A 72,089-nucleotide genomic window follows, 5' to 3' on the forward strand; every position below is an offset into this window, starting at 1 on the left:
CCGCAGCCCCAGCCCCACACCGCCCACCCCCTGCCTCCCCCGCAGCCACACCCCGCAAACAACCCCCACAGCCACCCTCACCCCCACCCCAGCCGCTCCTCACCCAGGACTGTTGGTCACGCGCCCCCTCCCACCACCGCCCTGACCGGCCAGGGCCAGGCTCAGGGTCAGGGCCCGGGGCAGGGCCAGGCTCAGGGTCAGGGCCCGGGGCAGGGCCAGGGTCAGGGCCCGGGGCAGGGCCAGGCTCAGGGTCAGGGCCCGGGGCAGGGGCAGCCCACCGCTCAGCGCCGCCTCCCCAACGGCTACCGCTCCTCCTCGCCCTCCACCCACCCTCACGGACCCCCCCACACCGGGCCTCACAAGGTGCCTCCACCGGGGAGCCACCCCAGGGGCCCCCGCAAGGGTCTGCATGAACCCTATGAGACCACCGAAGAGGACGACTGGTGCTAGCCTCTGGGGGAGCCACCCCAGGGGGCCCCGCAAGGGTCTGCATGAACCCTATGAGACCACCGAAGAGGACGACTGGTGCTAGCCTCTGGGGACAAGGTAGGGAGGATGGGACGGACAGATGGGACAGCGGGGATGAAGAGCAGAGATGCCTGCCATCAGGACAGGGGGACACAGTATGGCATGCTACTTCCTTTTTTTGCTCTGTTCCTCTTCCTTTCCTCTCCTGCTCGATGTTTCCCAGGGGATGGAAGGCCGTGCCGGATAGAAAGGAGGGCTGTCGGGAAGGAGCGGGAATGGTAACGGCCAAACGCACCTATATGACCCTCCCGCGCGTAACACACTGTTTTTACAGGACGCACGGGAAGCCAAACCTCAGAACTCCTCAATTTTCTTCAGTGTTTTCTGAATAGAGGCACGAGGGACGCCACTCTCTATGTGTCATACGTCATGCCTTTGACAACAAGCTACAGCCACTTACCAAGATGTCAAGAGCTGCGACTCCACCAGAAGAACCACCACTTTGTTTCCTTTCTTTCTTTCTTATTTTCTTTCTTTTTGGAGATAACTGGAGTTACGTTGGTTGCGAAATGAATCAAACCCAACCCTCCCAGCAGGAGGGGGAATATTGATGAGTTTTATCATCTGTGTTTACTCTTAAATGTGGACAAGACTGATCGTTAATGTGCTGAGAGGGCGGGGGGGGGGTGGACGGTGGGGGTGGGGGCGGTTGGGATGTAAAACTATGTATGAAATGAGGGGTGGCTCTCCCCGAACAACCCCCCCCCCCCAAAAAAAATAATTAATCATTTCAGCCAAACCCCTAAATCTGTGAGGAAGGAGACGTAAAAAAGCCATTTTGTTTAACAGTATGCAGTATTTCTTCTACATCTGCTGCAGCTTCCTCCTCCTCTTGTTTCTCCTTCTAAAATATTGAAACTTGAATCATCTGCACTCCCCTCCCCACGAGCACACACACACACACACACACACCCTCACATACAAACACAGTACACCCTCACATACACACACACTCAGCTTTGTCTCTTAGACGTGCAAAGTTGTACGCCCTGTGGAGTCCTGCATGAGTAATAAAAAAGGAATGATTAACGAACACATAAAGAAACACAAATTCTATTGATGAGAATCTACTGTGTGTTGAAGGCTCTGTGATTCCTCTGTCCTTTATTGTCTTAATCGACGGAGGTTCTTCTCTTTTGTCTTTTCTCTCTCTCGCCCCTCCTTTTGATGATGCCTCACACACACACACACACACACACACACACACACACACACACACACAAAACCAGTGGCTCTCAATATATGGGCCATGGGCCGCAAGGATATATAAGTGGGCTCACTAATATAATAGAATGTTATAAAAAATATATATATATTATATATATATTATGTATTTTTTTCTTTAAAACGTTGAGCAATGGGTTTTCATTGCGATACAGATAAATGCAAACTTAAAGTATACTACGTTGGTTCCATTGAGCCTGGAACACGATCAATTATTTGATCGTTCAAATAGACGTGTGTTAAAAATTGACACAGCACAATTGTTACTGAGGAGGTCAATGGTTAATTATTTTTATTTTTCTAAGTCAATGATCTCAGATGAATGTGTGTGCGCATTGTACAGGGAAGCAGGGTAACTAGCAAGGAATTTGCTACTGAAGCAAATAAGCTTCAAATAAGCAAAATAGCAAAATAGCTTAATGGCAGAACAGTCAACCAACCAAGCACTATAGATAGTGTTGATTTCGTCGACTATACTATGACAAAATAAAATCCTCGTCTACCTTTTTTCACTGTAGAAAAGTAAATGGACACTAAATGAAAACTAAGCTATGATGACTAAAACTAAGACTAAATATATTGACAATTTCGTCAACAAATAAAAACTAGACTAAAACGTTAGGAGACTAGTGGACAAGAAATCCATCATTTTACACTTGGTTGCATGCTGAGGATAGCCGATCTACAAACTGAGTTTATAGATCAGCTGAGGATAGCCGATCTACAAACTGAGTTTATAGATCAGCTGAGGATAGCCGATCTACAAACTGAGTTTATAGATCAGCTGAGGATAGCCGATCTACAAACTGAGTTTATAGATCAGCTGAGGATAGCCGATCTACAAGCTGAGCTTATAGATGATAGATCGGCTATTTTCAGCAAGTGTAAAATCAGCCATAACGACGGCATCAAGGCCTGCCCAAAATATATTTTAGTCGATGTGACTAAAACTAAATGCAAACTATTCAAGAGGCTATGACTAAAACTGAAATCAAAATTTGCTGTCAAAATCAACACTGATATAGATAGAGTTTTAAAATTCGCTCTAACTCAAGTGGCTGGCAAAGTCCACACCACACCTATAACACAGATGATGGTGAATGTTCTAGTGCTTGGTGTGGGCGGCCCTTTGCCTTAACCACTTCAACCCCAGCATCCGTGGGGAAAGCTTTCCCGGAATATTGATCGGTCTATTTTTAGCTAAAGCTTTTCCCCACAATAACAAAAACCAGAAAAGGCCCCAGTATAGACCCCTGAGGGACTTCGGTCAAGCATTTAGGGTGTGTTTATCTCAGTAATGTCTACAAGTCTTCCAGGGGTTCAACACACACACATTGGAGCGAAAGGAGAGAGAAAGGAGAGAACCTCTTTCGTTTTGCGTTGTTGTTTTTTTCTCCTCGATCGTTATTGATGGTAACAGTGGTTCAGTAGGCCCGTGGTTCTCAAACATTTTCACGTCAAGGACCCCCACATTGTATTGTGTATTTGACTGTGGACCCCGATCTCAAAATACTGAGTGACAGATCCCCATACGAGATGATTTGTGTTTGTTTTATATCCCCTATGTCCAGCTTTTGGTGTATGTGCTAACACAAACTTTGTCCTGCACAAACATTGAATGCCATTGACAATGAATGGACAATTGTGACTGTTCGTGTAAGCACAAACATTGCATATTAAACACAAAACAAACATTGAAGACGAAGGTGAGGACACAAATTCTGATTGGCCGGAATGAGATGATGTATGATGATGATACGATGATAAGATCGTCCCTCACTTCACACGGGTGTGATTATTATTATTTTTATTAATCAAACAATGGTTAAACTGACTTTGATGCTAAAACCCCCTCTGGGCCCCGTGGGGGTCCCCAGACGCCTCTTTGAGAACCACTGCTGTAGACAACAGTGTAATTGCTTAGGATTATGATGTTGATATTCATATAATGGTGTTGTTGATGATGACGGTGTTGGTGATGATGACGATGTTGGTGGTTATGATAATGATGTTGGTGATGACGATGAGAATGATGATGATGAAGATATTCATGATGATGGGAAAGAACCTCTGTACTGTAGATTTATCTGGTTTTTAAGTTTTGTGTAAAATTTTGGGTCCTTCGCCCTTATCTCCATCATAGTCGGCTGGGGCGGTCATATATCTGTCCACTTGTCCCACTGTGGGGTGGAGCTCTGTTCCATACATTGCTCCAGGAACAAGCTTGGCTCAGACAGCTAACTGTTAAACAATGGATTAAGACAACCTCCGTCTACTGTGATGTTTTCTATGGGGTTTTTAAAGGCTTATTGCGGGACCTTGTGCTATAAGGTCAAGAGCAGACAAAGCTCCACCGCCGGCTGTGACCTCTAAGTGGCGCTGTATGCAATACACGGCAGCAACATTTCCTTTCCTGTACCCAAGTCTGTTCCAGTGTTTTTTGTTTGTTGTTTGTCTTGCTTCAGTTCAATGGGCGAAATGCTCTCTCTCTCTCTCTCTCTCTCTCTCTCTCTCTCTCTCTCTCTCTCTCTGTGTGTCGTGTTCGTCACGTGCAGGGACGTGCACACATAGACATCAAAGGGGGCTTCAGCCCCTGCCCTTTTACCCTTCTGTAAAACAACTGAGAGTCTGCCCTCTCCAGACCATGAATGCAACATTTACTATTTTGAAAGAAATGCAAAATGCCACTCCTTTCCATGCCTAGGCAGCATTCAGGAGAATTGCTTTTTTCCAAAGTCTGCTGAACTTGGAACGCAGCATTTTGTGTTGAACAAATTTGTTTCTAAATCCATGTCGTACATCTCCATCTCCAGTATATAAAGAGTGCTGGGTTGCACCACCGAAAATAGCTGAAGTGCTATTTTCTCCCTATTTTGGTCCAAAAGTGCCCTCTTACGGCATTTCAGCCCCTGCCTCTCTAACACTCTCTGCACGTCCCTGGTCAGATGTAAAACACAGCCACTCAAATTGCACAGGGCCATGTACGTCCAATCAAACTGCATGGGATGGAGAAATGATGGCTAGGTCTTTTTTTTTTTTTTTTTTGCCAAATTCCCTGTGTATGTGTAACTCCTGTATAACATTCTGTTCATATCTAGGTGTCTGTGTGCCTCAAACTTTTAACACTTGCCACTAACACACCACAGTCCTGCACTGTCCAACCCCATCTCATTTAAACATATCTGAATTTAACTACATACATACTTCAACAGATTGATATGTTTTTGAAGTTGTAGGATCAGTAAAATCCTCAGTGTCAATGTATACATTTGTAACTGATGGTATACAAGTTAATTGGGACCATTTGGTTCCATTTGTACACTCTCATAGTTGAATTGACACTGAGCATTTTACCATGTACATTTTACCTGGAGGCCTACCACATGTTGACCAGAGAATGCACCGATACAACTGCCCATGAATGTAACGGACACATATGACACTGAGGAAGACACACAAAGATAATTATGTAGCTCCTGGCTGTGGTGTGTGTCTGTGTGTGTGTGTGTGTGTGCGTCAGGGGAAGGATGTTTCAGATACATCTCGTTTCAGTTTTCGCTTGCTTTGCTTCCCCATTCCTTGTCTCCAGAAAATACTTTTGAGATGTCAGATTTTGAGCCACATCACTGTTTGCATGGTACTTTGACTGTGTGCGCACGCGTGTGTGCGTGTGTGTGCGTGCGCGCGTGTGCATGCGTACTGTATGTGTGTGCATGCGTGCGCGAGAGTATGCACGCAAGTCGGTGATGTCAGTAACCCCCTGAATGAAACACAGGGCCCCAACTTTCACCCGTTCATCATTGTGTTCTTTACTGACCAATACAATCCACTAACACACTAACTAACCACACAACGACGACGTCAAGAAGCAATTGTACAAGCGCCGCTACAGGAAAAAAGATTATAATAATAAAAACTCAACTTTTCTTTTCTAAGTACAAAAAAGGCAAAAAAAAGGGAGAAAAAAAAAATCTAGTTCCAGAAATGCATGTGCTATGTGCATGCCACACAGTGGGTGAACAGTCAACTCCAGGACATTAAAAAGAAAACGCAGAATAATGAATTCAGAGGAATATAAAAATAAAAAACTGAAAATATATAGATAGATGTTTTTAAAGAAATAAAAGTAAAAAAGCAACATGTTTCATTTTTTTCCTTCTATTTTTGAGAACAAAAAAGGTTGAAAATATAACCCAAAAAGGAAAAAAAAAGTCAAAAGAAAAAAAAAAAGACGAGACTTTGGTGAGAATCAAAATCTCATTTTGTTTCGTTCTGTTGCCAGCAATGTATGGTAGACATGGGGTTGAGGCACAACACAACGATGTTCAGGAAACCACAAAAGAAGCAAAAATTAAAATAATTACTTCTTTTGAAGAAGAAAAAAAAAATACAAAAGAAGGTACATTTCAGAAGATGATGGCATCTCCCTCCTACACAGTAAGATCCTAAGTGTTGTGAAAATGGACACAAATAGACCCACAAGGGTCCATTAGTGTACTGGGAGGGATATATAGAGGAACCAGCCATATCTGATTGATGTACCCTTAAGTGGCTGTGGAACCTTTTGATCTCTCACCCCCACCCCACCCCCTTCTCTTGCTCTCTCTCTCTCTCTCTCTCTCTCTCTCTCTCTCTCTCTGTTACTCTGTCTCTCTTACGCTCTCACTCTGTCACACTCTCAACCTATCTCACCGCTATTTCTACCAGTGCATTTTGTAATTCCAAAACAGAATTCTTCCTAAGGAATAAAAAAACCAGAGAGAATGCACACCTGTGCCTGTGTTCATTGTGTGTTTGTTTATTGGTTAGAATGTGAGGATGTGTTGTATTTTTACTTGATACTGACGTGATACAGACCATGGTACTGACATGATATTGACCTGACCATGATACTGTTCAATACTGGTATCATATGATACTGACCATATTATGGAACTGACATGATACTGATATGATACTGACTATAAAATAGCTCAAACTACTGCTGGTTGTCTGGGTTTAGGACCCGTCACGGTTGGTGTCTGATTAGAACTTAACCGGGATGCTGAAGCTTCTTACACAACGAATTGAATTGTAAGGCCAGATATCACTGAGGAAGTGAGGATAATTGGGGTGTAAGTCCAAATATCCTGTCGCGTACGGAAGGCGATAGAGTCTCTCTCGAGGAGCATATCAAATTCTCCTACCTCTCCTTAACCACTTCTGATCCTTCTTTTATATGGTTTTACTGGATGTGTGTCATGATGACGATGCCAGCCAACAGAGTATGTATCAATCACCATGACGATGCCTGGTGAGTATACCCATATATGAGGTTAGCCTGACAGTGCTGGATGTCGCCGTTGTCATCATATACAGAGCTCTAGTGAAAGCCTTTGTTACACTGACCAAGATACTGACATGATACTATGCAACTCACTTCAAGGGAAAGGCACACTCAACTCGGGGACAGTCTTGGGGTAGGGATACACTGGGTGCAGATTCTTCAGAATACGGGATGACTGAAGAAACGAGCGGGTAAAATTGGAACTGTAACACTATAAAATGTAAACCGAAATAGATATCAACTAGGTGCTCAATGGAGAATGATAAAGTTGAAGCAAATTGACTTTAAAACACATTTTAAATTACCTTGATTTTACGCTCTTCTAATTTCAACTCTAAAATGTAAGCTGATAAATGGGTACTCTCTCCTGATTGGCTGGAAATTTGCAACCCACCTGAAAATAACATTTCTGTTTATTAAAGAGCTGGAGAGACATGGATCCCTAGGCTGTTACTGAACAAACGCTATATACATTACTCTATACCTTTAACAATGTTAGTCTTATTTATTTTTTTACGTTATTTTTGACACATCTCCAGTAATAGTACCAACCAAGTTCAAATTGTGTATTGCTCGTGCACATACACTGCAGACAAATTATTTTCTTCCAAGCATTCCTTCGACAGTGTGAACTTACTATAGTTTCAATACAATCTGGGAACCCATCTAGCCTGGCTCCAGCCCCTGAATCGCTAGCCACATTAAAAATTTATGTTCAGGCGATTATAATGAAGTGAAACGAAATGAAAATTGTCAAAAAGTGTCAGGCTAGGAACCCATCTGCACTAAAAACAAATCCTTAGAATTTCAGTTGCTGGCCTGGTTGCTGAATCTGTCTTGAGAGATAGTTTCAATGTGACAGTATAAACCCCCAAAAAACTAATACTAGAGCACACCTGCTTGCTCAGGGGAGAAACAGAATCTGGGTTGTACATGGTTTGTTGCACTCCCTCTGGTGTTAACACTTCAAGCCTCCAATTGTTTACAATGCAGAAGAAAAATATGTAGGCCTATAATGTAGCCGGCTGGAAATGAGCCTTTGGGGCCACCGTCGCAGCAGCCTCACACACTGCGTCAATCGTCATCACGTATTTAAATGCCCAGCCGGCAACCAAATGTCAGCTTGTTGTGGTGGTGTCGGCTGTGGGTTTTGCGACCCAGGTTGTTGGTTGTTCTTTTCTCTTCCCTGACCGGGTGAGTGACATGCATTGTGTGCGTATATGTATAGATGTGTGTGTGTATATATATATATAGCATTTTAATTATTTTTGTTACTACCCAGGTTTTCGGTCACGGTTGACGAGTCCATATACGTTACAAGAAGGATAACATGACAGAACACAGACACTTGAAGGTACATACATGTAAACAATTTGGTGCTCTGACTGGATGCTGTGTTTTGTGATATTATACTAAATGGGTGTTTGTCTCCATTTCCCTAGATATAGCCACTGCTGTTTTGTTTTAGTTTGTTTTGGTTAGTTTAAGTTTATTTTGAGCCATTTCGTTTGTTTTCTGTTATTGTTAATTTGTTGTTCCCCCCCCCCCCCCCCCCCCCATGGTGGCGAGTATTTCATATGGACGCCGAAGAGAACCGATTGACGATTTAGCTGACTGGCCGTAGGGGTTGCTACCACTGGGATCTCACGTTAGCCCACGATTAAGGTTTGGCTGTGCACCTCTTTTCACGGTGTCGCTCCTGTTGTTTCCATGTATGCTGTGTGCTGTGCTTTGCTGTGCCTGTGCGTGTGATTAGTATTTTAGCTTCTTAGTCGTTTTATTGGTTAGTGTGTTTTTCTAGCTGGTTAGCTCACCCTTATTAGCCTTTTAACTATTTTGCCTATTGGCCCCACTGGCTCCAAATGTAACCTCGCCTCCCCCTTTTATCAATAGTGTTGCACCTGCTTTTAAGAAATTGTTCGCCTTATATATATATATATATATGATATTAAACGTTTTGTATTCGCCATATATATATATATATATATATATATATATATATATGATAATAGATGTTTTTGTATTCATACTCTTAAATGATTAATACATTTCCGTTTTGTGGAACAAAGTCTCAAGTCATTATAACAAACTTGCATTTTGTGGGGAACCCAGTTTACTGGTCTAGATAATTCCTTGAACTATCAAGGTGGCGTAGTCATACAAAAGTAAATCCTTTGGTACACTTGGTTACAATAAGATAGCTCCTTCAAAAGGTAAAATGCTGTTTTTGCTCTAAAGACGTAGGGCCCGAATTCACTAAACAACCCATATTTTGGGTGTAAAGGAATTTTTAAATGGCAGTCATGGGACCAAAGCTTTACTGTATGTCATTAGAATGCAGTCTTCTAGACTAACTTAGGAAGTTTGGAAAATTCCTTTACACCCAAAATATGGGTGTAAACAGCTTAGTGAATCGGGCCTGTAGAGTTCAATCAAGTCTACAGTGTGCATGAGTACTCCAGTATAACTTTGGGTACTTCTCTAATTTCATTGTGATCAAAGTATGTTTTACCTACATAGTAATGCATAAATCTGGAGTCTCTTATCTCAATGACAGGACATGCAATACAGAAGGAGTTTCATTCAGTTGATTTACTCAGCCTTACACCACCACCTCTCCCGAGAAGAACATCAGAAGCAGATCATGATGCAGCCATAACCATTACTTCAAGTTCACATTTATTTACCATATTAATATCCAGAGCCGAAGAGTTCTGATGATCCTCATGGGGGCTCCCCGCAGCCCCGCCTCCTACCATAATATCAACCTGTTGCAGTCATCATCAATCACCATCGACAAACAGCTACAAGTGAGTAAACAACAATTAGACGCCCAAGTCCCAAAGTGTGAGCACGTTGTTAAACCGTAGGCCTACCTATATCTCTGGTGATAAAAGAAAGAAAGGCATATTGGCCCTACATTCAAGTTGAAATCTTTACTCTGATACGGACACAAGTATTGAAATTGGATCGATTGGAAGGATCTAACCATAATGGATGTGTCACGCTATTGAAGCTAATGAAATGAGCGATACGGATGAATGAGCGCGCAGAGCGCGACATTCAATGTGGATTGGAATGAATTGATGTCGCTATTAAGCAAGCTTTGTGCAACGCTAAGTTTGGAACTGGAAAATAAGCGCTGCTGTTGTATTCTAAATACGGACATCACGTCACGTTTTACTGATGTCTGTAAATGAAGTGGATGAATTACTCCAGTATGAAAGAGGCCTGTCCGTGTGTTTGCTAATACAAAAACGGCTTAATTGATTTAAGTGTAACCCCTAGAGGGTAGTAGAGTCCTAAGTGAGACGTATATTTAAGGATGTTCTGGACAGGCAGATGACAGGACGTCAGTTGTGGGTCTCACAAACGCCGTAACGTTCATGCGTTAATTGTGAGAGGTATGCTCGGCTGCAGACTTGTCATTTGGTAAGCCTATATGCTCCTTTTGTAAGCCTATATGCTCGTTAAATATGTTTTGTATGATCTATTCTAAAAATGAGACTATTGTCATTGTCAGGTCTACACCACACTTCTGCAGTGCGCTGTAGTGTAGCCTGGGAGGTTCACAGACAAATGTTTGGGGTGTGGCTTCTCCATTCGGTGTAGGACATTAACGTGAGGAATGTGAGTAGCCTACTGCCGCATGTTTGTTTGTGCAGGGCAGAACGATGGAATAATGTGCGGCGTTCTGTTGAATGGTCTAACGCATGTGTATTATTGTAACAGCTACAGGTGGAGATGTTGGCCTGTATGACGCCAGTGAAAGACAGTGCATGTGTTTAGAGTTACGAGACCTGGTAAGGCGATACTTTTGGTTGTGTTGCCTAGTATTATGATTTCTGTTCTGTATTATTATTGTTATCATATATTATGCTGCATGAAATGGTGACTGTTGGGCATTATATGGGATATATTGTAATCAGTAGAGTTCAGCTGTTTGGTCAATGCATAATGGATGTAGGCCTAGCTATTCTGTGCACATTACTGACTCTGGTTTGTCCATGGGTTCAAGTTGAAACGGCCCTGTAAAGGACTGTTGTCCCTTTTCCTTGTTATTTTATTAATGCTGTATTTTGTGAAACAACCATTCTTCCACATTTTATAAGTCATCTCAACTGCTACTTTTAACTACTTTTGATATACAAATAAAAGCCTTTTGTACCATATTTATAAATAAAACTATTATGCTTGTACCATACTTCTGTATCCTGTCCGATCTATTTATTTAGCGGGCGTTACATAAGCATCAAAGAAATATTTTAAGTACATGTGTGCATTCCATAGCGCCTGCGATGGGAACAGTTCCTATGTAGTAAAAGATTATATGAAAGAAATAAAATATTTAACTGGTTTATATTTTACAATTTTAGTTATAGATGGCAAGTATAATGTTAAGGAATATTTGTCTTATTAGCCAGAGATCCTTTTAAAATGTTTCTATTACTGTGAGTGATATGGTCAGCTTCTGATGTCTTTCTTTCTTTCTAGATGTAGATGGAGATGACCGTAGATGCTGCTGGAACACTGAACCTGGTCTCCTGTGTGAACCACCCCATCCTGGCTGGCAGGCTGCTAAGATGTCCATGTGGACATTATGAGTGTTTGTATAGCGAGAAGCATGGCTGAAGAGCTTTGCATATCAGTCGTTTCTTGCTGCTGCCAAAGTCAAATTGTGATATCTGTAGTGCTTAGTTCATGGCCGCTTATGAGATGTAGATATAAGTACACCTGACTGGTGGAATAGCCTTGTGATATATACTGGGTGTGCTCTTTGGTCGTTCACAAAACAAACAAACAAACAAACGCTGCACAAAAATCACACAAATCAAGGGATGTCCGACAGTCAGTGTTGGATATTGTCCAACTCCTAATTGCCGATATCAACAGATACAGATATATATATATTATATGCAGGCTTTTTCCAGTGGTGGAAACGTAACTAAAACTTTTTACTTAAATAAAAGTAGGCAATACTGCAATATAGAAATACTCCGTTACAATTCAACATGTACTCGAGTAAAGGTATAAAATGTACTTAAAATACCAAAAGTAATTATTAATAATTACTCATTATGCAAAATGTCTCATCTAAAATGATCTAATCTCTCACAAGCTCAAATGTGTCTTATTGTATTGTGAGTTTGTAGATGTTTTTAATGTAAAATAATAAATAAAGTAAAATTAAGGGTTAGGGTTTTTCATTTTTAATGCCTTTATCGGCCGATAATATCGGACATCCCTAACAAAAACATATATCAAACGTGTCAATACATTTCAAAGAATGGCACAAGTGGCACTAAAACTTCACCAATAAATAAAGAAACATCCACATGTTCCATAAATTAAATGCCACAAAGGTTTGCCGAAAAAATGAAGAAATTACAAAAAACAAGTTTCTTAAACATCTTCTGCCGTATGTCCATAGAACTTCAGCTCTGTTGCTGCAAGCCAGTACAATGTGTCATTGTCTAGGTCACCTAAGCCACGATCACCATTCGGTGGCCGGTATTTGGGGCAAATGGTCATTACGTGTTCCACAGTCTGTAGTGGATCCTCGCATTCACAGTGGGCACTGTCGGAGATGTCCCACTTCTGCTTTGAGGGTTGTCCACTCCTTGCAGGGGAGGTGCTGGCAAAGAACATATTTGGGGTCCTCGATGTATTCCACTGGTCCCTCTGTCTTGCCTTCACCCAGGATGCCTTGGAGGTGTCAGCTGGTGTTGTGTGGAGCAGTTCCTGGGCCTGTGTGGCAAAGGGGCACAGTGACTTGAGGCACGTGTGCTGTGGCAAAGGTCGCCGTGACTTGGTGTGTGTGTGTGTGTGTGTTGTGGCAAAGGGCACCGTGACTTGAGGCACGTGTGCTGTGGTGTCTCTGACGACCTTGTGGAGGAGATGGCTTGGATTCACTCAGCTGTGCCTTCCCGGTGAGGGCCAGCGTGGCTGCTTCTCGTCTGACCTCTGTTGGAGTGATTCCAGCGAGAACAGGCAGGCAGTTTGTTTGGGGTGGCCCATCCGGTGTTGAGGGCAGCATCCAGCTTCTTGACATGAGAGCTACGGCTCCAGACTGGGACACAGTACACGGGTCGTCTGCATAGCCATACTTCATTGATGTTGTTGCAGGGAGGTCATGGATGTAGCTGTTAGTGTTGAACAGCAGTTACTGGTGTGGAACCGAAAAGCTTCACAAACAAATTCTAGTTTTGAACCTTTTTAATCTAGTTTATTTTCAATTTTTGTTTTTACTGTTTTGTGAAGCAACTTTGGGTACCTTGAAAAGTGCTATATAAATTGTATGTATTATAAAAAAACAGACACAGCAATTGTCGCCACACAGACATCACAAATTCCTATTGGCGGCAGCAACAAGTGAGTGATGTGCAAAGCCATTCATAGACTATAACCATGATGTCTTCATTCCAGATGCTGCGAGACTCAACCGGAGCCCCTACAGGTGGACATCTGCAGTTCTCGCTGTCCATGGATGAATCTGCATGGGGGGCTCTGAAGGCGGCTCAAAGTAAGAAACCACTTAGACTTTTCTATTACTGTGAGTGGTATGGTCGGCTTCTGTTTTAAATGTTCTCTATACATTTTGTGTATGATGTGAAAGGACACAATGTACGTATATCTGGCTCTTGGTCACTTAAATTAATCTTTCGTTCTTTCTTTCTTAGGGTGGATGGGTCGTGGTAGACGTCGTGGAAGGACAGAGATCCGTTCCAAAGCTTCCCTGCCGGGGGTTTCCTCTGAGGACTTCTGATGAGCTGTGAGTAGGAATATTTCTTGTTGGGATGGATATCTGTTGTACTGTTATAGTACGAAGTATAGCATGGCAGTATGATTCCTCCTAGTGGCACTGGTTGAATGTCTGTCAGCTCTCCAAGCGAATCAAAGTCTTAATGACACTTTTTTAACCACTTCAACCCCAGCATCTCTATTCTGGGGGGAGCGTTCAGCAAAATTAGCAGATCTACAAGCTCACACCGCATTGCAACGTGTTGTGAGCTTGTAGATCTGCTATGTTTGGCAAATCAATTTGTGTAGAGTGAAATCGGAGCATATACCAAATGCTCTCTTTAAAGGTCTGTTTTATCAAATCTATAGAGGGTTTAAGTGGTTCTGAATATGCAGCTCAACAAAAGCTAATTTAGTCCTTATTTCTTTCTTTCTTAGGACGGAGATCTGTGTAGATGCCGGAGGACTTCGGACCTGGGCCTGCCCGGTGAGGAACCGCACAGTAAGAACCGCTCTAGGACTTTCACGATTATGAGGTTTCTTTTTACTGGACGATTATTGTCGCTCAAATAAATTGCAATTAAATATTTAATGGCCCGGAAGGTTAGCTCAACTGTCTGGGCACCTATGCTGCCCAGCCAGCCGGACGGCGTGCTGCGGGTTCGACTCCCGACGGCCTTTGCCGCGTGTCACTCCCCATCTCTTCCCCCTTTCCTGTCTATATACTGTTCACTATCAGTAAAGGCATAAAAAGCCCCAAAACCAACATGAGGGCTACGGCTCCAGACTGGGGCACAGTACTCAGCGGTGGGGAACACCAGAGCCTCGGTACCGGCTGGACGCCGTATCGGTGCGGCACAGGCGGTGGTCTTTCTCTTGACGCTGTCAGGTGTTGTTTAAAGGACAGTGTTCTGTCCAGCTTCAACGCAAGATATGATGGGGAGGAGTGGGACTGTAAAAATATACAAATGACACCACTGCTCTCACTGAAGAGCACACCCTATGACCCTAATTGATCACGTCTAGGAATTTCAACAATTTAGGCAGTTCTCACATCCAGAGTGACTTACAGTAAGCAACAACACATAGTAATGCATCAAATTCATAAACAATTGTCATCAAGAATAAGAAGTATAGACTATCCAGACTATTGGCAGCAACAACAAGGGAGTGATGTGCGAAGCTCTTTTCTATGAAGCCATTCATAGACTATAACGGCCATGTCTTTCTTCCAGATGTACTGCAGGTCTCTCCAGGAATCTGCATTCCTCTGAAGACGACTCAAAGTAAGACCCTGTTAGGCCTGTCAAAAAGAACCCTAACTGAAACGTTTATTACTGTAAGTGATATGTTTAGCTTCTGTTTAAATGTTCTCTATAAATAAAAGTTTTATGTATATATGTTGTGACAGGAGAATATATATCTGGCTCTTGGTCACTCTAATCAATCTTTCTTTGTTAGGATGAAGATCGCGGTAGACGTCGCTGGAACGCGGCTGCTGGACAGGGAGTGCACACACACACACACACACACACACACACACAGAAAGGCTAATTTGGTGTGTGTTTTTTTTTTCTTTGTTAGAATGGAGATATCGATAGACGATCTGATGTTCCCTGGACAGAGATCCCTCCCCCCCCCCCCCCCCCCCCCCCGGGGCTTCCTCAGAGGACTCTGATGAGCTGTGAGTAGGAATATTCTTGCTTGTTTCTGAGGATGGATAACTGCTTTTGTACTGTTATGGTACGAAGAATGGCATCATTTACAGTAATCCAAATGTTTTAAATATTTTAGGATAAATCTAAATGACTCTGCACAATAGTTTGAGAGTCAATATCTCATATCATGAGCGTGCCTCTTGGTCTTTGTAACAACTTGAATACAAATTACAAAAGATGTTGAGGACTGTACATGTGTTGATACCTCCTAATGGCACTCTGGTTGAATGTCTGTCAGCTTTCCAAGCTAATCAAAGTCTTTGACACTTCTGTTAACCACTTCAACCCCAGCATCCCTATTCCGTTCAGCAAAAATAGCAGATCTACAAGCTCACACTGCAACGTGTTGTGAGCTTGTAGAGCTAATGGTTTCTTTCTCTCTCAGGATGGAGATCATAGACACAGCTGGAGGCTGGAGCCTCTAGAGATGGAGATCTGCAGGTCTGTCCATGGATGGGAGGACGGAGATCTGGGTAGATGCTGGAGGACTTCGGACCTGGGCCTTCTCAGTGAGGAACTCAACGGTACGAACCGCTTTAGGGTTAGGGATTTTTTAGGCTTCGTAAAAAGCCAATAATCGTCCATTGCCGATAATTGGTCGATCCCTATTCTTAAACGTTACTGTAAGTGCATGTGTATGTTGTGACAGGACACGCACGCACACACACAGCAAAGCTAATTTGGGGTGTGTGTCTTTCGTTCTTTGTTAGAATGGAGATCTCAGCCGATGCCCGAGATCCGAAGCTTTCCCTGGGTGTTTCCGCTGATGACTTCTGGGTCGCTGGGAGGCTCGGACGGAGCTAGAAGGTTCGGTAGATGCCACTGGAACCTGTTTAGGCCTGTCAGAATTTAAGGTTTTATAATGGCCGATTTTAATTGTCGCTCAAATAAATTACAAGTAACAATTTAATTGCGTCATACTAACATTCTAAATAAAACTTTGGCATTTGTAGGCTTTGTAAACAAAAAGCTGCACATGGCAAATTCAATAACTTTATACACTAAAAAAAGAGAAGTAAATTACAAAGTGACACATTTAGAGCTTGTAGATCGGTTGCTTGCATTATTTCTTTAAAATGTTTGACAATATATGAACATTTTCAACATGGAGACGATTATGACTCTAAAAAAGTATCTCAAATACTTGGCGATTAGGTAATTGTGACAGGCCTAAATCCTTCTAGTTGTGTTTTTTTTAATATCATGTTCTGTAATCAGTTAGGGTTGACTATAGACTTTTTTAGGAACAAGATCATCATGCCGGTGAAGAGCACGTTTCTAGCCGATGGAGCAACTATTTCTGATCACCTTTGGAGTTACATCACAGCAAGGTAACTATACAACACACGCACACACACTATGATCATGACATGACATCAGCTTGTGACTGCAACTTGTTCCTGTTCGCAGATGACTCGGCACTGCTAGTCTCGGACAGGAACAAACTGCAGGTTGAAAAGGCCCTCAGCTCTGAACTCGGTAGAATCTGCACCTGGCTCGCTGATAACAAACTATCTTTACACCTGGGAAAAACTGAATCCATTCTCTTTGGATCTAATAGTAATCTCAGCAAGGCAAATGGCTTCTTGGTTAGAGTTGGTGACAATGTTATCACACGTAAAGATGAAATTACCTACCTAGGTTCCATCCTGGAGGCTAATCTTTCCGGTGATAAAATGGCCACCAACGTAATCAAAAAAGTCAACCAAAGAACAAGATTCCTTTACAGGATCTCCTCACTGGTCAACAAAAACACCTTGAAGACCTTAACAGGAGCCCTCGTACAAGGTTTATTTGACTATGCATGCACCTCCTGGTACCACAGCACCTCAAAGGCCCTTAAAACTAGGCTCCAGACCTCCCAAAACAAACTGGTCAGGCTCCTACTTGGCCTCACCCCCCGAACCTACCTCACTCCTGCCCACTTTGACAGGCTGAAATGGCTTAGGGTCGACGACAGAGTACAGCATCTTGCAATGGGTCTGGTCCACAAGATTCGATACACCACCAAGATACCCATGTACCTGTCTAGATACTTCCTTTATGTTAACGAAGTCCACACCCACAACACCAGAGGCAGTGCAACGAACCATGTACAACCCAGATTCGGCACAAACGAGGGACTAAATTATTTTCACTCCTATGCCACCAAAATGTGGAACGCCCTACTATCATTAAGACATGTGAATCCCTTGACTCCCTTTTTCCCCTCACTGTATAAGTTTATTTTCCCTTTTTACCTCCTTTATGATGAATTCCTGTTCTTTGACTATAGAAGTGTCTTATTTGTACGTCTCTAAATGTTTTGATGAATTGAACATGGTGGACCCTCTTGTAAACAAGTGTAATGCTTAATTGGGTCGTCCACTTACAGTTAACAGTCTTTGTATTGAGTTTGTGCTTGATATTGTTTTATGAACAAAGTAGTAATGAGCATTTCTTTCTTTTCTTTAGGACGTTGCTGGTCTCCTGTGTGGCGCCATCTGGAGGTCACCAGGGTTCTGAGTCACTCAGATCCTGACTGGTAGTGGTGATATGTAGATGTGATCAATCAGGGCTCTAAACAATAAAATAATAAACCAATATATTAAATAACTAGATAATAATATAAATAAATGGATAAAACGAACGATAAAAAAATAGATTATAGTAAAATAAAAGTAAATTAAAACAGTAAAATAAAAGTAAATTAAAATTAGTAATACATAAAATAAAATTAGTAATGGATAAAATAAATATAATTAGTAATATAGACAATAATACATAAAATAAATTAAATTATCAATATAGTAATGCATAAAATTAGTAATAACAGTAATACATAAAATAAATGCATAAAAAATAAAATTAGTAATAACAGTAATACATAAAACAAATACAATTTGTAATGCATGAAGTAAAAATAGTAATACATCAAATAAATACAATTGGTAATATAGTTATACATAAAATTAGTAATAACATAGTAATATATAAAATACAATTAATACATAAAATAAATTCAATTACTTTGTTGTTGTTATAGAATGACTTAAAAAAATACATATATCAATCACATCTACATATCACAACCAGGCTATATTGCCAGCAGGCAGGTGGACTGTAGACTCACTACAGCTGTCACAATGTGGTATACTTTGTTTTGACCCAACTGGCCTCCAAGGAGAGGCGAGCATGGAGCCGGACATCTGATGATACACGAGATCAGACGCCATAGTCAAAAAAAATTTTAATAAAAGTAATATGGTTCATGTTGATTGTAATTTATGCATGATGCCATATATCTGTAAATATTCATTATTTTCTTGTTAATAAATTATTGCATTTATACCCGGGTGTCCGTTATGTGTCCATTACCCTTAGATCGCGCTGCTGCGGATTTATTTATTTACTAAAAATGAGTTATTTAGCATACTTTTACCAATGAATTAGCCTATACACAGACAACGACTGATTAGCCTATTTTGGACGATATGCGTCTTTTCTCGAGTCAGTGTGTAGTCTCACTATAGTCTGTGTAGATTACCCGGCGGTGTTGTTGCCCCTCCCGGTGTCGCGGCTCATGGCTCTTCACAGACGGCACAGAGACAGCAGTCACTCCGCTGAACGTGTCAGTGTTGCTGCAGTGGTGTGAACTGTGAACCGTGCGGGCACTGGTGGTGGTGCTAAGTTCTGACAGCCGAGTCACAGCTTCTTCTGAATTACTTTATCTTTGCCTTGGAAAATACATTTTGCGTTTTGCTGTTTCCCAAAACAAACCAGCGCACGCTACTGTTTGCTACAAAGCGACTGGAAGCGGACGAGGTTTACAGACATACCAATAGTAGCCAATCATATGCTGATTAGGCCAGTTGCTGTATAGCCTACCTACCCGATCACCAGGGAGCAGCAACAACACACACACACACACGCACATATATTATATATATTAATAAAAATACCCAGCATAATTTTTGGGAAGGCACACCCGCCGCCTATTGGCACTGTACTGTAGGCATATAATACCTGGCTAGGTGAAAACAAAATAATTAGCATTTGAGTACTTTTAATACCTCTGAACAGCCGGCGGAGAGGTTCACATTTTCGGAATTTTGCGACAGAGTCACAGAGGGTCAATAATTCCCAGAAAATCCTGTAATGTTAATATAAAATGTCCACGAAAATCTTCATGGGGGCTAAAAGGGGCTATTTAATTCTTCATGGGGGCTACAGCCCCATAGCCCCCACAGACTCGACGTCGTTAATATCCCATAAAACGAAATGTTGTCTACGAACTGTAGTAGGCCAATTGTAGTGTGTATTTGACAATAAAACACTCCCAGTCCTTACCTGTCATTCACGTCAGAGGTGGTTTAGGGACATCTCTCTGCTCCCTCTCATGTATGTTTTGTAAGTTTTGCTTATCGATTTGAGCCAGTGGATTTGCATTGTATTTTTGCATTCACCTTAAACCCTCTAAAAACATTTTTTGGATGCTGTGCAAATCTCTACACTGGTTTATAGAGAGTGAGGTTTGATGTCTGTGGGATTTATAGAGTGATCTCTCATGATGGAGTGCTGTACAGTGCCTCTTCTCCTGGGTGAGTGAATTTTACTTCATGCTTTATACAGTATGTACTGTAGGCCTATCTAAAGTTTACCTGTATGTTGAGCTCAGATACTGTATACGTTTTACTTTTAATGAGAAGTTAAGTTTTCCCTAATCATTGACGATGCATGTTTATGTACTGTATATACTGTCCATATATATTGAATCTTCTCTGTCCCCTTCAGGCTTACTTTTCATCCCTGTTTCATCTCTTGGTACAGTATGATATAAATTATGTACAGTATACGTTCACAAAATGAGAGCTGTATTTGTTCATTTTTGAAAGCTCCGTTTGTCTTCTTTACAGTATATAATATAGATAATGGGGTCTGTACGCTCAAAGCCGGAGTTCCAGCCTGCACCTGTCACTCAGGCTTTAGATCTATCCCAGGGGGAAATCCTAAGTGCGAAGGTGTGTAATCCCTGTGTTCCTGATATATGAGAATGGTATTGAAATGTTTTGCTGAATGTGTAGTTTATCATGTGAAGTTTTCTTCAGATGTTGTTGTTGGTATATGAATTAATATGGAAACTAAACTCAACTGTCCATCACAGATATCGACCAGTGTACTGAACTGAACTTATGTGGTCTCGGTTCTATCTGCACCAACATACCTGGATGGTACACCTGTGTTTGTCAACAGGGCTACATACCAACTAACCCAAATATGGCAGTCTTGAAGAGGAATCCCTGTCAAGGTATTTTCTGAGAGAATGTTCTGGGATCTGCATCTGACTGCTATCAGAGTGGTATTATGTACAGTAAACTATACCTTTGTTGGCAGTCTGGGTCCCTGTTTTGTCACCCAACATAACATGATGCATGTCTCAACTAATGTGCTTGTGCGCATTCAACATTGTTTCCACCGCATTCACAAGGTGCAACATCAACTGTGCAATGGAAAGCGTGATGGACACAACACAAGTCTCATACTATAGGGCAGGTTCCAATGACCGGTTATTAAAATATTAAAATAATGTATTGTCTGTTTGTTGTAAAAAAGAAAATGCAATAAATATATTGGTAAAATATATATATATTAAAATAGTCGTGTATTTTGACAGACATCGATGAGTGTGTGACAGGTGCTACCATCTGTTGTCCCGATGCCACCTACCCACATTTATTATAAATACATGCTGTATATAAACACAATGAATAGCCTTGTTGCCAAAATGTACTATACAAAATACAAATACAATTGCCTCCTATCTTCTCTACAGATACAGATGAATGCAAAGAGACACCAGACCTATGTGGTCCACAAGGCATGTGCTCCAATGCACCAGGGCTATACTACTGCTCCTGTCATGATGGATATTTCCCCTCAACTGGACTGTTCTGGAAAAGCGCGGTCACAGTTTGTGAAAGTGAGCACAGCTGTGTGGAAAACATTTGACTGTAATATACCTTTTATATATTTCCTTTTGTTCATGATTATTTTTCTGCTTCCACACACAATGCATAGGTTATAACAATATTCTCGACCAGATACAACCTCCAGTGGTGAGTACTGCTGTTAAAGGCTCATACCAGCCTAAATATGTACACATAGGCCTTATCACACATACTGTACAAATGAACATTCATTGTTTAATTGTTCAAGGTCACATTGTTTGTTTACATTTTATTCAGATTAAAACACTAATGAACATACCCAATTACCAAATTTACCTAAACGTACCTTACTTTTACATCCTTTTAAAAATAGTCTGCACTTTACAGTATAATATTAACATAAATCTTTAAAATAACTTTGACAAATAGTTTAATTTAACAATTCAATTCTTTATTCCATTCTGAAGGTTATAGGTGAGAACATTATGAAAAATGCTTGCAAATTTCTCAGACATGTGCCTTCAACGTTTGAGGAGTGTTCATGATTATACCATGGTTTATTTATTAGCAAACGGACAACTTATTGTGACCACTCTAAACTGATAACACTGGTGGTAGCACTTTGTGCAAGCTATTTGATTATATTTGTTTCTGAATAGCTCTCAGTTTAGACATACAGTATATGGAAATAAGCTTGCAAGTCTTTTTTATTTTATCATTTGGTCATATTACTGTATATGTAGAAATATTATGGTCAAGGATTGTTCATTTGATTTCAATTACACCTGGACACAGAGTGGCCATTCTTATTCTTATAATTCTGTTTTCACTCAGCAGAGTCAGCACCAATAAATATCTCATCCAAACAGATCCTTGTAGTTGTTGAGGTCATGTTTGTGTTCTTGCTGCAGGGCCAGACAAAAGAGAGAGTCTTCCTTACAAATATTCTCCATCAACTGAAGGACAATCCTGACATCATCCTATCAGAGGCGGTCAGTGGGAAGTCTTTGTTTGAACTCATCTATTCTGATTAGAATAGATGTAACAAACTAGTTTGCATCTCTTGGAAATCAATGCAGGATCATATTACTGTGTTATAGAGAAACCCACACAACTGTATTTACACTTGATTGTATTCTTACTGCGTTATTGGGTAACTAACTAAACTACCGGTAATATGCTTTTAAAATGTTGAGGTCAGATTTTAAGGCGGACCATTTTGTATGTATTTTTGTTTTTAGCTTTAAAGATATCATGTTATTATAGGACATTGTTAGTACATATTAATTTACTATTTCTATTGTCTTCTGTCTATTTATAGATGGTGATAAACTGCTTCTTTGCCTTGATGGTACTCAACACACACGCACGCACGCACGCGCGCACACACACACACACACACACACACACACACACACACACACACACACACACACACACACACACACACACAAACAGACACACATTCATATAGATTTCACAGATGTGATAAATGCCATTGGGCTGTTTATGATAAGAATGTAGAAACCTTTTTTTTATGTAGGAAACATTGGGGTTGTTGGTGAGAGAGAATTTGGGCTTATCGAAAGGTCACAAATGTGCTCCAAAGGCATAGTGTACAGTACCACACACACATTTTCTACCTATACTGACATGGCATCTCCATGTAAGTTTATGATTAGCTTGAAATATGAGTTTATATTGATCATACTGTAATAACAGGCTGGTTGCAATACTTCACATTTAAAACAGCGCACTCAGTTCAGAAATCCAGTTACAGTTAAATGATGTGCAGTGATATGCTGCCCCGTCCCATCCCACCCCATTCTGATGGCTCTGAATTGATACTGTCTGCTTAACATTTGAGAAACTGAATTGTACCAACAGTCCGAGACCTCGATGGTAGCTGACTCTTCTGGCAGGACATAACTATCAATCAAAATAAAAATAAACTGTCAAATTTACCAAGCAAACCTCTTAAGGCTCATACATAGTCTGGATTTTCGGTGGTTAGGTGACCACTGAACTACAACATGACGTCACGAGCCGTGGTGAAGAGCAAACCACCACCACCGCTCCAGCCCTTCTCTCTGTTTTTACTCACCATCGCTCAACGTTATTTCGTGGTGGTCGCGGTGGTCACCTCACCACCGAAAATCCAGACTATGAATAGGCCTTTAGTGGATAGACCCAAATGTGCAATCAATTCTGAATAATTCTCCTAGGCAGTGTCAGGTGCCAATACAAACTCCTCATCAGATGTCAGCAGTGGAGAGACAGGTACTCTGATTCTGGACATCTCAGAGCGTCTGATGTCTGCCCTGGTGGTACCAGCAAACCCAACTAACAAACATGTTCAGTCTTCAATACTCGGTAAGGCAGATGACATGTCATTAGTTATAGCAGAATATTGTCTACTGGAGATCCAAACCAATCATTGTTCTAATTCCTGTCAGAGTTGAGCATACAAACTATAGGTCCAGAAAGCAGCGATGAAGAGAGTCCTACTCTGTCAGCCAACGGAAACACCATGGAGATCAACCTGCAGGCTCTGGCCAGAAACAACAATGGTGAGAGAAAAGCAAGAAGATGATGGGGACAATCAAGATCAAGAACAAAATATACAAATTCATTCCTTGATTTTCTACCACCAGGTTCTGCAGCAGCTGCTTTCATGACTCTCAGCGGGATGGAAAATCTCCTGAATATTAGCTACTTTATTACACAGAACAAGACAGAGATGTACTCAGACGTTATCATTGCAACACTGCCCAAAACCAACCACACGAAGCTCTCACAGCCTGCCAACTTTACAATCAAACATGCAAAGGTACTGCCATTACTGGAGTCTGGAGAATATTACCTGCGGCATTTGCCAACTTCACAATCACCTGTAATGGTTGGCTTCCAAAATGGTTGTGCCACTTGTGTGTGAGTGGCCGCCGGTGAACATCAACATGTACTATTATGCATTGTGCATGAAGTGGTTTGTTTCCGTGAATATTACTTTCTTTCTCTTGACTCCTTAGAAGCTTAGCGGCTTGGTGACCTGTGTATACTGGAAGGAAAAAGAAGAGGAGAAAGGAGAGGAACAGGTCGAGGCCATGCAGTGGTCTGTAGATGGATGTTGGGTTGCTTACTCTGCTAAAGACTACACTGTGTGCAGCTGCTCTCATCTCTCGTCCTTCGCCCTCATCATGCAGATCGGAGAGGTACTCCACACAATAACAACACTAGTCTAATAGCTCATTTACTGTATACTTTGTTGCACAACATGTTGCTGAATGTAGCTGCATGATGAACTGCTGAAAAAAGTCTCAAATTGTAATTGTAATTGAAAGTATGAAATGTACAAGTGCCAAATGTACTGTACAAGTGTGAATACATGTAGCAATTAGCAATCAATTAATTCATCCATGTGTGTATTCTTCTGGTTTCCCAGCCTTCACCAGATGATCCCTTCCTAGAGTGGCTGGAGGTTGGGTTTGTTATTATTGGTCTGTTCTTCTTTGCTTTGGCCATTTTCACCTTCCTGCTGTGCAGCTGGAACCCCAAGATCAACAACACTGCTCGTCTTCATCTCTGCCTCAGCCTCGGCTTGTCTCACCTGCTGATGCTGTGCAATGACAGATTTGTCCAATATGAGGTATTGTTACAGTCAGATTATGATATTATTTTTGGATATGGGTAAAAAGTAAATAATGTTACTTAAATCTTATAATGTGTATTTTAAAGGACATCTAAGTGCTGTCAAAGAGTGTTGGCCTTAATTGATTTTCATAAAATAATAATAAAATAAAATACTACCTTTTATGATTCCGTCCAGCCCTGATGTCAATAGTAATGTAAAGCAACTTTGGACAATGATGAAATAATGTCTCATAGAGTTACACAGTATATTTTTATCTCCACAGCTGACCTGCACCGTCATAGCTGGGGTGCTCCATTTCCTGGTTGTGTCCAGTTTTATGTGGATGCTCCTGGAGGCTCTACAGCTCTACCTGCTGGTGTGGAGGCTCTCCAAGGTGCAGGTCATCCAGAGAGATGGACTCCCCCGGCCATACCTCTACCTGATTGGCTACGGTGTTCCATTTGTGATTGTGGGCGTTTCTGCTTTGGTGTATTCTGATGGCTATGGGGATACTTCAGCAGGGGCGTGAGTAGCACAAATAGAGATAGTGTACATATAGTATAGTCATACTACTAAACTATGTAATTTTAATTAACATAGGCCTATAGCAACGACATCATAGTGTTTTGTTTCATTATGCTGCAGGTGCTGGCTGTCAACAGATCAAAACTTCAACTGGGCTGTAACAGGACCAGTGATTACTATCCTTGTAGTGAGTGTCAACATGAATGAAGATATGTTCATAATATTACAAAATGTTATGATATAGATAGTTAGATAGATATCTCTTTATTTACATTTACATACAATGCATAAGAAAGTGAAACAGAAATTTGTTTCACTGGCTTTCAGTCTAGTTAAAAGAAATGCTAAAATTATACAGTGTACACTAATATCCTAAAATCGACTTGATGTTGCATGACAGGAGTCCTTATAGCAGCATATAAGGATATTCTGGAGTTTTGAATAAGGAAAACAGGGCATCAGTTCACAGGAGATGAGTAGCCTAATACAATATTTGAATATTGTATAGTATACTGTAGTGTAGGATATAGAATGAAAAGATCAGTGAATCTTCTAAAATCAGTCAAATGTATGACATTTTGGTTTACTAGCTGTGCATATGTGTCCTGTTCCAATCTAAGATGTCATAGTTCAATAGTTTTTCAATCTAGTGATGCAACATAATCAACATGCATCTCTGTCTTTTTTCATCAGCTTAATTTGATCTTGTTCGGTGCCACTCTCTGGGCTCTAAGGCCTACCCTGGCCAACATGAAGAGTGATGTTTCTCAGTCCACAGACACCAGGTGCGTGAACGTATACAGTGTCTTTATACATACCTACCTAATAACATAACCTAAAATGTGATGTTACCTCAGATATACAGACATCCCACAGACAAAACCTGTCTGCAGTTTGTCCTACATTGGAATTCCTATTTGCACACACTCTTCTCAGATAACGTGGTAGCATCATCATAACTCAGGCACACCTCAAGCGTTTGATTGTGGAGGACAAGGACAGTGTTGTTTACTTTACGTGAACAGAACAAATAAAAAACGGCATCTGTCAATGGTGGAAATGAAACAAAAGTTGTTTGAGAAGAGGGTTTCTTCAAATGTCATCGTCCTTTAGCCATCTGTCTTCCACAAAACAAGCACAGAAGCGTGTAATCTTCTAACTAATTATTCTTTGTAACTTGGCTTGTCCTAAAGTTACGAGCATGTGACTTAATTGTGATGTTACATGGAGGGGATTTAACCACTTCTCTTCTCTATTTCATGCAATAGTATAGTATAGTATAGGCCGCAAATGTTAACAGAACGTTTATTTTTTTCTCTCTTGTCAATAGATTGATTGTGTTCAAGATCCTGGCCCAGTTTGTCATTCTGGGTTGTAGCTGGATACTGGGCCTGTACCAGTCCAACATATTCTTTAAGGTGCTCTTTATTCTTCTCAACTCCCAGCAGGGCACCTGCCTCTACATTGTTCACTGTCTGCTCAACAAGGAGGTAAACAGAACGGAAATATTTTATCACAGTGACACGCTCATCTAATCCCTAAAATATGCCTTCTATTTGTTGTTAAATTATAGATTGTAGCCTTTGTGTTTCATAATGTTTCAGTTGTAAATCAGCAACCACTATAATATTGCAATGTGTTTGCCAGGTGCGAGAAGAGTCCAGAAAATGGCTGACTTGCTCTTTTAGAAAATCAACTTCTGTGGTAAGTACCTTTGGATGTGCCGACAGTATTCACAAAATCACATATTCATCTGAAAGAGAAATATCCATGCAAGTAGTCCCTCCTATTATCTCAGATTGTGCTATCAATATGCTGCAGTTTCTGTTAATACTACACTGTTGTTATGATGATCATAATGACGATCATTATTATTATCATGAATATTATTCATCGTTATTATTTCTGAGGAGAAATGTTGAACTGAGTAAGGTACTACTACTACAACAACTAACTGACCATTATAATGCTTCACTTCCAGAGAGATGTTCCGTCAGTCTCTGAGGACTAGACCGAAGAACACTGAAAAGAAACATAATGCAGTGAACATGAGAAGGACTGTTACATGAAAGATAGATATATTAAATAGGCTAATTAGTAATTACAGTATCTATCATAGGCTACTAATCTTATACAGTTATTTGAGCTGGGTGCTGTACGTGATAGTATAGAACTATCTTGAATTTAGAATAAATGCTGTACCTATCCATTCCAAGTGCATTGGATCCAAGTGCATTGGTTAGTAAATAGATTATCATCAAGCCATTTGTCATTGCTGAGCATATCCAAACGAGGACTGATAAATCAACCCGAGAAAAACAATAGCTGATATGCCATTCCCAAGGTTGCCAGGGCAACAATGAATGGCGGGTGATAATTAAATTATGATAAAAAATGTTTCACATACTCACAGTTCTATTTATTATGGTGTCCAAAGACATTGGTTCGTATCAGTCTCTGTCAAAAACCTTCCTCAGTGTGGTGCTAGACCACACACCACATGCATTCTCTTGAGGACCCACATTTGAATCTAACTCCCATCATGTCGACTTTTCCAGGAAGCTGTATAAGTCCAACTTCAGAAATTGGCTACTCTTCCTCAGGAAGCAGATCTCTTGGTCAATAAACAAGGAACGGATTTGACATTCTAATGTGCCTAGAACTGATACAAGAAATCTCCAATCCCATACATGTGCATGATGTGCAGACTCTTAAATTATAGTGGATTTTAGATTTGAGTTTTCGGTTATTAGATTGAATTATTTTTAGATATTTTTTGGGCTTTTCTGCCTTTATTGATAGGACATAGTGGAGAGAGACAGGAAACAGGGGGAGAGAGACTGGGAATGACACGCAGCAAAGGTCGTCGGGATCCGGACTCGAACCTGTGACATGCTGTCAGGCATTACAGAATTATATTTTTTAGATAGGCAATTGTATTTCTTAGATTTAAAGTTTCATATTGTAATCAGCAAAGTAATGGTTAATGTCTAGGTGTAAAACTTGCGACCAGGAGACTGACACCGCTAGTCTTGCTGCTGAGAGGGTTGCCAAGTCCACATATTTCCAGCCAAACTTGATTTGTCCCTCACAGTTGCTTGCCTGGTTTGGATTTTGGAGGCTGGAGCTTATTTCTGTCACGACAGTTGGCAACACTGGCAACCATACTGCCGAGTGTTGCCTGATTGGCTGCTGATTGGCTGCCTCGTCGCTTGGGTTTAGTGTGAAACAAAAAGCAGGGTGAAGAGGGGCGGGCCCCCTGGCCATGACTATTACAAAAACATTTCGTCTCTGTATCAGGGTCGGAGTTGTCTATCAGGCCTGTACTTATGTGTCTACAAGTTCACAACGACCTTGTACATCTGCTATTCACAACATTTATCTGTGGAACCATTTTGTTGCTTGCCTGCTGGGTGGGTCCGAGTTGCTCAAAACCGAAGAAGTAGACTGCTAGCACTTGGTTCAGGAACATTCTGAAAAAGAACTTACATCTTGTAAGTTTCTGGCTTCCTTTGCTGTTTACATTGTCCGTGTGTTGCATTTACATGCTGGGGCCCATAGACACACTGAAGTGTGTTCAACTTTACAAGTCAAATGATGGGAAGAGCAAGACAACACACTACCTGATTTACATTGAAGGCTTTTAGCTGACTTTAAACTAGCTGTACAGCCACGCAGGGTTTTAATTCCTACATTGTAGGAATTGTATTACAGAATTACATTACAAAAACTAAATCATTTGCATTAGGTAGATGAAATAACTGCAAGGCATGGTAAATATTGATAAATTAAATTAAATTCATAATAAAAACTCCTGTTTTTATTGATTGATTGATTGAAATATTTGTTAACAGTTTGCAGAATTACAGTACATTTCAAGCACAAACTCAATACAAAGAATGTTAACTGTGAGTGGACGACCCAATTAAGCATTACACTTGTTTACAAGAGGGTCCACCTTGTTCAATTCATCAAAACATTTAGAGACGTACAAATAGACACTTCTATATAGTCAAAGAACAGAACAGGAATTCATCATAAAGGAGGTAAAAAGGGAAAAGAAAAATATATTCCACATTTTGGTGGCATAGGAGCGAAAATAATTTAGTCCCTTGTTTGTGCCGAATCTGGGTTGTACATGGTTCGTTGCACTCCCTCTGGTGTTGTGAGTGTGGACTTCGTTAACATTAAGGAAGTATCTAGACAGGTACATGGGTATCTTGATGGTGTATCGAATCTTGTGGACCAGACCCATTGCAAGATGCTGTACTCTGTCGTCTACCCTAAGCCATTCCAGCCTGTCAAAGTGGGCAGGGGTGAGGTGGGTTCGGGGGGTGAGGCCAAGTAGGAGCCTGACCTGATTGCCACCTTTATTCTATATCCCTGTCTACTTAACCCTCAGTTCCTTTTGTTCCCTGCTAGATTACAGATGTTGTTATGGTGTTCTGAGTGGTGTTTTCACTCCTGTGAGTATTATATTCCTGGGTTTTGCGTGAATAAATCCCTCTGCATTCATTCTCTCCTGCCTCTGATTAGTCTGTTCTGCATTTTGGGTCCTACTGTACTTGTACATCTGAGTCTCACGGTGACAAGCATACGTTCCTGGCTTTCTTTTCGGTTTGTATTGTAAGTGTGTTGCATTTTTATAGATAGATTTACAAGACAAATTATGGGAAGGGCAAGACAACACATAACCTGTTTTAACATTTTGGGGACACTAAGTAGTTGTAGGGCAGGGTAAATGCACAATAAAAGCAAGTATAATAACCACTGTTCGGGATAACATATTACATACTAATTAACAAATGAATGAAATTACTTTCATGAGTTGCAAAGTAATACTATAATACAAATTGTTATTTCTAATTAAGTTATTAGTTCAGGGTGTCTTATTGTTGGTATTGGTCGAGAACTAGGGTGTCTATACCCTGTACGATACACTATACCCCTGAGAAATTGATGTTGAGGTGGAGCGCAACACCTATCATGAGCTCTCAGTACTTCCTGCACAACTTAGTTACCCAATGCAAGCCAAGCTATTCTTCATACGCTGAGTTGGCAGTGCTCAGGATTGTAGTCTACTCTAAAGGCAAGTGATGCGCTACCAGCTAATACGTTTTTATTGAAATGAATAATATTAAAGCTTAATATTTTTTTAAAACCATTAACAACTCCTTTCAGATGTGGCCTAATTTGCATATCAACGTAGGGTGTCCTACAGTCCTTGACTGTCCTTTTTTCTTGCTTTCTTACTTGTTTGGTAAGGGTTAGGTCATATTTAGGGTCATGCAATGTGATATGAATTAAAGTACAGTAAAGTCATTGAACTCACAGGTCTGCCATAAGATTTCATGAGTGTGTTTATTGGCCTCATGCCCTGTATGACTCTTGTGGTCTTCTTGGCATGTGCTTATGGTTGTTTGTTTACCATAAGCATTTGCATTTCTTTTTTTGCATTTTTCCTTTTTTCGCAAGCCTTGGAAGCACAATTTCTACATGCTGTGAAAAGTAACACATTTGGCTTAGAGTAAGTGAAGACTGACACTCAAGCCTCTGACATGACAGACTGTGGTGGTTTTGCAATTCTAGGTGAGTTGATTCATGATTCATGATTTATTTCAACAAAAACATTGCAATTCTTAAAATGTATGCCTCCAATTTTCAGTAATTATTTTTTTTGTTTTTACATAAGCATGCTATAATTTACAATGCATTTATTATAGATACTTACATTTAAATATAAATTATTATTATACTGTATATATTTCGGTGTTCTTGAAAAATCAAAAAAACTTTGAAATGTTTTGCCTATATAATGACAAATTAGGGATGCCATTGTGATAGTTGTGAAAGTGAATAAGTGATACAGTACATGACAATTGATCTTTTCTGTTTTGGGGTTGTGAGATGGAATTTAATTATTATTATTTTTTTTATCCAAATCGTTATCTTGAATCAAGTTAATGCTATTTAAGAAACAATTGTTACAACAAAATGTTATCTAATTATTTTTTACAATACATTGTAATAATAACTATTTTCTAGTTATTAACTTACAGTATAATTTGGTTTTACATGCCTACCGTATGTCCTATAATATACAGTAATTGGTTATACTTTTGTAATATGCCAATAATTTATTATTAACTTTTGCGGATTCAATGAATCTGTCTGCTTCTTTTATGCACCCATACGTTTTACCAGGCATTTTATCGCCGTGCTGTTTGTCTTTACCAGGCAAAGACACAGTAGAACAGAGCTGTTTCTATAGGTGTTAGGTGTTTAGCAGGACACACTGCCAGTTATGTGTTGTGATTTTAGGCCAGCTATTTCCATGAGTGACAGATTAAGTTTAACACTCCATTCATGCCCTTCCAAAGGTTTAGTCTTAATCGCTGGACAATGTGGTTTTCCGGCTGGTATGAAGACTTTTATTAGCACAAAAATTGCAATTCTTAGCTCAACCAAGACTTATGTGTTACTACTGAAAAACATAAATCTTGTTATTATGTGCAGGATCCTGTGATGGCTATGTCACCATCGATGAACCATGGCGTAACAAAGATTTTAGCTCCATGCTCATCCATGGATACCCCAAAAACGATGCACACATGGTGAACAAGTGGTGGCGCTTCACGGGCATCGGTGGAGACAGAGTTGTTGCAGCCTGTATTCCAAACCATCATGGTGGAAGTTATTACCCCATTTACATTCCATTTGCATATCCAACTACTCCCTCTGAGACAGCAACAAGCGGGACAGCGTATGGACATAGTACAAGCTGTACGTCATGGCAGCTTACAGTGAGCGTGGTTCTTTGCCCGGGAAACTTCTATGTTTACAAGCCAGCAAGCCACCCACGTAGCAACATGGCTTATGCAACATGTAAGTTGTGATATTGTGCAATGATTTCAGTTGTGATATATTTCCATATCTTCATTATGAGGAAAAAATGAGAAAAAGGCTGCACACTCGTAGCCATTGTGGTCATGACATTGTGTGTGTGTGTGTGTGTGTGTGTGTGTGTGTGTGTGTGTGTGTGTGTGTGTGTGTGTGTGTGTGTGTGTGTGTGTTTGTGTCCAGACCATTCCACTTGTGCCATAAGCTCTTGTGGACCACTGGCTGAATGTACCACTGGGGGAGGGTGCAGATGTATCAGTGGGTATGGACTGCCTACAACCACACATACACCCACATCTCAATCATATGGCTGTGTAGGTAAGCAGACCACGACCAGTTCAAAGTGCTCCTTGATGTCATGCATATACAGTACAATTCATTATATCAATGGTACTGATGTTTTAATATCAAGGATCCCCAAATTAACATTAAATGTTTAAAACATTTTTTTATATAAAATAAAGTTTTGGAAAGAGTTTCCCGAAAATATTTTGTGTCAAAGAAGAATATGAGATACGTTGTGAGCTTGCGGATTTTATTGGCTACTGAGAGGGTTTGTTTATGATTACATAATCATAAACCAATAACCAATACTCAACGTAGTGGCCACACCTGTCTGTGACTTCTGACTGTGATGTATCTCCCTGCAGACATAGATGAGTGTGTGACAAACTCGGCCATCTGTGGTCCCAATTCCGATTGTTCCAACACGATTGGAGCATACCAATGTTCGTGTAAGGCTGGGTACAGCGCAGAGGATTCAAATGTACAACCTGGAAATGCAATCCAATGCATTGGTACTGTTGAACATCCACAAGAATTCTCAAACCAAGCACCTAATCTAAATCATGATCAAACTATTTGAATGATGCTACAGTGAAAGGAATACGGACATGGCTGTAAAAACTCTCTCTTTTCAGATGTTAACGAATGTGATGACATCGACTGTGGTGATGGAGGGACCTGTACTAACTCCCCAGGAAATTACGACTGCGGGTGCCGGAATGGCTACCAGGTTGTACGTGGTGCAACTCCTGAATGCCAAGGTCTGTATTCAGAAGCTGACATCCATGATTATGTGAATTAAATGTACGATTCTGGGTCAGCTAATGCAGGGGTTCTCAACCTGGGGGTCGTGACCCCTCGGTGGGCCAGGATGGGTTTTGCATGTTTTAGTGCAGGGTACAATATACTGTATAGTAACTTTTTTTCTCAGGCTTCATTAAAAGTATACTAAAAACACTTTAGATGCAGATACTGTACCAGAATTTGGTTCTTGACATATTTTGATTTGGACATATTGGTGGGATTGCCGATGCGTCGTAGTGTGATGGCCGCATAGCTGTATATCAAACTTTAGATGTGGCTAAATAGATTTGGTTGCTATATTAATTAATTTTGACGGGGACCCCCTGAAACCCCCTCAATGACCCCTGGGGGACCCCACTTTGACAACCCATTATGACTGTGACATTTCCCTGCAGACATAGATGAGTGTGTCTCGGGCATCTGTGGACCCGTTTCCGATTGTTCCAACACGATTGGAGCATACAACTGTTCCTGTAAGGCTGGGTACAACGCAACAGATCCAGATTTACCACCTGGAAATGCAAACCAATGCATCGGTAATGTTGAAAATCCACAAATTCTCATACCTATAACACCTTCTAAATCATGATAAAACACATATTGAGATTAAATAAACAGATTGCATTGCTAACATCATTTGAATGTGATGCTACAGTGACAGGAATACTGACATGGCAGTAAAACTCTCTCTTTTCAGATGTTAACGAATGTGAGGACAACATGTACGACTGCAGTGATGGAGGGAGCCGAGGGACCTGCAATAACCTCCCAGGAGGTTATGACTGCAAGTGCTTCAATGGCTATCAGATTGTACAAGATGCAACACCTAAATGCCAAGGTCTGTAAACAGAAGATGCCATCCATGCTTTTGAATAAAATGTACGATTCTGGGTCAGCTATAGGTAGTGGTTATCAAACCTTAATAGGACCCCCACATCGATTTGTATTTAGCTGCATACTCCCATTTGAAAGGTTTATTGCCAGGCCAGGGCCAGTGTCAGAGTAAGTCTAGAGAACATTTGTGTTCTTAAGAATGTTCAAGAACGTGTCTTGAGTGTGCAGGGTTTGATGAGGTCAGATCAACATATGGAATGTCAGAACAGGTCAGCTCCATATATTGAGATAAGGGTGGCAGCAGGGGCAGTGTCTTGAGTGTACAGCCAGGGTTTGATGAGGGCCCAGATGGTCCGGGCAGTGCGCGGCTGCACTATTAACTTTGGGGTGGGCCCGTCTAGAGTTTGAATTGGACAGGTATAAGTCAAAAGGGAGACATCGCAGAGGAAACACGGGTGGGGAGTGATCAACATGTCAGAACAGGTCAGGTCCATATATGGAGATGGAGGCGTGACACACGGAAATTCATGTTTTCATAATGAATGCGACCTACGTCGCAACTAATAACATACAGTACCGCACCAGGATGTGTTTCTTAACATCACATTTCATATATGTGCAGTCAGTGATACTAAAAATATCCCCATCCTCAGATATTGATGAATGTTTCAACTCCACCATCTGTGGTCCTAGTTCTATCTGCAACAACACAGGTGGAGCGTACACCTGTGCTTGTCAACAGGGGCACAGACCGACTGACCCAAATGTGGGAATCAGCGAGAGCAACACATGTGAAGGTATTTGCAATTGCAATAAGTCTGCTCTACGTCCAGGAGGGCACAAGTTCATTTTGGTTCAATTCCTCCATGGTGCATTGACTTATGGCTGGGCACCCTTTGGAATACCTACCATCAGGAGTCCCATGATGCCACTTTGAAAACCACTGCTACATACAGTGGCCCCAAGTAGTTTTGTTCCAGCTCTTCAGATTGGTGCCTTCTCAGCCACACCCCTAGTCCAACCCCCAGATTCTTCTTATTCTTAACCCCTAGATTTATTTAATGTGCAGTGTGGCCATTAAGCCACAGGGTGGTACAAAGAAATTAACATTACATCGAACAGCATTTTACTTTAATATTCGGAACATATAGGCACTGAAATAGAGGGAAAGGTTTTCAGTGTAATATTGAAGCTCAGTGTTAAGATCACATCACAGAGGTTCCCAGGAAGGGAAGTGGTTGCTTCGTAGTGTTAAAGATCCAATATTAAGCGCATGAACCCCTGCATGCCTATTCTGGACATTCTAAGACAAAATCGGCAAATAATACGCAAATCATTTGTTTTTGAGATTTGACGTAGGGACTAGGCAGGGGACCAAATACCCTTGGGGACCTAGGTCAATTTGAATAGTAAGTGGTTAAATGTACACTATCAGTATGTAGGCCTATGTATCCTTAGAAAAGCTAAATAAGTGTTATAAATTTGTTCGATGTACATTTACAGATGTTGATGAGTGTGTGACTCATGCTGCAATCTGTGGACCTGATGCAAACTGCACCAACTCTGTCGGGGCTCACATCTGCAACTGCATTCCTGGTTTCCGGCTGAACGATGCAAACCAAATAGCAAGCTTTGCAAACCCATGCCAAGGTGTGTGCACACCTGGCCAATATGTCAGTGCGTGCAATTTTGTCGTTTCCAAATTACTTTGAGTAAAGCATGAGTATTGGCATGTTCTCTCTTCCACAGATATCGATGAGTGCAGTGAGACACCAGTGAGCAACTTATGTGGACCAAACACTGTGTGCCACAATCAACCTGGAGCTTTCCACTGTGCCTGTACCGATGGATTCTTCCCTTCAACTGGGATGCAATGGATAATGGGGGTCTCTGTTTGTGAAAGTGAGCACATTTCTAAGCAGTGGTTCTCAAACCTTTTTTAATTTCAAAGACCCGCATTACACTGAGAGTGCACAAATGGACCCATTAAGGGTCCATTTGTAAACTCCCCCTCAAGGAACGCTGAGGGGGAGAACCACTGAGTTAAAGAATAAAACATTTCAGTGGTGCATGGGTGTATATGGGTTTAAGCACAGCATGCTTTATTAGGTGTTGATTTGGAAGTTAATTTTAACTCTCTCATTTTGAACCTTCTGCTGAAAATCAACAGGTCTTACAGACATGCTACAAGAGATGACACCTGTGGAGGTGAGTGGGATTTTATTATGCTGCAACGAAAACTGCAACAGATTATTTAGAAGCCGCAAAAATAAGCTCTAGAATATCCCATCAGTCTCATCTCACAATCTGTCAGTTAACTCTACCATTCTTACACCCATACATAATTGTCTCATTCATCAGATCATCACCAAGCTTGATCAATAATGTAATGTATTTCATTGACAGATTTTCTATCAGCAAATGACTATTTTATGTGTTTTGTGTTAAGTAGGCTACTTACCCACAGCTGATACAAGCTCACAATTAATTATGAGCTTCACTGAATATTAGCCTCTTATGACATGCCCAGAATCGGGACGCTAGTGGTTAAATACATGTCTATTGTAATTTCATACTGTACTCTATAGCAATCCTCCCTCAAACAAGTACTTCTATTAGATGAGGTTTTTCTGCTAACTGCAGGGACAGACAAAAGAGAGAGCTTTCCTTGACCAAATGGACAAACAGCTGAAGGACAATCCTGATATGATCCTACCAGAGTCGGTCAGTAACCACTTAAAACCAGTTGGAAAACTGTCATCAATTATTGAGTGCTAACAAAACATGTCCAAATTGTCCATCTCAGGGAAATAAATGAATGACTGTACTATTATGTTACCATTATATTACCTGTTTATGCTTTTTTGCGAGGGTTTTAGCAATTAAGTTTTAACTAACTAACTTTCACTCTCACTAAGATTTCCACTGACCTTCTTTCTCTCTTTGCAGACAGTGAAGACCATCTTCTCTGCAACTATGGCTATGGTAGGCCTATACACGCTAAATGATGCACAAACAAATATATAAATGTTTTTGTGAGAGACTTTATAGAGATGTCTCTACATACACACGTTTGTTTGTTCCTTCAATCAGTTAAACCCTACAGTACATACTGTATACGTAATTGACCAGAGTCCCACTGAGGGCCCACTCCTTTTGTCCCTCTACACTGTATTTACTGTATGTAGTCTACAGGAAAGATACAAGCTTGCAGCAGTAGATCTGCAAGCTTGTAGCTTCCATGTAGACTACATAAAGTATTCACCTATTTTAGCCAAATGTTTGCCTATCATGAGTTATGACATGCCCATAATAGACACACATGTGGTACTGGTTCATGTAATTTAGTTAACGGCAATAACTGAAATTCCAGGGACTAACCGGTCTAAGTCCACTGTCAAGGTCACAAAAGGTGGTGAAGACAAAAGAAGAACATGGGGAGATGGGCAGTGTTATCCTGAGCATTTCAGAGCGGTTGGTGTCTGCCCTGGTGGATCCTACTGCCAACAGCACCAACAAAACCATGGAGTCTTCCAGCGTGGGTAAATTAAATGTCTCTTTAATTGATCAAATGTTTGTTGTGGTCTGCTCTGGTGAATTCACAGGCTTCTGAGAAAACTCTTTCCTCCGGGAAAAAAACATCTGTGCCCATAATATTTATATTGGCATCAGATCTCCGCTACAGAGATCTAATAAGAAAACACAAGAGTAAAGTTGTTTGCACACTGGTGTGCACTATGAGAACTGTGAACAGTATTCTAAGTATAATGTTGTGTGATGAGGTATGGCATGTATAATCTAATATTGCACAGACAATTTAGAACATTTTGCATAGGTAAGTATTATATTATAATGTATATTGCACTTGGTAGGTGCATGAGAGCAAATAGCAAGAACAAGAAGTGATGTGCTCAGCCCTGGGAAACAGCACTTACAATATTACAGTCTATATGTTACAGTCAAGGAAGCCGTTTCTGTGTCTGATGTTATGGTTCTGGATTTGTTACTGGAGATCCAAAATCAGTGTTTCCTTATAACAGATTTGAATCTACAAACAATTGGTCCAGACAGCAGCGATGACGACATTCCTCCTCTGTTAGTCAAAGGACACATGATGGAGATCAACCTGCAGGCTCTGGCCAGAGAAAACAATGGTGAGAACAGAGTTATTCCGGGGCTCACAACATGTCGCAACAACTACAAATAGTGAGCTTGTAGGGAAAACATGGAAGGGGCCAACTATTATACACATGGGCGACTCCAGTCAACTAAGTATTTAGGCTTTAAGTGATTAATATGAAGATGATAGATGATTGAATGCAAAATTGTCTACTGTATGTTCATTGACCAAGCGGATCAACAGGTTCTGCTGCAGCCGCCTTCATGACTCTTAATGGGATCGAAAGTCTCCTGAGTGATCACTACTTTAAGAGCAAGAACAAGACGGAGATGTACTCAGACGTCATCACAGCCACCCTGCCCAAAACCAACCATACCCAGCTCCCCGAGCCGGTCAACTTCACCATCCAACACAAGAAGGTGCTCCGAGTCCAAACATGTATTTATTCTTAAAGGACAATACTGATTGTATGATCCTTTTCTGATGATCTATAGTGATTCCTGTTTCTTGTGCTTCATTGCTTCAGAGAGTGCCTGAGTCTGGTTTAGTAACCTGTGTCTACTGGGATGACAGAGCAGAGAAGAAAGGAGTGGAGGAGGACGGCAGGAAAGAAGATGATTTCAATGAGATGGGTTGGTCTGTAGATGGGTGTTGGGTCACGTATTCTGATGAAAACTACACAGTGTGCAGCTGCTCTCACCTCTCAACCTTCGCCCTCATCCTGCAGATTGGAGAAGAGGTACTGGTAGTCTGTGTGTGTGTCTCTTTCTTTAAAGAAAATCAATTAAATTTGACTCACAGCAAATTGACATTCTGAACATGAACATGTTTGCCTTGTGTGCATTTTTCCAGCCTCCACCGGAGGATCCCTTCTTAGAGTGGCTGAACCGAGTGTGTGTTACTATTGGTCTGTTCTTCTTTGCTTTGGCCGTTTTCACCTTCCTGCTGTGCAGCTGGAACCCCAAGATCAACAACACTGCTCGTCTTCATCTCTGCCTCAGCCTCGGCTTGTCTCACCTGCTGCTGCTGTGGAACGACAGATATGTTGAATATGAGGTATGCCATCGTCTGCTTTTCCTAGATGTGATGGGTGAAATACAAATCGCTGAGTAAATTATGTACTGAATTTATTTATGCTCTGTCGTATGAAAATAGCAGATCTGCTACTTTCTTTTGTGGTCTTTTGTCTGAACTGGTATAGGCATTCTCGTACATAGCTTTTCTGTTTGCTTGTTCTTGTTTCTGTTCCCTCAGCCCTATGTTCCCTCAGCCCTATGTTCCCTCGGGTCCGCGTCAATATGCCGACGGTCCGATCGACAACCTACCTCAAACCCTCACCCTAACCCTAACCTCCCCCGGGGCAGACACCTAAACCTAACCACCCACCCTCTCCCGACCCCCAGCGCACCTCGGACCAATGCTCCTTCTGAGGAAACATAGGGCTGAGGGAGGGGATAATTAAGTGTCTTGCTCAGGGACCCCTGCAGTCCACACATTGCAGGGCCATGAATGAAACCCGGGACCTTCTGTTTCCAGGCATACTAGTTTGCACTGCATTGTAAAATGATTGGCCAATTTGTGCATTTCAATTAGTTAGTAACTTCATTGTCAGAGCCGCTGATGAAGTCATTACAATAGTAGTTTTAACGCTGTGCATGTGTTCGGCCTTTGATTGTTTTTAATTGTGCTTAATAAATGTAATAGACTTGACTTGACTTGACTAGAGGTCACCATTAAGATGTAAAGAATGTTCCATGGCATTACAGTCAGTAGTTTTAGAGATATGTGAGCACAAAGTATCCCAGTGAACGCCTGTGCATCACTACACCACTGGATAAATGTCCTATGGTATGTCATAATGTTTTATCTCCACAGCTGACCTGCACCGTCATTGCTGGGGTGCTCCATTTCCTGGTTGTGTCCAGTTTTATGTGGATGCTCCTGGAGGCTCTACAGCTCTACCTGCTGGTGTGGAGGCTCTCCAAGGTGCAGGTCATCCAGAGAGATGGACTCCCCCGGCCATACCTCTACCTGATTGGCTACGGTGTTCCATTTGTGATTGTGGGCGTTTCTGCTTTGGTGTATTCTGATGGCTATGGGGATACTTCAGCAGGGGCGTGAGTAGCACAAATAGAGATACATATAGTCATACTATTAACCATTTATTTCTATTTGTCTGATTAATTGTAGCACGGACAATTTTGTTTTGTTTCATTATGCTGCAGGTGCTGGCTGTCAACAAATCGTAACTTCAACTGGGCTTTAACAGGACCAGTGATTACTGTCCTTGTAGTGAGTGTCAACATGGCAAAAAAACTAAAGCACATTAATGGGAAAATGGTCTATGTTTATGTACGATATATGGCCAAAGTCATGAATACACAATAACGGACACTGTTAGTCATTTATGTTCACTTCTTTTGTCAACAGAAATGTAATATATATTATATATTTTTTGCTTCAGCTTAATTGGATCTTGTTCTGTGCTACTCTCTGGAGTCTTAGAACTACCTTGGCCAACATGAAGAGTGATGTTTCTCACACAGACACCAGGTGTGTGTGTGTGTGTGTGTGTGTGTGTGTGTGTGTGTGTGCGCGGCTGTGCGCGCGTGCTCTGGATATTAATTGGTCAAAGTTTGTCACCTATTTGACATTTCTACGCTAAAAGTTAACAGCTAACATTCTTTTTTCTTATGATTTGTTTTTTGGGCTTTTTATGCCTTTATTGATAGGGAACAGTAGTCAGACAGGAAAGGGGGAGAGAGATGGGGAGTGATACGTGGCAAAGTCTGCCGGGCTCAGGAGTCGAACCTGCAGCACGCTGTCCGGCTGACTTGGCAACATTTTTTTAATCAGACCATCTGTGATTGTAAGTTGATATTGTTGTTTTGTTAAAAATATATAGATTTTAAGGAAACTTGCTCTTCTTTGCAGATTAATTGTGTTCAAGATTGTGGCCCAATTTGTCATTCTGGGTTGTACCTGGATACTGGGCCTCTACCAGTCCAACATCTTCTTTCAGGTGCTCTTTATTCTCCTCAACTCCCAGCAGGGCACCTGCCTCTTCATTGTTCACTGTCTGCTCAACAAGGAGGTAAATACAAGTATACAGTATGACCTAAGTTGTTTTGGACGAATCCATGATAACTTTGCGGGTGCTGACGGGTGCTGGTTTCAGCTGCACTAAATTGACTATTAATGAAAACAATAAGCTCAATGCTGTTACTATAGCTGTTTTTCATCTGCGTTGCTACAGTAGTCCGACATGTTAACAGCAAAACAGAAGTCAAAACACATATTTGTTACGATGTAACATTATCTGCTTTGCATTCATTACAGTAGCCATATGTTTTTTATTTATTTATGCCAGGTGCGAGAGGAGTACATAAAATGGCTCACACCAACGAAACCAACCTCTCAAGGATCTGTGGTGAGTCCCTTTGGACACCGTATGAACCTCTGTTTCAATGGATACAATGTAGTTATTATTTAGTCACAAGCTCTTTTGAATACTTCATTGGTTAAACCCACATACTTTCAACCTGGTGTCCCTGTGTATTGGCCATGTCATTATAAGCAGAAAAAAGAACAGAAATCTTACATTTTCTTCCAAAACAATAGAAATAGCAGATGTAACGCCATAGCAAAGCACGTCAGCTGCTATTTTTGTCACTTCATTTGCACAACACTATCAAACGATGCAGTATGCTTTATAGGCTTTCATTAATGAAAAAATATGGAAATATGGCAATAAAAGGTTTCTGCCTAAGCAACAATATATAATGTACACACAGAAAACGTGCATCACTTCACGTTATCAGCTTGCCCGGCATTGCTATTGCGATTGTGTTGCACCAATGTTATTGCACTTACAGCACAGCATGTTTTCATTTTTTGGTAGGTGAAGGGTACAATCAGTTATTCAGTTATAATACTGTATGACAACTATACCAACTGCACACATTGCATTTGGTTATTGCATTACACACCTGTCAGTCCTGGAAGGTGGTCCCCTCTTTTGGAGGCTAGAGGATTAGCCAACCATCTGATTAGCTGAACTCAAAGCCACGGTTATGCCCCCCAGGCCCCAACACACCATGCATGAACATGGTTATTATTAAAACCGGGGGGAGGGGTCATTGAACGTCAGCCTGCCTTATTCATGTTCATGTTTCCACAGAGAGATGTGCCATCTCTCTCTGAGGACCTGGACAACTCTGAAGAGCAGAAAGGCCAGAGAGAAGATGATGGAGCAAGTTAAAGAAAAACTGTACTGTAGTATAGCCTACTTGGTTTGGACATATTCCATTTTAGAATAATGGAATATAGAATGTATTTGAAAATGTATTCACCTTTTTTATTTTGTAACATACCATTATTTTCATCCTCTTTTACTTATTTATTTGTTCTTAGAATTGTTATCCCACGATTTTGTATCCCATTTTTCACGTGACCCCCTATTTCAATTATTTAACCATTACTACATACATATACTCAAGGGGTTAATATGCTGCATTACTATGTGGGTGTATTCAGTGTGTCATTCGCTGATGTGGCAGTCTGACCAATTGGGCGGGCTACTTAAGCTCTATATGCATGCTCTTCCTGCCTTCCTTCTGCTTATGGTTCCTGGTTGTTGTTATGTGATCTTTGATCCCACCACCACCCCAGCACCACCACCGGTGAGCTCTGTTATTTATGTTCCCCATGGGGGTTTTATTGTATATCTATATCCCTGCTCGTAATGTTTAATGATGGTGTTTGATTGTGCAGAGCAGGGAGAAAAATGTAGCTGAACGCCAAGATAAAATATTATATGCACACTTGTATTCTCATTCTATAATACATATTGGTTAAATCTATTCGTGAGTTGTCTGACTGAAGTATAGTCATGGCATAGTGCTTTTAGGATGAGGTTAAACCTGACACTGTTAGTCTGTTAACATTAAACTGTCTGAAATTAATGCATTAGAGGAAGAAAGTATACAGACTGTACTAGACCTGCAACCACTGCTGCCACATTTGCCTACATAGATTTGTAGCTACCTTTTCCAACAAATAGATGGCAATAACCTGTATGATTTTGTTTAGTTTGTGAGGTGAAAATTGAAAATGTATTTGTGATATAACTGGCATACTTGAGTACCATATTTTTACACTTGTACACTTGTAAATAAAGGAAGGTTTGTTAAATGTTAAGGTGTATTTAATAAACAAAATTAAGTCATGACACTGTATAAAATAACAGTAAAATAAATAAAACAGTATTAACCAAGGGTTCAAATCAGGACCAAATTGTGGCATGGGGAGTAAAAGAAAGTAATGTGGTGTGCTCTCCTAAATTTTATTTACTGACACACACACACACACACACACACACACACACACACACACACAGGTTAACATATACCAATACTATATATATATATATACATACACACACACACACACACAGTACATACTTTAGCAAGATATGTCTATGCAGAGCAGAACTTAATTGCCCCTACTGTGCTGCAGACCATGCAGCATGCAGTATCTCCCCCTCCCTTTCTCTCTCTCTCTCTCTCTCTCTCTCTCTCTCTCTCTCTCTAATTCATTCTCGAGCTGCACACCTTGTTGCGGTGTCACAATAGAATACACCTATAATATATGTCCCCATAATAAACTAATGTTAAAATGAATGTGTTGCCAGTTTTTTACATAAGCAATTGTACACTATTAAGTGGGGTACTGTGTCAGCTGACATACGATTACGATATCTTGAACAAATACTATGAACATACTCTACTTATTCTTTCCAATTGCATTGGAATTACATTGCCTCAGTGAGCACAAATAGCTTATCATCCAGACATTAGCATCCAACTCACTGATAAATTAACCCAAGCACAACAAGATCTGATATGCCATTCTCATGGTTGGAGGAGGGCAACGAATGCTTGGCGACAATGCTTATCACATAACCACACCATATTTATTCTGACATGAAGGCTATAGTATGGTTGTACCAAAGGCTTCATATTAGTCGCTGTCAAACACTTTGCTCAATGTGGTGCCTGGTGGCTCAACCAGTTATAGTGGTTTTCAACTAGTGGTCCTTGAGGGGGTTCCAGGTGGTCCCCAGCTAAATGATGGAGCGTTGGTAACAAAATGGACCCTTATTTATTAGATGTAACTGCCGCCTGCTGGTGACACTGGGTTCTGCAATCATGTCTTTAGTTTGAAGTTTGTTATATCTTTATTTATTGATTGTTCTTATTTTGTTACCTCTTGTTTATTTTGATACTTCCTGTCACCTGATTTGAAACTTCCTGTTTAGAGTGCACATAGCTGAAGCCTGTTAGCTTCACTCAGTCACAAACACATGATGAGCAGACCAAGAGAGTGAGAAGCACAGCATGGGTTTGAAGGCAACTGTCACTGTGGCAAGGTATGAAATGTCTGTTAGTTTGTATGCAGCAATTCACACTAGTTGAAGTAATATTGAAGCAGTTTCAAATGTTGATGCAGCTTTGAAATGGTCCATTTTGTCCACAGTGCCTGCCTGTTGCTTGCTGTGCTATGACTGTTTGAACCCCAGACAGAGTTCCATGGTAGCTTTCTGCACCGACCTAGCTGAGTGAGGTACAGGATTGTTTGTTTGTTGTTGGTTTCTTTTTATCTACTTTAGAGTTAATTGTAATTGTTTGTTACTTTTATTTTGGGTTATGTTTTATTCTGCTTTGTTGTTTTCTGTGTTTGGTATTTATTTGTTCGTAAATGAATTGGCCACACCCGTTGAGAGTCTGAGACCATCCACCTTGTATTCTTTCACCAACCTCTGGAACATTAACCCACATTGCGGAACAACCAACACCAAGTATTATCATAGCGAGTGGAAGGGAACATACCAATCAGAACACCTGGAGGCCAATCAGTACAATCCTAGTTCAGGCCAATTAATCTTAACACACATGTGCGCACACAAAGAACCCAAAGAAGATGGAAAGGAAAAGAGGGGGGAAAAACTGGACACCATGCAAAGAGGGTGACATAATTGAACGTAGTCTTTGTTTGTTTTTGTGAATAAATGTACCAGCTGGTTGAACTCTATAGGCCTACCATGCATCGATCTGCACTGCATTCCAACTGCTAACTTGGTCATTCTCACAGGCAGATTGGTAGAACTATAGCTTGTAACTTCCTGGCTTTCTTTTCTGTTTGTATTGTCGGGGTGCTGCATTTACATGGGGCCCATAGACTTAAACTTTACAAGACAAATTATGGGAAGGGCAAAACAACACATTACCTAATTTACATTGTAAGGTTTTAGCTGACACTCTTCCAGAGACAACTTGAACCAGAGTCAAGTATCTCTATCTATTTGACTTCTGTCAGGATTAAAAAATAAATTGGCATTCAACCACTCAGTTTCCATAAACTTGTTTTGCTCACTGAGGCCTGGATCAGATGTTTATTCTCGTACATGCCCCAGAACAATAGTTAATGAGGAGTTGGCCCATTGGTGCAAGTGTTTGGGTCTTGAAATTATTGGTGCCTGCCAACGGACCCCATGTTGTCTGCAGCTTGGAACAACCCACATTGCGGCTAGGAACAAGTTAACAACCAACACCAAGTATTATCATAGTGGAAGGGAACATACCAATCAGAAGAACACCTAGGGACAAACACACACACAGAGCATAGTTATTTACATGCATGCACACACGCATGCACGCGCTAGGCCTATGTCTGTTTGTTTTGTCAAGGTGTTGCATTTACATAGAGGCCCACATAGATATACTGAAGTGTTTTCAGGTTTACAATACAAATTATAAGAAGGCCAAGACTACACATTTCCCGGTTTACATTGTAAGGTTTTAGATGACACTTAATTTCTGGGAACACTTTGATGTGTGCATAGCCAAGTACGTAGTTCGTGTAAATATAGGGCAAACTATCTAGAAAATGCCTGGGACTTAAGGAAATAAAGCAAAATGTTTATTTTTGTTTTGTTTTGTTGTACTCATGTTGAGTAGACTATCAGCATTACTGTGTAAAAAGACGTGTATATCCAAATTATTGTAACTATGAAAAGGTGTCGTATAATCCCATGAGGGATGGGCCACGTGGTGGCATGACATTCATTGATATTAAAGCTTCAAAGTATTCAACACTGAGCTTGAAAATATTTGGAAAGATTGGGAATCATTTTGAAAAACCTTCAACAACACAAGATGGGTGTCTGTGGCCTAATGCATGTCAATTTAGGGTGTCCTTGACATGAAAATGCTGATGTATAAAGTAACGCTTCACCCATTTGTCATAGCAGCCTAGGTCACATTTAGGGTCATGCAATATCATATGAAAGAATTACAGTAAAGTTACTGAACAGGTCTGCCACAGGATGAGACTCCTGTGGTTCTTGTCATGTGTCCTGTTGTTTACCATACACTACTGTATGTTAAAGTATTTGCATTTCTTTTTTGCATTTTTCAAAAAATTGCTATATGCTGTGAAAAGTAAGACATCTGGCTTAGAGTAAGGGAAGACTGATGTATGGTGTATCTTTAGAAAAGGCTCAAGGCTCTGACATGATATTCTGTTTGTCAATTCTAGGTGAGTTGATTCATGATTTATTACTTACCTAAAACGATACATGCATCCATTTTGTTTGTCTTATTTTTTACATTCAAGCATGCTATAATGAATTTATCATAGATAACTGAGTAAATTAAAATATGAATTATTGATATTACATATCACTATTTATTATCCTTCTCTTGTGACACAATTGTTAGAGCAGTTTCTCATTTGGGTCCAGTGTGTTGCTTAATCATTTCAAGGCATGTATATGATTGTAAGGTCAGTAATGTCCCTCTGCAGCTTATTGGACATTACAGTGTGCCGTTGTGAAAGTGATGAATGACAATGTCAGGGTTGTGAGATGGAAGTTAATTACCAGAACATTTTTCTTGTTTTTAAATTTCATACTATAGGACCAATTATAAATCCATGATTAAGTTGGTTCTTCAGAGTTTCAACTACCAACAACAGACATTAATTAGTGCAGGTTCACACTACAGGCTATTAGGACATGACCAGGTCTGCTATGACCAATTAAAAAAATCAATGATTAAGTTGGTAGAATTTCAACTACCAACATTATTTTAATGGCTGTTTTTCTTTTGTTAATCTTTATCTTGAATCATTGCTATTGAATAAACAATTCTTGTTCTAATCATTTTTAACAATACATTATGATTGATTATTTTAAATGTTCTAGTTAACATACAACGTTTTAGTTTTAAGTTTGGTTTTATATGCCTATACAATATGTAGCGTTATTGGTTATGCTTTTGTAATGGTAGGCCTATATGCCATAAATGTATATGACTTTTGTGCATTCAATGAATCTGTCCGGTTTATTTTATGCACACTCATAAGTTTTTCCAACAATTTATCGCAGTGCTGTTTGTCTTTATATTCCAGGCAAAGACTGTTTCTAGGTGTCTGGTGTGCCAGGAGTCAGGCCACACGTCAGTTATGTGTTGTGAGCTAACTATTTCCATAAGAAGCACACACAAAGTTTAACACTCCATTGTCTCTGCCCTTCCCAGGTTTACTCTTAATCCCAGGTCACTGCGGTTTTCCTCCAGGTATGAAGACTGTTTTAGCAGCACAAAACATTGCAACACAGCTCAACCAAGACTTGTGTACCACTACTACAAAAAAAAAACATTTCTTGTTATTACTTTATGTGCAGGATCCTGTGATGGCTACGACAACATCACTGATCCATGGCGTAACAAAGATTTTACCTCCACCTCCATCCCTGGTTTCCCCAAAAACGATGCACACATGGTGAACAAGTGGTGGCGCTTCACGGGCATCGGTGGAGACAGAGTTATTACAGCCTGTCTTCCACATCATCACGGTGGAAGTTATTACCCCATTTACATACCATTTGCATATCCATCTACTTTGTCCGAGACAGCAACAAGCGGGACAGCATACGCATATACTAGTAGCTGTACTGCAATACTTTTTACAGTGAGTGTGGCTTTTTGCCCGGGAAACTTCTATGTTTACAAGCCAGCAAGCCACCCACACCCACACATGGCTTATGCAACATGTAAGTTGTTAATATCACAGCATTTCTTCAGTTGAAACTTGACTGTGACCATGACCATGACCATGATCTTATGTGCGTGTGTGTTTATGTCTGTCCAGACCATGACATTTGTACCTCAGGCTCGTGTGGACCACTGTCTGAATGTACCAGTGGGAGAGGCTGTAGATGTATCAGTGGGTATGAAATGCCTACAACCTCACACTTGCCCTCAGCTGACTCATATGGCTGTGTAGGTAAGCAGACCACAACCATTTCAAAGTGCTCCATGCATACAATTCATTATACCAATGGTACTCAAATACTTTCATGTCAAGGATCAATTATGTTTTTGGCCTTGGATCCCCCATCGGAAATAATTTTTCCAAGGAAGGACCGCCATACTAGAATGGCCAGGGACCAAAACGACGTCACTCTGACTAAGACAAGTCATAAACAAATCAGATACGGCATGTAACTACGACCGCTATGCCCATATATGGTCATTGTTCTGGACCACTGATCCAACCAAAATGCCCAAATGGGCATATACTAATGACATCAGGGGTCTCCATATATGGGCATAGAAAGGACACAGACAGGTAGGTACAACAGGTACTCTGACAAAGCCCCCGACAAGTTACAACTATGACTCGGACATATTGGCGGTGTGACGTAGGTGTAAGGGCTGAACTTATATGTTCGGGCTGCATAGTGGTAATGTTAAGTATAGGGTTAAAGTGGCTATATAGATTTTGATGCTATATTAAGTCATTTTGATTGGAACCCCCTCAATGGCCCCTGGGGGTTCACTAACACCACTTTGACAACCCTTATGACTGTGGCATCTCCCTGCAGACATGGATGAGTGTTTGAGAGACTCTTCCATCTGTGGTCCCAATTCTGATTGTTCCAACACGATTGGAGAATACAACTGTTCCTGTCAGGATGGGCACAAGGCAGAGGATCCAGCTTTACCACCTGGAAATGCAAACCAATGCATTGGTAATGTTGAAAATCCACAAATTATCAAACCTAACGCCTTCTAAAATCATGATAAAACACAGGCATTCCACGTATTGAGATAAAACAGCCATATTGCATTGCTAACACAATTTGAATAATGCTACAGTGACATGGCTGTAAACACTATCTCTCTTTTCAGACGTTAACGAATGTGATGAGTTCTCCTGTGGTGATGGAGGGACATGTAATAACTTCCCAGGAGGTTACGACTGCAAGTGCTTCAAAGGCTACCACATTGTGAATGCCTGGTGCCAAGGTCTGTAAACATAAGCTTTCATCCATGCTTAACTTTTTCTCTGCCATCTACGTTTATAATCGTAGCTAAAGGTGCTAACTACGTACATGTTTGTAGACAACCGTATACTCCATACAGTATATGAAAGCGGCGACCGTCAATTTACCTTTTAGCATTGTTTCGGTTACTATGAAGAGCCTCCGTCCCCACCAGCTATGGGATTTTTAAATCCAGCTCCCCTAGAACCCCTTCAAGAAACCCAGTGAGTCCCTGAACCCAACTCTGAGAACCACTGAGCTAGGGTTATCACGTCACTTCTAAAGCAAATTGACATTCACATGTTTTAGTGGGTAATTGATATAGTAGGCCTAGTGGCCTACTATTTTGAAAGGCACTATAGATTCTGCACCAGAATTTGTTTCTTAACATCACATTTGTGTCATGTATTATAGTACACAATTTAAGAAGTGCAATGATACTAAAAATATCCCCATCCTCAGATATTGATGAATGTTTCAACTCCACCATCTGTGGTCCTAGTTCTATCTGCAACAACACAGGTGGAGCGTACACCTGTGCTTGTCAACAGGGGCACAGACCGACTGACCCAAATGTGGGAATCAGCGAGAGCAACACGTGTGAAGGTATTTGCAATTGCAAGAAGTCTGTTCTAAGACCAGGAAGGAACAACATATATATCACCGCATCTCCCTTTCTGGCTGAGTTCTATAGTGGCTTGACAGAGAGCCACCTGTTTTCATGTAGAACCACACAAATTTACATTTATTAGACATTTATTTGCCAAATGGGCCATTCGCCCATTTGCCTCTGGGGGGCACAACCTTCTCTTTTGTGTTAAACAGGAACTCTGGTTTGGCTCCTCTCTTTTTTCAGTCCAACTTCCTTTTGGGTGCTTCTGTGTTTATTCTTACTGAAAACGACATAGGCTACATGTTTATGGCAGTAGCGCTGAGATACGTCACAATCTGTCTTGAAAGATTATAGGGACCCTGAAATATTTGATATATTATTATTTGTAATTAATTATCTAAATGCCATAATTGTACCCTATGAGAAGGTTTATCCGGCTAGCACAGGGGTACCCGAGAAGGTTTATCCGGCTAGCACAGAGGTAAAGTGTCTGATTTGGGTTTGATTCGTGCATGGCTGGGGACCCTCTGGAATACCTTCAAAGCTCAGAGGTCCCCTGATCCCACTTTGAAAACCACTGCTACATATACAAAGAGATTAACCTCAAAGTTTACATTGAAAGGCATTTCACTTTAATATTAACAAGAAACAATAGGCACTGAAATAATGCCATGTGGATATCCTGGCCTGGGGGGACCCAGGTCAATATATTTAATAGTTTTTAAGTGTTTAAATGTACAATATCAGCCATGTATCCTTTAGAAAAGCTAAACAAGTGTTTGACATTTGTTTAATTTATTTACAGATGTTGATGAGTGTGCGACTCATGCTGCAATCTGTGGTCCTGATGCAAACTGCACCAACACTGTCGGGGCTCACATCTGCAACTGCATTCCTGGTTTCCGGCTGAACGATGCAAACCAAATAGCAAGCTTTGCAAACCCATGCCAAGGTGTGTGTGTGTGTGTGTGATGATGTGTTCACGATTTTGTAGCTTCCACAAGACTGAGTAAAGCCCAGAGTATTGGCATGTTCTCTCCTCCACAGATATCGATGAGTGCAGTGAGACACCAGTGACAAACCTATGTGGACCAAACACTGTGTGCCACAATCACCCTGGAGCTTTCCACTGTGCCTGTACTGATGGATTCTTCCCTTCAACTGGGATTCAGTGGATAATGGGGGTCTCTGTTTGTGAAAGTGAGCACACTCAGCACAAAGCGGTGGTTCTCAAACCTTTTTAAATTCAAAGACCCCATATCACCCATTAAGTGTCCAGGCATTAAGGGTCCATTTGGTTCCATTAGTAACAGACCTCTAAGGATCCATTTATTAGAACCCCCTCAAGGAACGCTGAGGGTCTGGACCCCATGTCGAGAACCACTGAGTTAAAGAATAACAGAATAACCAATTTCAGTGGTACACTTGTGTATAGTACAGTATATGGGTTTCAGCACAGTGCTTTGTTAGGAGGTGTTAGGTGCTGATTCTGTAGTTAATTGTGCCTCTCATTTTGAACCTTAATTCTGTTGAAAATCAACAGGTCTTACAGACATGCTAGATGACATCACACCTGTGGAGGTGAGTAGTATCTTCTGTAGGATATTCTAGAGCTATTCTCATCTCACAAGCTGGCAGTTAACTCCATTATCATTCTAAACCTCCATGGTACATGGTGTCATTCATCAGATCATCACCAAGCTTGATCAATAATGTGCTGTATTACTTTGACAGATTTCCTTTCAGCAAATGTGTTGCGATAATCACTTACCCACAGCTGATACGAGCTCACAATGCATTATGACTGCTTCACTGAATATTAGCCAGCTATTATGACATGCCCATTTCATACTGTGGGCTGTATTTTGTGTGTCTTAAGTACCAGGTCTTATTCCCTAACTTGAGTAAACTAAAGACCTGGAGGTGTGATCAATGCTCTTTGGCCACTCAGAATAGCCAAATGGCATTGATCACGCCTCCAGGTCTTTAGTTTACTCAAGTTAGGGAATAAGACCTGGTACTTAAGACACGCAAAATACAGTGGACTGTGTCTCTCTAGTCTATGACAATCCTCTCCCAAACAAGTACTTCTCTTAGATAAGTTTTTTCTGCTAACTGCAGGGACAGACAAAAGAGAGAGCTTTCCTTGACCACATGGACAAACAGCTGAAGGACAATCCTAATGTGATCCTGCCAGAGTCGGTCAGTAGAAAGTACAAAATACTAATTTAACATGTCCATCTCAGGAAAACACATTAATGACCTCCTTAGTGTACTATCTATCCCTTACCTGTTCATGCTTGTTTGCGAGGGTTTTAGCAATGTGAGCATAATTAGGTGTTAATAACGTTCTTCTTTCCCTCTTTGCAGACAGTGAAGACCATCTTCTCTGCATCTATGGCTATGGTAGGCGGCAGTTGACCTGTAGTAAGTCTCATGGTCGGGGGGGTAGGACCAAGTCTCATGGGATTTGGTATTTGTTTATAAACATTTTGGTATTTGTTTATAAACATTTGTGATTTGTTTATAAACATTTGTGATTTGTTTATAAACATTTGTGATTTGTTTATAAACATTTTGGGATTTGTTTATAAACATTTGGGATTTGTTTACAAACATTTGGGATTTGTTTATAAACATTTGGGATTTGTAAGTCTCATGGGGGGGGTAGGACCACTTCCAGTTGACCTGTAGTAAGTCTCATGGTCGGGGGGGTAGGACCAAGTCTCATGGGATTTGGGATTTGTTTATAAACATTTTGGTATTTGTTTATGAACATTTGTGATTTGTTTATAAACATTTGTGATTTGTTTATAAACATTTTGGGATTTGTTTATAAACATTTGGGATTTGTAAGTCTCATGGGGGGGGGGGGGGTAGGACCACTCAGGGCCGGTTCTAGGCATAGGAGAACTAGGCGGTCGCCTAGGGCCTCAACCACTGAGGGGGCCTCGTCACAGGGAGAAGATTTTTTTTTTCATGTATCCCTTACATGGGCTACTGGCCACATGTGGCCCCCACCTAGCTTCTTAATTTTGATCTCAAAGTGCACCAGATTGAAGCATTTTCATGGCAAATTTACAATTTTTATCCGGTGTGGCAAAGCAGGAGGGGGGGGGCCTCTGTATAATATGTTGCCTAGGGCCTCAAAAGGCCTAGAACTGGTACTGGAGGCCTATAGGCCTACTCGCTAACATACACAGTACAGTACATGTGCAGCCATGTACTGTAGCATTTAGAGAGACTACATAGAGATGTCTCTATAGAGAGTCACATGGTTGTTCCTTCAATCAGTTGAACACTACATACTTAATCGACCGGAGTTGCTCTGAGATCTCCTTTGGTCCCTCTACCTACAAGCTTGCAGATCTACTGAGTATTCACCTATGTTAGCCAAATGTGTGCCCATTATGAGTCATACATGCCCATAATTGGGACACATCTAGTTCATGTTATTTAGTTAACAGCAATAACTGAAATTCCCCCAGGGACTAACCGGTCTAAGTCCACTGTCAAGGTCACAAAAGGTGGTGAAGACAAAAGAAGAACATGGGGAGATGGGCAGTGTTATCCTGAGCATTTCAGAGCGGTTGGCGTCTGCCCTGGTGGATCCTACTGCCAACAGCACCAACAAAACCATGGAGTCTTCAAGCGTGGGTAAATTAAATGGCTGGGTTTCCCGAACGCATTTAGTGTAAGACTTGTAGTGCCGCCCATGCTCAGATGCCCTCTAGGCCGCACACAGAAGCCTGTGATCATAGACATTCCATGCATAGATGTGTCACACATTCCGAAATTGAATTTAATAATATTTGGACAGCTGACAGTAGGTTCTCTTTACTCTTAAAAAAATAAATATATATATATATATATATATATATATATATATATATATATATATATATATATATTTTAGAGTAAAGAGAGCCTACTGTCAGCAGTCCAAATATTATTAAACTAAATGTGCTGTGATGAGATATGGCAAGTATTATCTAATATTGTACAGACGAGTTAGAACATTTTGCATAAGTAAGTAATATATTAGATATTGTACTTTACGTGGTAGGTGCATGAGAGAAAATAGCAAGAACAAGAAGTCCTGAGAAACAACACTTACAATATTACAGTGTAATGTTACAGTCAGGGAAGCCGTTTGTGTGTCTGATGTTATGGTTCTGGATTTGTTACTGCATGGAGATCCACAATCGGTGTTTCCTTATAACAGATTTGAATCTACAAACAATTGGTCCAGACAGCAGCGATGACGACATTCCTCCTCTGTTAGTCAAAGGACACATGATGGAGATCAACCTGCAGGCTCTGGCCAGAGAAAACAATGGTGAGAACAGAGTTGAATGACATGAACACTAGTATCCCTATTCTGTGTCTCAACAACTACAAATAGTGAGCTTGTAGGGAAAACATGGAAGGGGCCAACTATTCTACACATGGGGGACTCCGGTGTGATTAATATGAAGATGATAGATGATTGAATGCAAAATTGTCTACTGTATGTTCATTGACCAAGCGGATCAACAGGTTCTGCTGCAGCCGCCTTCATGACTCTTAATGGGATCGAAAGTCTCCTGAGTGATCACTACTTTAAGAGCAAGAACAAGACGGAGATATACTCAGACGTCATCACAGCCACCCTGCCCAAAACCAACCATACCCAGCTCCCCGAGCCGGTCAACTTCACCATCCAACACAAGAAGGTGCTCAAAGTCCAAATATGTATTTATTCATAAAGGACAATACTGATTGTATGATCATTTTCTGATGATTCTATACTATAGTGATTCCTGTTTCTTGTGCTTCATTGCTTCAGAGAGTGCCGGAGTCGGGTTTAGTAACCTGTGTCTACTGGGACGACAGAGCAGAGAAGAAAGGAGTGGAGGAGGACGGCAGGGAAGAAGATGATTTCAATGAGATGGGTTGGTCTGTAGATGGGTGTTGGGTCACGTATTCTGATGAAAACTACACAGTGTGCAGCTGCTCTCACCTCTCAACCTTCGCCCTCATCCTGCAGATTGGAGAAGAGGTACTGGTAGTCTGTGTGTGTCTCAGAGGGAACAAGTACACGTGCAGTAGTGCTGCAACTATATTGATTATTTTCTCAGCAATTATTTTGTCAATTACATTTTTGATTAATCAAATTATCATAGAAGCTTCTTATATATTCTTTACATTCTTCATATGTAAATTAATCGATGAATCACTTAAGCCCAATTTTATATTCCGTCACATAATGGCATCGTGCAAAAATAAGGAAAACAACATGCCCAACTGTTGCACCAATATGCTGTGAGTGAAACATGTTTGCCTTGTGTGCATTTTTCCAGCCTCCACCGGAGGATCCCTTCCTAGAGTGGCTGAACCGAGTGTGTGTTACTATTGGTCTGTTCTTCTTTGCTCTGGCCGTTTTCACCTTCCTGCTGTGCAGCTGGAACCCCAAGATCAACAACACTGCTCGTCTTCATCTCTGCCTCAGCCTCGGCTTGTCTCACCTGCTGCTGCTGTGGAACGACAGATATGTTGAATATGAGGTATGCCATCGTCTGCCTTTCCTAGATGTGATGGGTAAAATAAAAAAGTGCATTGCTGACAATTACTTTCTTCATCGATTAGTAGTCTTTTGTCTGCTTTAGGCATTCTTGTAGCTCTTCTGGTTGTCTGTTCTTGTTTCTTTGCCCCGTTACTTTACACAATTGTGCATCACACTGCACAATATTATTAAGATGATCTTGCCTGGTAGAACAAGTAAGACGCGCAAACGCGGGAAGCGAACGCAGCTCGTACATTTTGGGTTTTTTTTAAGATTTTTTTTAAAGTTACGTTTTTTTTTAAGTTACTCACTGCATTCGCAATCACTGTGTTCACAACAATGAACCAACATGCATTTATTCCATCTCTGATGTCCAACGCACCCATACAAGTTTTTTTTCGTGGTCACACGATGTCAAAGCTCGACTGGGCACCGTGGCATCACGTTCTGAATGTGACAGGGCAACCACAGATGATCACAATGTTTGTGATTAGATTACACCAAGCATGTTTCTCTCTGCTCCTCACTTCACTCTTGTAGACTTCACTTCTCTATCTCACAACTCGCAGCAGCTGAGAGAGTTCACGACTGTCCCATATATCAAATATGTTTATCGGGTGGCCCTGATGCGTCAGTAAGATCAAGTGGTTTCAGATTGGATCTGTGAACCCTTGACACTACAGAATCATGTGGGCAGATACAGTAATCCTTTCCAATCAGTCCATCCTCAAGCTGGGAATTCACACCCCGATTGTCGGGGACGAAGGGCTGGAGGGGGCAGAGGAGCAGACCATGGCAGGCCTGAGGGTAGCACTAAATATATTTTATTATTTGTTTTCAAAGCCCATCATGGGCTGGCAGTAGTGGCACCACCGTACATTTCTTGACTCGACCAGAGAAAAGGCCATGGGTCACCATGAAGATGTACAGCATGTTATATGTGCTGTCTGAGATGGCTGTGTGCCATCAAAAATGTAGAATGAAAGCTGGTGTGCCATGGGATCTTTTGGCTGTGAAAACTGTGCCCTGGCAGAACAAAGGTTGGGAAACAAACACTGACATAGACTACACCACCGGACAAATGTCCTGCAGCCAAAAGTCCCTTGTAATGACATTCACTCACATGTGGTTTGAGTTTCTGTAACTGCAATACATAATGTCTTATAGAGTCATAATGTTAACTTATATCTCCACAGCTGACCTGCACCGTTTTTGCTGGGGTGCTCCATTTCCTGGTTGTGTCCAGTTTTATGTGGATGCTCCTGGAGGCTCTACAGCTCTACCTGCTGGTGTGGAGGCTCTCCAAGGTGCAGGTCATCCAGAGAGATGGACTCCCCCGGCCATACCTCTACCTGATTGGCTACGGTGTTCCATTTGTGATTGTGGGCGTTTCTGCTTTGGTGTATTCTGATGGCTATGGGGATACTTCAGCAGGGGCGTGAGTAGCACAAAGACTGATATAGGCTACATAGTTATAAACCATATTTGTCTGATTAATTCACATGTAGCACCGACAATTTTGTTTTGTTTCATTATGCTGCAGGTGCTGGCTGTCAACAAATCGTAACTTCAACTGGGCTTTAACAGGACCAGTGATTACTGTCCTTGTAGTGAGTGTCAACATGACAAAAAAAATACATACATAAATAAATAAATAAATAATAAAAGAAGAAAAAACTAACAAGCATAAGCTGAATTGTGTTGATTTTTCTATTGAATCAATGCAATATGACAAAAATGAGTAGATTCATTTAGAAAATATTCTGCTTTGCATTCAAATGCAACAATAACATAACTTTGAAGGAAAATAACTGTAGGCTAAAATAATATTTTTTGTGTGTTGGTCGCATAGTTTCAAGTTTCAAGTTTCTGTGAGTTGATTGAACCAAGCTATACTGAAATTCTCACATCGATGACATAACTGTGCAACCATGTTTTAGCCAACTATGACTTATTCAGTAGTTTTAATTACTTTGGAAATAATATAAACAAACACAATCTCAAAATAAACCCATTAATGGGAAAATGGAGTCACTTAATTATTTTGTCAACCAAAATTCTATATATATTTGTTGTTTTTTTGCTTCAGCTTAATTGGATCTTGTTCTGTGCTACTCTCTGGAGTCTCAGACCTACCTTGGCCAACATGAAGAGTGATGTTTCTCACACAGACACCAGGTGTGTGCGTGTGCACTGTGCATGCATGTGCGTACATACAGTATGTATGTGCGTGTGTGTGTGTGTGTGTGTGTGTGTGTGTGTGTGTGTGTGTGTGTGTCCATACCTATGACTCTAACCCCATGTTAGAGTGGAGATATTAATGGATATTAATGAGTCAAAGTTTGTCACCAATTTTACCTTTCTAATCTAAAATGTAACTACTAATATTTTATCATGATAAGATAAAAGTTTGTTTTGTTCAAAAATGTATTTTTAAAAAGAAACTTGCAACTTTGCAGGTTGATTGTGTTCAAGATTGTGGCCCAGTTTGTCATTCTGGGTTGTACCTGGATACTGGGCCTGTACCAGTCCAACATCTTCTTTCAGGTTCTCTTTATTCTTCTCAACTCCCAGCAGGGCACCTGCCTCTTCATTGTTCACTGTCTGCTCAACAAGGAGGTAAATAGTTCAGTCATTCTGATTAATTTCGTAGGGTAAAGGAGTATGACATACTTCTCACTGCGTGAAAAGCTGTTAAAATTGGGTGCTGGTTGCAGCTTCAGAACAGCCAATAATTAAGTGACTATACTGAAATTACTATTGCTACTGTCATTGACTATTAATGAAAACAATAAGCTCAATGCTGTTACCATGGTTTCCATCTGTGTTGCTAGGCTGCAATGTTAACAGCAAAACAGAAGTCAAAACACATTTGTTACCATATTTACAAGCCTACAGTTTGTAACCTTTTTCTTTTCTTTATGCCAGGTGCGAGAGGAGTACATAAAATGGCTGACACCAACTAAACCAACCTCTCAAGGATCTGTGGTGAGTCCCTTTGGACACAGTATGAACCTCTGTTTCAATGGATACAATGTAGTTATTATTTAGTCACAAGCTCTTAATAATTTTCATTGGTTAAACATTAGAAAACACACAGACGCTCTTAACCACCTTCAACCAGGCGTCACTGTTTTGGCCTTGGTCATTAGGCCTATAGGCAATCATTTGTGTTTTTGCACATTACAGCATGTTCAGGCTTCGGTATGTGAAGGGTAAATCAATCAATAATACTGTAAACTGCACACATTGGCTTGCATTTGGTTATTGTCCACTCGACACCATTACACACCTGTCAGTCCTGGAAGGTGGTCCCCTCTTTTGGAGGCTAGAGGATTAGCCAACCATCTGATTAGCTGAACTCAAAGCCACGGTTATGCCCCCCAGGCCCCAACACACCATGCATGAGCATGGTTATTATTAAAACCGGGGGGAGGGGTCATTGAACCAGCCTACCTTATTAATATTCATGTTTCCACAGAGAGATGTGCCATCTATCTCTGAGGACCTGGACAACTCTGAAGAGCAGAAAGGCCAGAGAAAAGATGATGGATAAGTTAAAGAAATACTGTACTGTAGATCCACAAGTACTTGGTTTGGACGCATTACATTTAGAAGATAATGGAATATAGAATGTATTTGAAAATGAACGTACCTTTTTTTTAACATCTGTTCATCGTCCTCTTTTAATTGTTTAAACATTAATATTTATTTAAGTAAGTAAGTAAGGAATTTTATCATTGATGTTTAGACCTAGTATCATAGTTGCAATTTACATTTGCTTAATAATTTGTATTTAATAATAGCTATATTGTTTAAATTAAGTTAGTTAGTTCCTGATAGCTTTTTCTTATGGAATTCAAAAATAAAGAAAATTCACAATTAAAATGAAGTAGGCCTAGTTGTATGATACACATAAATACATGTTATTTATATAGCATTATATCAAACATGTATTCGACATTGACCATAAGTGAAACAAATTGATAATTTATGCATATACCAGGCACAATCTGTTGCCATGCAACAAATTCACCACACAGTGGCAGTATTTACTCACATGTATGAACTCCAATTGAATTATTTTAGTAATCTTCCAGGAATTGTGCTATTTTAAATACCAGCACAATTAAACATGATTCATTTTCTAATGTTTACAAAGGTGTCATTTTATGGAACTAGAACCATGCCAACAATGCAGCACAGCTAGCATTAAAACAAAGACAAATTAGTATGCACAGTCATTGTCCAAAAATGCATTCCCAAAGCCCCTAAAGCATGAACACACACACACACACACACAGACACACACACACACACGCGTGCACGATGGTCTCATAAGGTGGAATGCCAATTAATTTCACTTTGCAGTGGATGGCATCTCCCATATGAGCTAGGACATAGCCTTGTTTGCACCATATCTCGTTAAAACACAGTATGATCAACTGAAACCAGACCCAGTGTTGCTTGTTGATGATGTATCGTCATTATTATTATAATATTACTGTAGCTTTCATCATCCTAGACCTAACTCGTGCTGTTTATGGCTTTGCTGATAACTGTGCTGTGGAGAGATAAGCAGGTGCAGCTATACTAACAAAAGTTCATATTGTTGCTGATGTGCAGAAACCTAGCTCATATCTGCATATTTCAATTTTTTTGTTGAAATATTTGTAAATGAATGCCATACCTTGTCTACACACTAAACGATGGAACAGTTGTGAGCTTATTGATCTGCTATTTTAAAATGTTCTTTAACGTGAAAGTGGTTAAGTCTGTCTGTGGATAAATATTGAACCAAGGGAATGTATTAACAAGATCTGGTAACTAGGTTGGCTCTATTGGAACAAAGTCTCTTTTTTCCATTTCCTGTCTGTTTTGAATTGATCATCATGGAGTGGGTTGGATGAATAATTAGTTGGACTCCCAGCCAGGAGAAAGCGAGTTAGGTGGAAAGCTTGGAAAATATAGATGTTCCTTTAACCTCTTAAAACCTCTATAGCCTACTTAATAAACTATACTGTAGTACTAAGTTGACGCCTATCCTATAGGCTGGCTCTGGCGCTGGTCCACTCTCTTCCCCCCTCTACAGAAAAACTAGCTGATAGTCGAAAATAGCCAGGCTCATGTGTCGCAATGTGGCGTGTTGTGAGCTTGTATAGAATTGAATAGGGATTCTAGGGTTCAAGTGGTTAACTATATGACATTCAGGGTTAAACCAATCTCTCAAAACACATTCGGAGCTCCGCAGTTGAATCTGTCTGCAACTCCATTTACAACGTGTAGATTTGTTGTTAGTAGGAATGTAATCAAAGATGCACCATGCATCACCATGATATCAGTTTAGGCAACATAACCCACTACAAGTGTCAAGAGACATCTACTCTATTTTCCTTCTTCATCATACTGATACAGTAACTACCCTAACCCTTTCTTTGAATGCGCGTTTTGTATTGTGTGAGAAAGGAAGAGATTTAAATGGCTGTTTAACTGGGCTGCTCAGATTAGCTGCAACATTGCACTCTGTCTGCTCGAGTGCTTATTGTGTCCCAGTTGAGTCCAGTGATGCCCACAACGTGGACCTGACTGCTTTGGCATGAGCCACCGAGGATACAGCCAACAGTCCCACACTGAACACTGTCTTCGCTTCAGCGTTATACTTCAGTGGGCTAGGGCTTGACTTAAGACTCACTGCTCCACATGGCAGTTTCTGTGATCTAACTACCGGTAACTGTAAAAAAAAAAAAGTGGTTTGGGTGTGTCTAGTACTGTAGTTCAGACAGTTGGTTTCCTGTCAATTTACGTCAGTGGCTCACTGGCCCATGTGTTGGGATTTTGTGACAACCACACATCATTATTGCAGTAGCCTACTTTGCACTTTGTATGTACATCTGTAATCCACGTTGATCACCATTCGCCCCACCAACTTCCAATTTGACATGAGCATTCCACGGTCGGACGCATGGTTGTCTAGAACTGCCAGAAAAGGCTGTGGTCAGGCTCTGCCAATGAGTCCATGTCCCAACACCTGTCCAATTTCCAAGCGCTGGCTGAGCCAATTGATTGCCATGGCATTGATGGCAACCCGTCCTCAGCCTAGCCAGCCTACACCTGTCATTTGCCATTCCACTGCCATTTGATGACAGTCTCCACAGACACTTACCACTGCACAAGGACTTTCCACAACCACCGATCGTTTCCATGTAGGCCGGTGCCGACAGGCACAGGTCTAGTGTCATTAAAGCAGACTATTCTGGCTATGAATACAGATGTGCCTTGAGATTTTCACTTGCCTTGTGCCTTGGGCACAAAAACTTTGAAAACCACTGCTTGGGCTGATCTGTCTAACACACTCACAATGTCGTAAGCAAGTGCAATGTATGTCCTCATGAGACAGAATGTCACTTCATTTCCTTTGCAGGGGATGAAGTGTTCCACACGAGAACAGATTGCATATCATCATAGCTCATTAAAACACAGTGATCAAGTGAAACCAGACTCACAGTTACTTGTTGAACCTTTGATCTATCATCATTATTGTACTATATTACAACAGACTGTTGCACTCTTTTCTTAAGCGTTATAATTCGTTGAACTTTAAGACAACAGAAAGCAACTGTGATTTAACTTAAAACAGTTTGCATGGGGGTGCCTGGTAGCTCAGCCATTATAGCACGAACCTTTAGGCTCCTAATGAGAGGACACGTGTTCAAATCGTAACCTTTATTTATACTCAGTAAAATACATCTTCAATGTAGCCGAGAAAGTCAACCCCTAGCTGTCCTGTCTCGCATGTCTCTCCTCTGTGCCTCTGTGTTCTATCCCGGGCTCCCCCTGAGTTGGTGTTGAAGTGTCCTTGAGCAAGACGCTGAACCCCAAAGTGGTCCTGATGAGCAGGTTGGCGGCTTGCATGGCTTCCTCTGCCATCGGTGTGAATGTAAAGCGCCTTGGATAAACGCGCTATATACAGTAAATGCATCTTTTACCATTTATGTTGTTTTATTATTTATACACAATACATCCCCCCTCCCAACTTTTCAACTCAGTATCTGCTCATTGCTTCAACAAGGACCCTATAGTAAAAACCTTCACTTCAGTAGCCTCGGAAACCCAGATGTTTTTACTTTAGTGACAGAGAACCAGAACTATTGAGAGGAAAATATTAATATAATTTCATAATTAGACTTCTGAAAACTTCTATGGCATAGCCTCTTTTAATTGCAGACACGTATTTCTCCAACCTCGCCCAGTGCCAAGACCCAACGATGCTTCTCTGTAAAAAATTTATTTTAATTAATTACTTCTTTTTTTTTCTGTTCTTTTTTCACCTTTTCAATGTAGCCGAGAAAGTCAACCCCTAGCTGTCCTGTCTCGCATGTCTCTCCTCTGTGCCTCTTCTCTGACCTTTCTCAGAATATAGCATACAATGCCAAAACATGTCTTTGCAGGTGTAAAAATCAATGCAATGGTGCAGCACACCTTTGTTTGTTTTGGCTCCCATACTGTAATAGCTCTTGTGAAGTTCTACACAAATGCTCCAGTGTCTCAACATTCCCTTGGGTGCCAAATACCAGCCAGGATACATGTTCACAATTAGTTTTATGTGATTTCACAAAAACAAGCTTTTGATTTGTGTGATGCAATAATGATCTAATTATTTTCTATGCACGTATAATCATTTGTTGGTTATTTTGCTATTATATTATTACTTAAGGACTGACATAAATGTTATACTACTGTTCCACCCCTGCTCAGCTGCAGTCATGAAATAAAGACTAAAATTCAATATTGCATTCAGAGTGGATGTAGGAAAAATTGCATATTCAATGGCATAGTTTCAAGACTCATGACTCATGAAAGGTTCAAAGATTCATGTTCGTCTTCAGGTTGATAAGGTCAGCAAAAATATCTTGTGCTGTTGAGAATGATGATAAAATAACCAAGGAGAAGAAGAGAGAAATACAAGGGGATAGCATGCTCAGGGTTAAAGTGTCTCTCGCTCTCACTTTGCTCCTTGCCTTATACCAGCACACTGGGTTTCCATGGAAACAAGTTGCAGCGCAAGTCGTGAGGCTGGTCGGTTGAAGGAGCCTGTTGGGTAAACAAGACTGCGATCTGAGCTTAATGCGTTGGGTATGCAGTGTGCACAGCACCAGTTTGTCTAAATATCTAAACATCAAGCCGAGGTCACCATGAGTCCATAGCATAATGTTATGTATATGAAGAACAAAAAAGGAAAGGGGAATGGCTGTTAGCTATGTTTATAAATGGGCAACATGAAAAAGCAAAATATGCCAAGACGTATTATATATCCAACAGCTGTGTCTCATGCATTCTTAAAAAGTTTGACTTTCATCATAAGATATAGATGCATCTCACCGATTTAGATTAGGAAGTCCTGAATATCTCACTTAAATTAACACTGAGGATGTTTTACTGTGCATTCCCCCAAATACATTTTGTATCTGATACGTTTTGGATATTAGAGTTTACAGAATTTATTTTAGCCCAATTTAAAATGTGAAAATGACAACAATGAATTGAGAACAAAGGGGGCAGAAACCCCATTGGTCTATAATGTGTAACCTCCAAGTCATATTGAATTATAACAAACGTATATTGAAACTGAATGCGAACCCATGCTATTACTGGTCACTACTGACTCACCTGCCATGAGGAGCCCCTACTGGGAGGTTCGTTCTACTCCTTCTGTACTTCACTCTCTGCCGACAGGTGCCCATAGGAATACATGCAAAGACCCTCTCCGACCGGCTTCTGCTCTCGCCCTCAAAGCAGCCTATATTATATAATATGACTATGAAAAACAACTTCAATAACATGCGTACACCTGGAAGCAACTCAGTAACAACCAGTTTGCTGGGACCCACACTACATTTAATAAAATGCGTTGCCGAAGGACTCCCTGATGGTGGGTTGGGGTTAAAACTGGGAGTATAGCAATAAATACGTGTGTGCGTGCGTGCCTTCGTGCATGTGCATCTTCTTGCATTCTGTGAGTGATGGGGTGAAATCAAGACAGCAGGGAGTGAGAACAAAGTGAGAGAGAAAGAGGGAAAGACGTGCTAATTGAGAACAATCGCAGCTCTAACTGGCTTGTACATACATATGCAGGGGAGCACAGTCTCCCTCCCACGCACACACACAAGCAAGTATGTACACTAAACACCTTCCTCTGCCTTTCATAGTCCCGGTGCTGCATTCACAGCTTGATTCACAACCTGTTGCAAAACTATCCACCTCCCACACAAGCAAAGACTTTCCCCCTTCTTTCTTGTGCGACATCCTCTGTTTATGTACACAACGTGAAGGATGCATTGTCGTGGTTGAAGGAGACAGGGCGAGGTGGGAGAACCATGTGGAAAGAGAGGAGTTCAAGTGAGCAAGGATGCTTGAATTATTGCAGTGCAGCTGGGCATGCAGGCTAAAGCTGGCAGCATACTTCAAAGGAAGTTGATTTTATTTTCCGGGCTAATGCCGAAATTGAACAAGTTCTCTGCGGAATAAATTGTTTTATATTCAATGAGGCTTCTCTTTGAGTGCTGGAACAGGGATTTCCCCACCGGACACCCACACTTTGTTTTCATCACCCTCTGATGTGTTTTGAGTCGTCTTTTAACATAATATCTCTGAGATTTTGCCATTGCTGGTGACAGATATTCTCATCCATGAGTGCATGCTATAATATCTCCCCATGTACCATCTGTTTGAGTTTGTAGTCCCTTGGAGAGGGATTATGTAGGTGTGGTCAGACAACCTTTATGCAAATGTTATGTTATGTAATGTTGCCAGTTGAAATAAAACATTTGTGTGTATCGAGGACTCACCTGCCAGTGAGGAGCCCCCACCGGGAGGTCGTAGAGCCTTCGTCCAACTCCTCCTGCCCCAACACTCCCTGCTGACAGGTGCCGCCCCAGACCATAGGCTTCCCTTCCCCGAACATGGGCCAATTGTGTTCGTATTGATAGACGCTCAACAAAGCCCTGGCTCTTTGAAGTTCTAAGAGACACACGCAGTTGTTAGCATTGATGTCATCTGCAGTGATGTTAGTTAGAAAAGGTGCAATGAAGATGCATGTCAGCTTGAGAACTTGAAACTGGCGACTGTGTTGCCATGGAATTCGCTGTGTGCACTTGCATCCTGATGATGCAACCTATAGGCTACTGATGCAATGAAAGTTGCTGAGCACATCCATACACTGGGGAGGATGAACCTTAATGATTTGAGAGTTTTCTCTAGTGCCATCAAATGGCTGGACAGATAGACAGATTGCAAGGTGCACCAGACTGATTTTGGCAGTGGCTATGAGGAAAGGTGGCCACTTGGGAAGCGGAAGGTTCCCAGTTCTATCCCGGGCTCCCCCTGAGTTGGTGTTGAAGTGTCCTTGAGCAAGACGCTGAACCCCAAATTGGTCCTGATGAGCAGGTTGGCGGCTTGCATGGCTTCCTCTGCCATCGGTGTGAATGTAAAGCGCCTTGGATAAACGCGCTATAAGTAAATGCATCTTTTACCATTTATGTTGTTTTATTATTTATACACAATACATCCCCCCTCCCAACTTTTCAACTCAGTATCTGATCATTGCTTTAACAAGGACCCTATAGTAAAAACCTTCACTTCAGTAGCCTCGGAAACCCAGATGTTTTTAGTTTAGTGACAGAGAACCAGAACTATTGAGAGGAAAATATTAATATAATTTCATAATTAGACTTCTGAAAACTTCTATGGCATAGCCTCTTTTAATTGCAGACACGTATTTCTCCTACCTCGCCCAGTGCCAAGACCCAACGATGCTTCTCGGTAACATTTTTATTTTAATTAATTACTTAATTTTTTTTCTGTTCTTTTTTCACCTTAACATCATCATTGATGTTCATTGTTTAGTCTTGCAATGCCATTGATCATGCGGTATTTGCATATAAATACCCCCCACAGAGGCACAAATTTACACAACTTCAAAATCTCTGGACAGTGCAATCTTTAATAAAAATTGACCTATGACCTTTAATCTTTAACCCTGATAAAAGTAACTAAAATGCATGTAATACTTATATTTGTGTGATAATTAGAATGTCTAGAACATGTATTATGTCTCTCTCTTTCTTTCTCTCTCTCTCTCTCTCTCTCTCTCTCTCTCTGTGATTAGAGAATCAACCATAATAATTATGCATTAATGCAGTATGCTGTGTACATGTTTGTGTGCTTATATTTTAGAAGGTTAATGACCACCATGCATGTTACAACCTTACCCCCATCCCCCATGTATTCAAGAATGTCTGATGAAATCCTCAGTTTTTTAGTTTTTTAGTTCAATGTTTGGAAAATGAAGGGAAAATGTATTTTGTCCCGGCTCATTACATCATGTCTCTTTATTCTTAATGGCATTTAATGTTTGTGTTGGCACCGTTTAATTGTTTTACATCACCATTACATCACCTAATCAACATGAGTTAGACTTTAATATAGCGCCCCTCACTTCACACAGGTGTGATTTTTAACTCTGAGAGTGTTCAAATGTAAAGTCTACTCTCAGAGTTAAATTATCTCTGAATTTTGCAGTGTACAAAAGCCAATGCCCCATTGCAGTTTAACAGTGTGCCATATCTCAAGGCGCACAGGTCTGTCTCCCACTCACCCCCCCCCCCCCCCCCATTCCCTTTCTGCCTTTTTCTCTCGGTAACGCTCTCTCTCTCTCTCTCTCTCTCTCTCTCTCTCTCTCTCTCGCTGTGTGCTGCTGCGAACCGTTGGCAGAGGCTAAAACAAATTATCCCTCTCCATTTGAAGCAGCGGACTGGAATTTGGCAATCGGAAGTAAGCGAAGGTAAGGTGATCAAAATTAAAGTATAATATCTTTAAAGGTACTTTAAATCGATGTAATTCTTGGTCTTGGTGTGAGGGAAAAAAATTGCGCGGCTGTGGCGTGATGTATGCAATTGACAGTAGCCTGCAATTGACGGGAGCATACAGGCATCTGCTCAGAGAGCACCTGCACTCTGGTGCAACAGTATCCCATACGGATGATTGTATGAGTTATTGTCAGTCTTGGTGTAATGCTTTTATGTTTTATAATAGAGCTGGTGTTATATGTTTGAGCAGACAGCTATAGCTACTGTTGCATATAGTCTATCAGGGTATACTTTAGGACGGTGCTGAAATTGATTCCGTTCGTATGGTTTCGACACTACAGCATGTTGTCCATGCATGTGTGGTGGTTTTGGAATGGCAAAGAAGCCTTTCTGCGTGCGTGTTTGGTCCTGTGGTGAGTGACACAATACAAGAGTGTGCGACAGATGTGCGAGATGGGATTTATAGGAGGGCGGAATCACGCAGGGGATAATGTGTGTGTGTGTGTGTGTGTGTGTGTGTGTGTGTGTGTGTGTGTGTGTGTGTTGTGTGTGTGTGTGTGTGCGTGTGTTTGTGTGCGTGTGTGTGTCGCACGTTCCAGACAGTTTTAGAGGGTGAGAGCCTCAGGTCTGTAACAAACTGGGGAATCACTGCTGGCTATGCTGTTGCACGACGGGCGTTTTATATCCGCCTCTCTCTCTCTCTCTCTCTCTCTCTCTCTCGCTCTCTCTCTATCACTCTCTCTCTCTCTCTCTCTCTCTCTCTCTCTCTCTCTCTCTCTCTCTCTCTCTCTCTCTCTCTCTCTCTCTCTCTGTGTACTGATTGCATGCAGCTCGTGTTGTGCCTTCGTTGGTATTCGGTAGAGTGTAGTGTGTTTAGTGAATTATGCACCGAACGACCACACACACATCACCAACCTTGATCAAAATAATGTGATCGCCCACACATCTCTCAACACGCAACTATAAACCAGCAACCACTTTCTCTCCTCTGCGCAAAATCAAACACAATATAGGCTATATGTATTGATGTTTAGAAGCGATCAACCAGTCATCATGCATGGCTGTGGACCTGGGCATGTTTTTCCAGAGACATTTTCGATAGGTAAAACGTAAAAGGGTACCAAAATACAAAACAATATAATATAATCGTATAGAAGCCTGCAGTCGTGCAGCACTTCAGCACCATGGACAGTTCATAGTGCTGATCAAGCGAAAACGGGTAACTGGAAGACATATGAGCTGCATAAGAATGAAATGGTTCACTAGGTAAGATCTGCCTGGAGGATATACTAGAATATTCAATCATGTGCCTTACATAACTATATAGGTTTTATCTTTCATCACTGATGAATATCTGTTAAGATTGTGTAGTCCCAACTGGAATCTTTGGAGCTCTTTGGTTTATAAATATTGATTCAAATCAGATTTAAATCAAACGTTTATATTATAACCAAATCTATAGGAATATATAAGCAGTCGTCTGCCATGGCTGTGGAACTTGTGCAATGTCAATGCATGCCACACAGTTAAAAGGCCATGCCGATTTCATTTTAAGGTTTACAAAACAACAATACATTTAGCAGAGAAAAGAGCTTAAATCCATGCAGTGAACTAAATAAATCATATCAATATAATTGATTAAATGGATATACAGTGGGCTGGGTATTATATTTAGACTGTAATAGACTAGAAGTAAATTGCAAAAACATCAACTTAGGAAGTCAAAGGAGAGAGGGCAACTGAAGTCAATTGACGTTGTACTTAGGTTAAAGACAGTCAATGAGCCAATATTGCGCCTTTGTCAATGGTCAATCAATAGTTAATCAGTGGCACATCAAACTTAGCTCCCAGATGATAGAGTGTTTGCGAAGGGTGGGAATATATAGTGCAGTAAATACATCTTCAGGGTATCGAGAAAACACACCTGCACCCTGTCCATCGTCTCAGAGAGACGAGCTCCATCAATCATGAGCCCAACACTGGAGCACATGTAGGAGTATACATTTACAATCTGACTCAGGCTATGTACTCCATCATGTGATCCAGTCTACCGTCTGTTCTGTTTCTCACCCATCTCTTATCCCTTTCTCTTGCTTGTATATCCCCACCCATGATGTGTGTGTGTGTGTGTGTGTGTGTGTGTGTGTGTGTGTGTGTGTGTGTGTGTGTGTGTGTGTGTGTGTGTGTGTGTGTGTGTGTGTGTGTGTGTGTGTGTGTGTGTGTGTGTGCGCGCGCACGCGTTTGTGTGTGGGTGTATGTGCCTCGTCGTACTCTGAGGTGGTTACTGGGGGGGGGGGGGGGGCTCGTTACAATCAATGGCGATCACTGGTCAAAGCCTTGCAGGAAGCTTGAGAGAAGAAATCAGTATAGGTGACAGGCCCCCAAGTGACCAGAGTAATGACCACCCATGTATCCAAGACCCTCTGCCTTGCCAGTGATATGTAACGGTAATCTTCATCAGAGCAGACAGCTGTTGAACTACGTTTCCCACAATCCACCCGATCGGAAATATGTCTATGGGGCTTATATGTCCACAACAGTGATGTTGTACAGGAAAAGAGTTGCGTTCACTTTTATTTGTGGTTTCTGCACTAATATAAATTCGACACATCCGATTATGCCACACAATGCCCCAATTTATTCCCCCACTTGAATTTAACACGTAACCATATAGGCCTAAATTGTAATTGTAAATTCTTATTAATTTAAAGGAGTATCCATTCTATTAGGTTGAGTGTAACAGGGCTGTGTGGGTAGTAAAGGTTGAAGACAGAAAACTGCTACTCCATCAATCAGCATCACGTTAGGGAGTTAAATGAGATGCAAATTAATTGTCTTGCCCAACTGCAAGCCAGTCGGGTAGTTGGAGTGCTGATTGAATAATTAATTGGAGCCATTAGCATCATTAGGCTTTCTGTGACCTGGGTGCACTGAAGGGCCAGAGACTCTGTCTTGTGGTCACACTGACATAATTATGGCCTAGAATTCGCATGATGGTCAATGAATGATGCAGCACAGCAGCAGTGAATCGCTCTCAAGCCTATGGCCAATAACAGAATGCTCGTGCAACACATATTGCTTCAAAAACACAATGTGCATTATCCCTGATTCCATGTGTAAGCGAATGTGAAATCAACATCTGTGTCTCCTTTGCATCAAATCTAGTGTGATGAAATATGTTTCTATGATGTGGCTCTATAGTGAGCCAACTAGAAGCATTATGTGTCCAGGGCTAATTTCACATACCGCTGGACTGATCAGCACCACATTTCATATGTGTGCAAGCTGCCAGTAGGCCAAATAAATTAATTCTGTTATAAAATAGCAACACAAATATATGTAGTTTTAGTAAACTAGAGTTCGCACCGCTATGCAGCCCGCCTACTTTGCACGGTCGATCGACCACTATATTATGGAGATCTCGCCATCTGTCCCTTTTATGCCATATACAGTATGGGCACTCCACATTTGAGCGTAGCTGCATTGGAATCTCCTGGAAATGGTTATGGCTGAGTGTGACAATGCGGTCTGCCGGCCCGTCCGCTGGCCGGTCCTCCTTTAAGCCAATTGAAATATATAGGATGAGAACTTTGAGGGGCGCTAGCCCCTCCTATGTCCAGCTTTGTGTGTGTGTGTGTGTGTGTGTGTGTGTGTGTGTGTGTGTGTGTGTGTGTGTGTGTGTGTGTGCGACTGCGTGCATGCTTGCGTGCTTGCGTGCGTGCGTGCGTGCACCCCATAGCGATGATTTGATTGGCCGAGCACCCCATAGTGATGATTTAATTGGCTGAGCAATGTACATATACATGAGGACAGATTGAGGACAGAAAATTGAGGACGCCAATTAAAAGTGATTAGCTTTGAGGACTTAAAATAAAATAACTTGAGGATAAAACGTGACGACAGACAAGTGAGGACGCCAATTGTGATTGGCCGGAATGTGAGGATGTATGATGACAAGAGTCTCCGACATGCTGGCTCCCTATAAGCTTCCACGTTCACTCAGGTCCTCAGACAAAGCCCTCCTTGAGACCCCCACAGCCCATTTTATCACAAAAGGTGGCAGGGAATTGCAATCCGGGCTCCCAAATTATGGAACGCCCTACCCTACCTATTAA

General features: G+C 41.0%; 4 protein-coding genes and 1 long non-coding RNA gene across 6 annotated transcripts in view; all 5 read left to right on the plus strand.

Annotated features, from left to right (window-relative positions):
• The window catches only part of cacna1aa (calcium channel, voltage-dependent, P/Q type, alpha 1A subunit, a), a gene marked incomplete at its 5' end in the record, with an annotated part of 124,316 nt that extends 123,250 nt beyond the window's left edge, over positions 1-1,066 (plus strand). Inside the window, one exon of the mRNA XM_080775022.1 lies at positions 1-1,066. This exon is cut by the window's left edge and continues 459 nt beyond it. Coding sequence (XP_080631148.1) covers positions 1-450 — 450 coding nt within the window. The 3' untranslated portion in view covers positions 451-1,066.
• Positions 1,067-13,358: 12,292 nt separating this feature from the next.
• On the plus strand, positions 13,359-18,761 carry LOC308324241. 2 transcript variants are annotated; one of them, XR_013964901.1, is made up of 9 exons: positions 13,359-13,601; positions 13,759-13,850; positions 14,258-14,321; positions 15,055-15,105; positions 15,281-15,503; positions 15,923-16,061; positions 16,248-16,344; positions 16,782-16,868; positions 17,992-18,761. It is a non-coding gene; the product is annotated as an uncharacterized lncRNA (long non-coding RNA). The 2 variants fall into 2 exon arrangements; XR_013964902.1 differs by having other exon boundaries at positions 14,258-14,306.
• A 2,632-nt stretch (positions 18,762-21,393) lies between these two features.
• LOC308323848 (putative adhesion G protein-coupled receptor E4P) lies at positions 21,394-27,696 on the plus strand. The gene is made up of 15 exons (XM_080775704.1): positions 21,394-21,496; positions 21,595-21,632; positions 22,376-22,456; positions 22,786-22,815; positions 23,690-23,837; positions 23,921-24,034; positions 24,119-24,294; positions 24,494-24,676; positions 24,907-25,110; positions 25,379-25,620; positions 25,741-25,807; positions 26,314-26,405; positions 26,951-27,110; positions 27,268-27,324; positions 27,602-27,696. The coding sequence occupies exons 1-15, from the start codon at positions 21,397-21,399 to the stop codon at positions 27,629-27,631; spliced, it is 1,722 nt and encodes a 573-aa protein (XP_080631830.1). The 5' UTR covers positions 21,394-21,396; the 3' UTR covers positions 27,632-27,696.
• Positions 27,697-37,885: 10,189 nt separating this feature from the next.
• Positions 37,886-42,824, plus strand: LOC308323302 (adhesion G protein-coupled receptor E3-like; the record flags this gene model as incomplete). The annotated part of the gene is made up of 11 exons (XM_080775023.1): positions 37,886-37,985; positions 38,511-38,597; positions 38,807-38,982; positions 39,090-39,302; positions 39,416-39,619; positions 40,439-40,680; positions 40,789-40,855; positions 41,028-41,116; positions 41,498-41,657; positions 41,934-41,993; positions 42,744-42,824. The coding sequence occupies 11 exons, from the start codon at positions 37,886-37,888 to the stop codon at positions 42,822-42,824; spliced, it is 1,479 nt and encodes a 492-aa protein (XP_080631149.1).
• Positions 42,825-48,778: 5,954 nt separating this feature from the next.
• On the plus strand, positions 48,779-59,666 carry LOC308323303 (adhesion G protein-coupled receptor E3-like; the record flags this gene model as incomplete). The annotated part of the gene is made up of 18 exons (XM_080775024.1): positions 48,779-48,854; positions 49,819-49,935; positions 50,415-50,558; positions 51,613-51,765; positions 52,109-52,146; positions 52,687-52,767; positions 52,936-52,971; positions 54,054-54,222; positions 54,818-54,904; positions 55,105-55,280; positions 55,394-55,606; positions 55,908-56,111; positions 57,307-57,548; positions 57,654-57,720; positions 58,200-58,288; positions 58,570-58,729; positions 59,039-59,098; positions 59,592-59,666. 18 exons carry the CDS (start codon positions 48,779-48,781, stop codon positions 59,664-59,666), a joined length of 2,187 nt encoding a protein of 728 aa, XP_080631150.1.
• Between the last annotated feature and the right edge of the window lie 12,423 nt (positions 59,667-72,089).

The sequence above is a fragment of the Protomyctophum bolini genome (assembly GCF_963924005.1).
Source record: "Protomyctophum bolini genome assembly, chromosome: 11".
Lineage (NCBI taxonomy): Eukaryota > Metazoa > Chordata > Actinopteri > Myctophiformes > Myctophidae > Protomyctophum > Protomyctophum bolini.

Bases quoted from the DNA above. Each gene is read 5' to 3' on its own strand.
- LOC308323848 (XM_080775704.1), top strand. From the start codon at position 21,397: ATGTGCTCCAATGCACCAGGGCTATACTACTGCTCCTGTCATGATGGA. The intron at 21,633-22,375 runs GTGAGTACTGCT...TTCTTGCTGCAG, and splicing joins ACCAGATACAACCTCCAGTG to GGCCAGACAAAAGAGAGAGT. The intron at 23,838-23,920 runs GTAAGGCAGATG...AATTCCTGTCAG, and splicing joins TGTTCAGTCTTCAATACTCG to AGTTGAGCATACAAACTATA.